General features: G+C 42.9%; 1 protein-coding gene across 1 annotated transcript; it reads left to right on the top strand.

Annotated features, from left to right (window-relative positions):
- The first annotated feature begins 26610 nt into the window (after nucleotides 1–26610).
- On the top strand, nucleotides 26611–55187 carry KPNA7 (karyopherin subunit alpha 7). The gene is made up of 10 exons (XM_063089969.1): nucleotides 26611–26676; nucleotides 28588–28716; nucleotides 42933–43015; nucleotides 43438–43706; nucleotides 45055–45137; nucleotides 47284–47547; nucleotides 48995–49228; nucleotides 50845–51027; nucleotides 53279–53440; nucleotides 55182–55187. The coding sequence occupies exons 1-10, from the start codon at nucleotides 26611–26613 to the stop codon at nucleotides 55185–55187; spliced, it is 1479 nt and encodes a 492-aa protein (XP_062946039.1).
- Nucleotides 55188–59651: the final 4464 nt, after the last annotated feature.

Below are 59651 nucleotides of genomic sequence, written 5' to 3'. Positions count from 1 at the left end.
CTTCTTATCTGCCTGTGGGGCCCAGCTTAGCAAATTCTGGTTGGAGCATGGGTTCTATACCCCAAAAGCTGGGCCATCGCACAGAAAATAGGAATGAGAGAAGGAGGGTGGGGGTCTCATACCCTCGTGGCCCCTTTGGCTCTCTGGTGATGCCTGTGCATGGACAAAATGTTCCAAATTCAGGCGATAAAATACATAGGATCACCAAGGAAACAATGACATTAAAATATAAGTAATGAAATACTAAAAATGCATGATACGGTAATATAGGTGCCTCTTTACTAACATATCAAATGACACAATCTAGCAGCAGGTCTAATAAGCACTGTAGTTTTGAAGCAGCAATGAGAATTAGTGATATTTTGAGATACCTGCAACAGTTGTAATATGATATGAAAATATCAGTCGCTTCCAATCCCAAGAGAATTGCAGGTGCTGCTAATAAGACTGTGATTGGCTGCTTGCATTGCGAAGGGGAAGAGATGATACGTTTCAGTTAAAGGTAGTGAAAATCACGATGGAATTGTTTTCCCTTTGAAGACCCTGGAGCTCCAGGTTAAGAACTCCTGCCTAATTCCTCCCATGCCCGTCATCGGGGAGCATTCGGCTGGGAGTCCTGGCTTCTGCCAAGAGCATAGAATAGTCTTCATCCAGTATCCAGGAGATGTGGCTCATGCTTAGCTCTGCCAGGAGTCATGTTGGGCAACTCAATTTCCTTGTCGGGCTTCCCCCCACCCCCATTCTAGAAGCTATGATTGCTCAGCTTGAACTTCCTTTTGTCATTGTTGCCCTTGATGGCTCAATTGCATTATCTTTTTGCTGTCTCCTTTCTCTGGTTCCGCTTAACAGCAGGGAGATGAGACCGAAATCCACACGAGAAGGAAATGCAAGTATCAGCAAAGTCAGATTAAGATGCATTCGGCTTGTCAAAACAAAGCATCTGCCCACATCTGAGGGCTGGATTCCTTTCCGATTGTTCTAATAGGAAAGCGAGGGCAATAGATTCTCCTTTGTTCACATCAATTAGGCTGTTTACATTTTTTTCAACGGTGGTTCTGCTGTGAACCACAAACTAAGGTGCCATTGCTGTTGTCCTGGCCTGGTGGCCAGGAACATAGACCCCTCCCACAGGACCTGAGGGATGCGCAGGTCTCTGACACCAGGTTCTACCCCATTCAGGGACACCCCTCCAGGTTCCCTTGCATCCAAACATTCCTGTCCCCCCAGACAACAGCTCATCTCAGGCATCTGTGATAACCAAGACTCATTTTTTAAAATCACGAACCACAAAACATGGAATAAATTTAGCTCGTGGAATGGGAAAGCTGAAAAGGTCCTCAGAGGGAAAAGATGCATTACAGACTGTGGGCAAGGCCGGGCTGGGATTGAACCCAGCATGAATCCAGTGTGATGTCGGCCCCTCCCCAAACCCTTCCTGCTTCATGGAAGGTGGTAGTACGGGGGAAAGGGGCTGATCAGGGTTCAGATCTCAGCTGCTCCTGTCTTACTGTGGACACTGTTGAGTCTCGGCTGGTCTCTGGACCTGTCCTCTCATCTGTTTGTCCAGTGGGCATGGAGGGTATCACTTGAAGGATTGAATGACATGCTGCCTCTGCAGCCCCTGGGGCAGGCAGGCAGGCAGGTGCCCAAGAAATGCTGATCCCCTTGCTCCCCCTTGCTAATGTCTCATCATTCCATCCTCTTTCCTCAGGTGGCTCCTGCCAGCTCTCTTCTATAGCATGCCCCTCATTTCCCATCTCCCCCAGCATCCCCTGTGGTATCTACCTAAGGCCACATGGGAAGAGACTGGGTGCCCTGGCCGAGCCTGGCCATTCCCTTTTATACCTGCCCAACAGGTCTGAGCCAGCAAAACCTTTAAAAAGAAAAGAACCCCTCAGGGCTCTAATGGCTCAGTGGGCCTCGCCTTCCAAGGCCTGATTGGACACTCCTGGGTCCCTCAGGGGGGATCAGTAAATGCCCTAAATCTAGGACATTCACCTTCCTCCCATTGCCCTTGTGGGGAAACTGATGACCTCAGCCCAGGGGTGTAGGCTGTGGGCAGAAATAGAACAGCCGGATAATGAGTTTTCCCTTCAAAGCTACAACTGCAGTCGTGGAGGAGGCTGATTCTCAAGGAGGAAGACCTGATTGGACTCATCCAAAGCCTTCGGCATGGATGAGCCTGGATAACTGATGGTTTGAGGGCTTTGTCCCTTCCATATGCTCAGGCTGGATGGCCCACATTAGCTTGGACTTCACTCTTCTGATCACGGCCATGGGCCCCCTCCAGCCCCCATGGCCAGCAGAGGCCATGTGATACCACAATGCTCTGCCAGCCTCAAGCCCCAAGGCCCTGCCTTGAACTCCTCTGTGGCTTCCCATGTATTGTGTGGCCTTGAGCAAGTCCCTGCCCTCTCTTGGCTTGCTTTTCCCATCTGTAGAATGGGTGGCTGGCTGGCTGGACTCTAGAGGTCCTTTGTGCTCTTAAGTTCCAAGATGGACTCTGGGTCTGGAAGGAGAAACTGCCTGGGGGATGTTCTTCCTGGCATCTGCCATCACCCCTATCTCCACCCCCAAGACCCCAATTCACTATTTTTTTATTGAGGTGAAATTTATATAACATAAAATTAGCCATTTTAAGCTTTTAGTATATTCACAGTGTTGTGCAACCACCACCTCTATCTAGTTCGAAACATTATCATCAGCCCAAAAGGAAACCTACTACTCATTAAGCAGTTTCTCCCCTAGTCCCTAGAAACCACCAATCTGCTCTCTGTCTCTACAGTTCTACCTATTCCAGGTATTTCATAATAATGGAATCATGCAATAGGTGGCCTTTTGTGTTTGGCTTCTTTTACTTAGCATAATGTTTTCATAGTTCACCCATGTTGTAGCACGTATCATTCCTTTTCATGGCGAAATAATAATCAATGCAATGTTTATATCAGCATTATCCATATCAGCCAAAAGGTGGAAAAACCCCAATGTCCATCAACTGGTTGATATTATCGATTTCTTTATCCAGTCATCAGTTGATGGACATTTGGGTTTTCCCACCTTTTGGCTGTTGTGGATAATGCTGCTATAAACATACAGGTACCTGTATTTGTTTGATCACCTGTTTTCGATTCTTTGGGATATTTACCTAGGCGTAGAATTTCCAGGTCATATGGTAATTCCATGTTTAGCTTTTTGAGGAACTACCAAACTAATTTCCACGGTGTCTGAATCCTTTAGCATTCCCACCAGCAATTGTAAGGGGTTCCAATTTCTCCACATCTTCACCAATGCATATAATTTTCCTTTTTTTAAATTATACCATCGTAGTGGGCGTGAAGTGGTATCTCACTGTGATTTTGATTTACATTTGCCTGATGACTGACGATGCTGAGCATTTTTCATGTGCTTGTTGGCTATTTGTATATCTTCTCTGGAGAAGTGTCTACTCGAGTCCTTTGCCCATTTTTTAATTGGGTTGTTTGTCTTTTGTTGGGTTGTAAGTTTTCTTTATATATTTTGGATACTAGACTCTTATCAAATATATGATTTGCAAATATTGTCTCCCATTCTGTAGGCTTTTTTTCACTTACTTGATAATGCCCTTTGATGCACAAAAGTTAATTCTGATAAAGTTCAATTTATCTATTTTTTTCTCTTATCACTTGTGATTTAATGTCTTATCTAAGAAACCACCGCCAAATTCAAGGTCTTAAAGATTTTCTCCTGTGTTTTCTTCTAAGTATTGTGTGGTTTTAGCTCTTATATGTAGGTTGTTGATCCTCCAATTCACTTTTTCTTTTTTTTCTTTATCTTTCTTTCCTTTATTTACTTATTTTTTTATAAAGCACTTTATCAAGCAAGATCCCCCAATTCACTCTTAAAGGAAAAAGGAACCCACTTGAGTACAGAGCTGATTTCTTTTTTTGTCTCTCGAGTTTGGAAAGGAGTTATTTTAAACTCAAAGAACCTTATATTTAGAACATGTAAATGTTTTTCAAATGCTTTCTATTATCACTTGACCCTTACAGCAATCTCTTGATTTGACTTGATTGCCAGAATCCGGCAATGAAAAATATTAATAAGCAATCACGACATTGGCTTTACCAAGCGCCAGCTCTGCCTGACTGCTTTATACCTGAGGGTGATCCTCATTTCTCTCCTGCTGGGCCTCAGTTTCCCTAAAGGTAAAATAAGATTTTGTCTGAGACGGCCTCCACAGATGGTTGTTGTCAGTCTTGGCTTGGAGAGCCCAGAGTTTTGCTGGCCGAGGTGCCATTCCTCCCAAATCTGATCACTTGGCAGGTTGTTTTTAATATCTTCAGCAGCAGAACTTTTAACGGGCAGATCCTTGTGCAGAGGTCTGGTTTGTAAATAGAAGAAAGTGGAGCTTCTCTGGGTAAAGCAGGGGAAGAGGCCTTTGTGGGACAGTGCCCAGATATTGGAGAGAGACGGCTAGTGGGATCCGTCCCCTAGAGGCTGGGGCCTGGGGTCCATCCTCAGGACACCCCACCCACATCCTGGGACCCGATGTGTTTCCAGATTATTCCCACATGATCATCATCCTCCGGCTAAAGAGAGCAGGAGCCAGTGAGGAGAAACGGGCTCCTGTCCCACCATGATTCTGAAAAAGGGATATTCTATTCCCCAGTGGCAGGTTTTCTTCCTGCCCCAGTCCAAGTCCCAGCAGGAAAGCACATACTCTAGTGGGGTCACTGCATAGAGTTTAATAAAGAGACAGTTTACTGAGGTGGGGTGGGGTTAAGCGAAGCCAAGAGGGGATGGTGAGGCACCCCCTGGACAGGCGATAGAGAGAGCCACTGCTCCCTGGATATGGCTGTGGAAAAAGCTGTGGCCCTCATGGGGACAGTGAAACTACTACCCAACCAGACCCAGCAGGGCCTGGGGCACACTTGCCCCTCCACTCCTGCTCACCCACCTCTTCCCTGCCTCTTCCATGGCCAAACCCAACCAGGATCCAGAGAGCAGGGGCCTGGGGAGGCATCCAGGGGAGGTCAGCCTCCTGGGACACAGGATAGGGTACAAAGGGTGGCAAGTGGATCTGGAGCAAATGTAGGACATCCAGCACCAGGCCCAGTGTGGCAAGAGTGGCCCCTTGGTCTCTTGTGGTTTGAGCTTCTCACCGGAGGGCTTTTAGATGGTCAGCATTCCAGAAAGTTACGTTTCAGAAAATGTGCTTGGTCTGTGGAAGATCCTCAAGGTAACTGTCAGACACTATCTCCTAAGAGCAAGCAGGCACACACGATGCTCTCTGCCTTTAAAAACACAGTAAGAAGTGCATCGGATGGAATCACTGGCTCATGATACCTGCGGAAAGTTTAATGGTGTCCTTCTAGAGAAAGCAAGTGGACTTAAATTCCCTGGGGGAAAAATTGCTTAGAATCATGGGTTGGTGTTGGTACAGCAGTAAAAACAAAGGGCTCCTGTGTCCACTAGCTCATTTTGATCCTTCTAGCACCCTGGACAGGTGGGTGGGGCAGATGAGTGACAGCCTCCTTTTAGCAGATGAGAAAACAGAGCCTCAGAGGGGTGAAGCAATTTGCCCAAAGACACGCAGTGAATCAGCCTCTGAGACATGGCTCCATTTTCCTTTCTGGTGCTTATTATATCCAACAATGTGTTACGTACCTATGAGATCATTCATCAGTTCTTTCCCTCATAGAATGTACACGTGGTGAGGGCAGGGGTTTGGCCTGGTCTGATGGAAAAACAAACTGTTTATCTTTCTATATTCACACTCAACACAGAGTATCGGGTGTCCTACAATTCAGTTCAATTCTGACACTAACTGGAGTTAGCACAGACCCCATTACCAGTCCTATAAGACTGCCCCCCACTTCAGATGCCAATCACGAGCAGTAGGTTCCCAGGTTACCTTCAACTTCTGTTTCACCTGGTTACAAATCAGAGGTTCCCATGACTCCCTTCTTAGGTTTCATAATTTGCATGATTTACAGCCTCCGGAAAAACAGTTTACTTACTATTGATGATTTATTACAACGGCTATTTTAAAGTACACAAATGAACAGCCAGATGAAGAGATACCTAGGGTGAGGTTCAGAAGGGTCTGAGCGCAGGCTCTTCTGTCCCTGTGGAGGTGGGGTGTGCCACTCCCCTGGCACGTGGATGTGTTCTTGTTCACCAACCGGGAAGCTCTCTGAACCCTATAGTTCAGGGATTTTTATGAGGTTTTGTTACACAGGCACGATCAATTAACTCAATTTCCAGCCCCTCTCTCCTTCCCAGAGGATGGGGGTGTGGGTGGGAGGCTGGAAGTTCCAAGCTTCTGATCATTGCTTGGTCTTCTGGTGACCACTCACCATCCAGGAGCCCACAAAGAGTCACTTCATTAGAACATAAGATGGTCCTATCACCCAGGAAATTCCAAGGACTTTGGGAGCTCCGTGTCAGGAACTAGGGTCAAAGACCAAGTATTAGAGCAAAGATGCACCTAACACTCCTATCACTCAGAAATTACAAGTGTTTTAGTCTTGTGCTAGGAATTTGAAGCAGAGACAAAACATTTTTTCTCATTATGTCACACCTAGTATCTTTATTGGAAAGCAGTAGAAAATGGTGGTCAATAACTTAAACTCTGAAGCCCGATTCCCTGGGTTTCAACCCCAGCTTTGCCCCTTACTAGCTCTGTGACCTTTGTGCCTCCATATTTTTGCCTGTAAAACAGGGTAACAGTGGCACTTACTAAATAGGGTTGTTATGAGAATTAAATGAGTTCATCTATACAAAGTGTCTAACAAATACCAGATGCATGTGACAGAAACCATGACTCCAAGCACAGCGTTCCATTTGGGTGGTAGTCAGGGTGGGAATTGTTCTTGGCATGACATCCAGAAACTCCTGGACCTGACATAGGCAGAGGGCTGGGCCCAGGCCTGCTAGCCCCCGTGCTCCAGTCTCTCCCCTCGCTTTCCCCTCTTTCTTTCTTTTCTCAGTTCCTTGCTGCACTCTGTGCCCATAGGCGATCATTGGAGATGACAGATGAGCTGCGTGGCTGTGAGTGAGTAGACATTCTGCCTCCATGTTTTCATCAGTGTCGTGGGGATATCATCTCTTTGGGAAAGTTCTAGATATAATATGCCTGGGATATAGCTGATGCTAAATGAATGATACCTAGCATTATTATAATAATGTTATATTATAAAAATCTCCCTTGTCTGCTGGTCTCCTCCCCTGGAGCCGTGGCCCCTCTGTCTATTTGGAGGCACTTGTGATATTATGGTAAAACACTGTTTCTAGAAGTTCAATAACCAGAGTCAAGTCCCAGCTCAATCAAGGGACAGGCAGGTGAAATCATTTCAACTCCTGGGTTGCTGAGTAAATGCCAAGCCCCCACTCCCCTCGGGAAACCCTGCGTGGAGTCAGGCAGCTCTGAGCTGGCTTTCCAGAGAAGGGAGCAGAAGGGGAAATTCTGCAGGAAACTGCAATTGGGATGGTCAAACAAACTGTGAGAATGAAAGGTTGGAAACAACCTAAATGTCCATCCATAGGGGATTAGTTCGATAAAAGGTAGTAGCACTTCCATATAATGAAATATTTTTAAACTGAGAATGTACATTCATATTCATTGGCATGGCACAAAAGCCCACAATATATTGTTGGGTTAAAAAAAGGGGGGGGGTTCTATAACAGCTCAACCCTAATTTTGCAAAATGGGAGCTTCTCTGATCACTGAGATAAGATCACATAAGATCATGGAAAGTTTATCAGCCAGATGATCACATGGATTAGTTCGGTGGTGGGACTTCAGGTGTTTATTTTATTTTTTTTTACCCCTTTAAACTTATTGTTGCCTGAAGTTTTTTTGAGAAGGATTGAAATTTTCAGGATCTGAAATTATTTTTAATGACAAAGAGGAAAATATGTCAGTTGATGCCAAGAGGCTCCCTCTGGTTCTCGCCCCAGGATGGTGACGGGAGGGTCCTTCCTGGCAGGCTCTGGAAGGCACATTCCCAGCTGTTGTTTGCTGGTGGAGGAAGGAGATCAGTGTCCTCCCAGGAGGGTTGCAGGATGAAGCCTTGGCGGGTTCACTATGTGCTCCTTGAGGACCAAACATGGACACGAAGCCTGGGCCCAGAAATAGCCCCCTTCCTCAGAGACCCTTGGAATTCTGCAAGGTCATCTCAGGGAGGGGAAAGACTGAGCAGACCACTAGCAGAACCTTCTTTGCAGGCTCTGAAATGAAAGATGGCACCTAGGACAACCTCCTCTCAGCACAATGCTCCCAAATTGGGCCAGAGACGAGCATGGGACCTGGACAAGGAGATCTCCAAAGTCAGCCCAGCTTGGAGAATTTTTGCTTACAAGCCAATAGGAGATTTCCTAATACATGTGAATTCTATGGGATCCCAGAAATATGGTGGTCAAGGCTGCTGCAGACAAATTTCTCCAGGTGCACAGCTGCTTTTCTTTCTTTCTTTTTTTTAAATACTGCATTTAGACTTATATCTCAATTGGATTTTATTTGGCCCTAAAGTGCCATTTTCATTTTAATATCTTAAAAATATGTTAAAAATCTTTCCCATTTTTCATCCCCTCTCTCCCCCCATACCCCTGCTCCCCATCATTTCTCTTTGTCAAGAAGTATTTATTCTTATTTTTCCAAAGGAGAACATCTCATTCTGTGAATCTCTTGAGGTCAAATAAAGTCCAATATCTGAAAAGCGTGGGTGGATTCGAACCTTACACATCTGAGTAATCTCTCACCCAGCCATCCAGCACACATGTATGGCACTCCTTCTAGAACCTGGGGCTGGACTGGAATGAACCTTGGCTGTATTCTCCTCCTTATTTTCCTGCACTCTATGAGGACACCACGTCCCCCACAAAGCCATCACAGGGAGTGGGACATCGTGCTGGGCACACAGTGCCATCCTTGCATACCTACCTCACAGGAGGGTCTGTGAAAACCAAATGGGGTAGTAGTGGGGAAGGGCATCATGAACTGTACTGCTCTGGACAGATGTGACCCATGGCAAGGGAGAACACAGCTCAGGGGTTAGGCCATTGCCCTGTCTTCAAACCCCAGCTCTGCAGCTCCCGAGCTGTGCTCTGGGGCCACATTATTTAACTTCTTTGTGCCTCAGTTACCCCATCTGACATGGCACAATAATCACCATCTCATATACATGGTTTAAATGAGAAAACCCATTCTCCTGGGACAGGAGAAGTACTTAAGTGTTAGGCCAGGCACCGATGTCACATGGTGCCTGGCCACGCATCTTCCGGACACCCCTTTGCTCCCCCAGTACCCCTCTATGGCCCCAGGGTTAGAGAGCAGGAGCCACAAATTGTTCATCTTATTCAAGGCTGAAAAGCCCCAGGAGAAGGGCAGGATTGTAAATGACCTGTCTTTTTATCACGATGCTTTGTGAAGTCAGTTTGGGCAAGAAAATCAATTCTGCCTCATCCACCTTCTCAGTCTCATTTTTTCTCCAGAGATGACAAGACAGACCGAGATGGCCTGGAGTGATGGAAGCCAGGCACCCTTGTTGTCCTCCCAACCCAGGAAGACAAGTACCCGTGTGCTCGAATTTCCATTTCCTTCGAGCGTGAAGGAGAGTGCTGCACAGGAGGGGAAACTTTCCCTCTTCTCCCGTCATCTCTCCCTGGCACCGTGCAAAAACTCCACATTGGAACTACCAAATTCCCATGGGCTTCCTCCGTGGCAGTCTGGCTACGGTCTGAACCCCAGCAGATCATAAGATCCGTGAGAGCCAAGGGGGTGATCTGCCCCCCATTTTCTCCTCAGTGCCTGCACATTTGTCGAAGGGAAGGTTGTATTAATGAAAGGACGTCGGAAATGCCTCTCCCACAGGCACATCCGTCCACTGCTTCAGACTCACCCGTGGCTCCCTACCACCTGGTGAGGGTCAGGACCTGGAAGATTCCTCAGGCTGCAGGCCAAGGTCTTCTCTCTTCCTCAAATGTAAGTATGTTGGCCAGGCTGGACCACTGCCCATTCCTCAAGCATGTCCCCTTCTTAGTCCAGCTTTCTTACCCCAGGTGCATCTACCTAGATCACCAGTCCCTAGCATATGCCACCTGCTAAAGTCTACAAGGCCCTGGAGCAACTCCTGACCTCAGCCCAGTGGCACACACACTATCCCTCCTCTCTCAATCTCCAACTCTCACATTGCTTTGTGTCTCTCTTAAGAAACTTGCAGTAGCCTGCTCAGATCTGGGCCTGTCTGAGTCTCAATTCAACTTGAAAAACGCTGCTGGAGCAGCACCTGGTGTGTGCAGGCACCGATGGTGCAGATGTGGACTAGTCACAACGTCTGGGGCCTAGACAAGTACCCAAGGAAGCTTCAAAAGCATGGAGAATGCCACTGTTGAAGCATGGAGAGATGAGGGGGGAGCACAGAGGGGAGCCGTGGCTGCGTGGGGAGAGAACAGGAGGGACACGGTGTTGAGAATGAACAAAATGTACATTGGCCAGACAAGGGGGTGCGGGTGGGGGTGGGGGGCATCGCAGACACAGTGATGAGCCTGGGCAGAGGCAGGGTGCGTGTTGTCAAGGGCGACCAGTACCACACCACGGCATGTTCTGGCACCAGACCATCCTAGTTAAGAGCCCCGAGTTCTGGAAACCCGGTTTAACTATTCATCATGGAACCCGGGCAATCACTTCTCCTCCCTGAGCTCTACTTCCTTATCTGGGATGATAACATCAATCTCACAGAGGGGGTGATCCTAGTGGACAGAAAGGCCCTGTGTGGTTTGTCAGCAGACACCCAGTGCTCAGCGCTGGCAGCCTGCAGGTCTGAGTTCCTCGGCAGCAGGACCAGGTCCGGTTCAGTCCCGCACCTCACAGAGGCCAGTGCAGGGCGATTGCCTGGTACCTGCTCTTGGAGCCTTGTCCATGGCCTGGTGCCAGAGGTCGGATGGTGTCAGGAGAAAGTCACACATGACGCTGGACTCTGGGCATGATTTGTGCTTCTGCTATTGAGGGGTAAACCCTGTAGACTGCTCCTCACCCCAGAAAAGAAAACTCTGAGGACGCTCGGGCAGAGGAGAAACTGGGTGCGATGTTGAACTGGCCCATGCTTTAGGACACGCTCTTCGGAGGTAACTAGTGCAATGAGGGATTTGGGTTCTGATTTTCTTGCAGAGTCCCCAGACCTGAGAAATAATCAGCCTTTGGTTTCCTTTTGGCTGCCCTTTCCCCCCACATCGCTCCTTTCTCTTTCCGTAATATCCGCTTTCCCCTCCATCTCCTGGTTCTGTGTCCAATGGCATCTACCGAGAATCTAAAATTAGGTCCTTAGGGGTCAGCATCCTGTGAAGTTAAAGTCTCCCCAGACCCTGGGGACTTTCTGACACACGTGCGTGTGCACGTGCATGCACATACACCCACACGCTCGCAGAGGCCGAGGGTGTGGACAGCTGCATTCGTCAGGAGCCAGTGGATTTCCCAGACTGACCTCAAGCACCAAATCTTTCCTGAATCCCCTGAGGAATTCTGACATCTCCAATTCAGGATTTAAAAAACCCTTTTTATATCAGTAATATAAATAGGTATTTATATATTAATAATGAGTGATCTACCAAGTTGGGAGGACGGTAGGAGTAGTTGGCCAGGGATGCAGGCAACCAGGGTGTTCATCGACTGTAGAGGATTTAAAAACAATAAAAACTGAGTAGAAATCAGTCTGCTTTTATGACTGCCCTGCCCTGGCAATTATAAACGGTGTCAACGATAAATACTCCTCCCCACTGGGGAGGACCACTCTCCGCACCCCCACTGTAAGTAACGGTATTAATGATACAACAGCAACACGAAAAATGTGTTTTTGTTTTAAAGAAAGAAATCAGAAGGCAGGAAATTCTGCCACGTGCTATGACACAGGTGAACCTTGAAGACGTTATGCTAAATGAAATAAGCCAGTCACCCACCAAAGGACAAATACTGCATGATTCCACTCATATGTGGTACCTAGAGGTCAAATTCATAGAGACAGAGAATAGTCTGGTGGGTAACAGGGCCTGGGGAGAGGGAGGAATGGCGAGTTAGTGTGTAATGGGTACAGAGTTTCAACTGGGGAAGATGAAAAAGTTCTGGGGGTGGACCGTGGTGATGGCTGCACAACACTGTGAATGTGTTTAATGCTGCTGAACTGTACACTTTAAAGTGGTAAATTTTGAGAGTCCTTCTGTCGGTTGGTCCTGGAGCGGCACAGCCGGAGCGGGGCCGTGAGGAGAATAAAGGCAGCTCCACTGATGACTGAAAATGACAAAGCATCCACCTAACAGACGAGGAATCAGCTTTGAAGTGGGAGCCCAGCTGGAAGCCCGGGACCGTTTAAAATACTGATTATTTGCACTAGGGTGGACGTGGGACGCTGCGGATCCCCGGGGATGGCGTCGGGCCAGCCTGGCAGCGGGGACGAGCCTGTGGGCACTGCTGGAGGAGGCGCTGCGCCATAGGGCAGAGTTGGCCCGCTGTGGGTGCGAGGGTTGTGACTCCCTCCAGGAGAAAGAGGTTGGAGAGTTTTGCACAGTCTGTTCCCATGCAAACCAATGAGGGAGAAGTAACAGAAGAAAGCAGTTCCAAGCGTGTCTGGAGCAGCGGCAGGAGCGGGGGAAGCGGCAGCAGCAGGAGCGACACCCTGCAGTACCGCCCTGTCACCCAGCAGCCCAGCAGAGTCCAAGCTGACCAGAGAGGTGGCTCCCCGGAGAGGCCCAAGACCCGAGGCAACCACACACGCAAGGCACTAGTGGCCAACTGAGTAGTCACTGAGGAAGCCATACCAAATTGGCAATCGCAGCAACATCTTAGTCAGTCAATAGTGTCAAACCTGTGGACTGTGAAACCCCCTGCCACAATGAATAAACATCCAAAAAAAGATACCAGAAATACGAAAAATCAAGAAAGTATACCACCCAAAGATAATAAATCTCAACCTCTAGATCCTATAGAACAAGAAGCCCTTGAAATGACTGACAAGGAATTTCGAGTGATAATTCTAAGGAAACTGAATGAGATACAAGAAAACTCAGCTAGACATCATGATGAAACGAGGAAAAGTATACAGGACCTGAAAGAAGAAATGTACAAGGAAATCAATGCCCTGAAAAAAAATGTAACAGAACTTGCTGAACTGAAGAAGTTATTCAGCGAAATAAAAAACACAACGGAGAGTTTAACCAGCAGGCTTGCAGAAGCATAAGAGAGAACCTCTGAACTTGAAGATGGGCTGTTTGAAATAACACAAGCAGACAAAAAGAAAAAAAAAAAAAGAAAAAAAGAAAAAAGAAAAAAGAATCAAAGGCATTGAAGAAAATCTGAGAGAGATATCAGACAACCTTAAGAGCTCAAATATTTGAGTCATGGGTATTCCAGAAGGGGAGGAAAAAGGAGATTGCATTGAAAACATATTCAACAAAATAGTGGCAGAAACTTCCCAGGTATAGGAAAAATCACAGATCTTCAGATCCAGGAAGCTCAACAATCTCCAAACATATTCAACCCAAAAAGGTCTTCTCCAAGACATGTTATAGTCAAATTGGCAAAACTCAAAGACAAAGAGAGAATCTTAAAATCTGCAAGAGAGAAGCATCAAATCACCTATAAGGGAGCCCCAATCAGGCTAACATCAGACTTTTCATCACAAACCCTAAAAGCCAGAAAGGAATGGGATGATTGTCAGCCAAGAATACTCTACCCTGCAAGGCTATCCTTACAAAATGAAGGGCAAATAGTATATTTCTCAGACAAATAAAAACTGCAGGAGTTCACCACCACACGACCACCCTTACAAGAAATCCTCAAGGGAGTACTGGGTTTGGTTCCTGAAAAATAACTACCACTGCCATAAAAACCCAAGAAAAATCTAAACCCACTAGCATAATAAAAATAGCATTCATGAAGAGAAAACAGACAAACAAAAAGGCTACCTACAACCTAAGGAACCAAAAAACACAGAAAACAAACAGTAAATCAGAAAGCAAGGAACAAAAGACACCTAAGACAACCAAACAACAATCAATAAAATGCTAGGAATAAATCAACACTTTTCAATAACAACTCTTAATGTAAAAGGCTTAAATTCCCCAATCAAAAGACACAGACTGGCTGACTGGATTAAAAAGGAGGACCCAACTATATGCTGCCTTCAAGAGACCCACCTCACCCATAAAGACTCACATAGACTAAGAGTGAAAGGATGGAAAAAGATTTACCATGCAAACAGAAAAGAAAAACGAGCTGGAGTAGCTATTCTTATATCTGACAAAGTAGACTTTAAACTAAAAACCATAAAAAGAGACAATGAGGGACACTACTTAATGATAAAAGGACTGATCCATCAAGAAGATATAACAATCATAAATATGGATGCACCCAATGTTGGAGCAGCCAGATTTATAAAACAAACTCTATTAGACCTAAAGAAGGAAATAGACACTAAAACCATAATAGCAGGGGACCTGAACACCCCACTGTCAATATTAGACAGATCATCTAGGCAAAGAATCAGTAGAGAAACACAAGATCTAAACAATACTCTAGACCAATTGGACATGGCAGATATCTACAGAACATTCCATCCAACAATCTCAGAATATTCATTCTTCTCATCAGCACAGGGATCATTCTCCAGGATAGATCACATATTAGGTCACAAATCAAGTCTCAATAAATTCAAAAAAATTGGAATTATCCCATGTATTTTCTCAGACCACAATGGGTTAAAACTAGAAATTAATAACAAACGAAATTCTGGAAACTATACAAACACATGGAAATTAAACAGCATTCTACTTAATGACATATGTGTCCAAGAAGAAATCAAGCAGGAAATAAAAAAATTTACTGAAACTAATGAAAATAATGATACATCATACCAAAACCTGTGGGATACTGCAAAAGCAGTATTAAGGGGGAAATTTATTGCATTAAATGCTCACCTCAGAAGAATGGAAAGATGGCAAGTGAACAACCTAACACTTCACCTTAAAGATCTAGAAAAACAAGAACAATCCAAACCTAAAGTTAGCAGACGGAAAGAAATCATTAAGATCAGAGCAGAACTGAATGAAATTGAAACCCAAAAAACAATTCAAAAGATCAATGAATCAAAAAGTTGGTTTTTTGAAAAGATAAATAAAATTGACAAACCATTAGCATGGCTAACAAAAAAAGAAGAGAGAAGATTCAAATAACAAAAATGAGAAATGAAAAAGGTGATAATACAACTGATTGATCTGAAATACAAGGAATCATTCGAGACTACTATAAACAACTATACGCCAAGAAGTTTAAAAATCTGGAGGAAATGGATAAATTTCTGGACACATACAAGCTCCCAAAACTGAACCATGAAGACATAGAAAATTTGAACAGACCAATAACAATAAAGGAGATTGAAGCTGTTATCAGAAGGCTCCCAACAAAGAAAAGCCCAGGACCAGATGGATTCACAGCAGAATTTTACCAAACATTCAAAGTGGAATTGACACCGATTCTTTACAAACTATTCCAAAAGATTGAAACGGACGCAAATCTCCCAAACTCATTCTATGAAGCAAACATCATCCTGTTACCAAAACCAGGTAAAGATACAACCAAAAAAGAAAACTACAGGCTGATATCCTTGATGAATATAGATGCAAAAATCCTCACTAAAATACTAGCAAACAGAATACAGCAACACATATGTAAAATTATTCACCACGATCAAGTGGGATTCATCCCAGGGATGCAAGGTTGGTTCAACATATGCAAATCAATAAATGTGATACACCATATTAATAAAGTCAAACACAAGGACCATATGATCATCTGTATAGATGCTGAAAAAGCATTTGATAAAATTCAGCACTCATTCATGACAAAGACCCTCTATAAGTTAGGTATAGAGGGAAAGTATCTCAACATAATCAAAGCCATATATGATAAACCCACTGCCACTATCATCCTGAATGGGAACAGCAACTAGACAAGGATGCCCACTCTCACCACTCCTATTCAACATAGTGTTGGAAGTACTAGCCAGAGCAATCAGAGAAGAGAAGGAAATAAAGGGCATCCACATTGGAAAAGATGAAGTCAAACTGTCCCTGTTTGCAGATGACATGATCCTATATATCGAACAGCCTAAAACCTCAACAAAAAAACTTCTGGAATTGATAAATGATTTCAGCACAGTAGCAGGATACAAAATCAACACACAAAAATCAGTAACATTTCTTTTCTCCAATAGTGAACATGCAGAACGAGAAATCAAGAAAGCCTGCCCATTTACAATAGCCACACACACAAAAAAAAAACAACTTAGGAATTGAGTTAACCAAGGATGTGAAAAATCTCTATAATGAGAATTACAAACCACTGCTGAGAGAAATTAGAGAGGATACAAGAAGATGGAAAAATATCCCATGCTCTTGGATTGGAAGAATCAACATAGTGAAAATGTCCATACTACCCAAAGTGATATACAAATTCAATGCAATCCCCATCAAAATTCCAATGACATTTTTCTCAGAAATGGAAGGAACTATCCAGACATTTATATGGAATAACAAAAGACCACGCATAGCCAAAGCAATGCTGAACAAAAAAAATAAAGCTGGAGGCATAACACTACCTGACTTTAAACTATACTACAAAGCTATAATAACCAAAACAATATGGTACTGGCATGAAAATAGACACACTGATCAATGGAATAGAATAGAGAATCCAGAAATCAACCCACACACCTACAGCCATCTGATCTTTGACAAAGGCACCAAGCCTATACCTTGGGGAAGAGACTGCCTCTTTAGCAAATGGTGCTGGGAGAACTGGATATCAATATGCAGGAGAATGAAACTAGACCCATACCTTTCACTATACACTAAACTCAACTCAAAATGGATTTAAAAATCCATTTTTTGGCTTTTTAAAGAATTAAGTATACACCCTGAAACAATAAAACTTCTTAAAAAAACATAGGAGAGACACTTCAGGAAATAGGACTGGACACAGACTTCATGAATACGAGCCCAAAAGCACGGGCAACCAAAGGAAAAATAAACAAATGGGATTATATCAAACTAAAGAGCTTCTGCACAGCAAAAGAAACAATTAACAGAGTTAAAAGACAACCAACAGAGTGGGAGAAAATATTTGCAAAACATACATCTGACAAAGGATTAATATCCAGAATATACAAGGAACTCAACTTTACAAGAAAAAAACAAGCAACCCAATTTAAAAATGGGCAAAAGAGCTAAGCAGGCATTTCTCTAAGGAAGATATACAAATGGCCAACAGACATAGGAAAAAATGCTCAACATCACTCAGCATCTGGGAAATGCAAATCAAAACCACACTGAGATACCATCTAACCCCAGTTAGGATGGCTAAAATCCAAATGACTCTGAACGATAAATGCTGGTGAGGTTGCGGAGAAAAAGGAACTCTCATACATTGTTGGTGGGACTGCAAAATGGTGCAGCCTCTATGGAAAATGGTGTGGAGGTTCCTCAAACAATTGCAGATAGATCTGCCATATGACCCAGCTATCCCACTGCTGGGAATATACCCAGAGGAATGGAAATCATCAAGTCGAAGGTATACCTGTTCTCCAATGTTCATCACAGCACTCTTTACAATAGCCAAGAGTTGGAACCAGCCCAAATGCCCATCATCAGATGAGTGGATACGGAAAATGTGGTATATCTACACAATGTAATACTACTCAGCTATAAAAATGAATGAAATACTGCCATTTGCAACAACATGGATGGACCTTGAGAGAATTATATTAAGTGAAACGAGTCAGGCACAGAAAGAGAAATACCACATGTTCTCACTTATTGGTGGGAGCTAAAAATAAATAAATAAATTCACACACACACACACACACACACACACACACACACACAAAAAAAAAAAACCGGGGGGGGGGTGAAGAAGATATAACAACCATAATTCCTTGAAGTTGATACGACAAGCAAACAGAGGGGACATTGTTGGGTGGGAGGGGGAGAGGGAGGAGGGAGGGAGGTTTCGGTACTGGGCCACAATAATCAACCACATTGTATATCGACAAAATAAAATTAAGAAAAATAAAAATAAAGTGGTAAATTTTATGTGTATTTTACCACAATAAAAAAAAAGGTAAGGAAGGAAGGAAGGGAGGGAGGGAGGGAGGGAGGAAGGAAAGGAAGGAAGGAAGGAAGGAAGGAAGGAAGGAAGGAAGGAAGGAAGGAAGGAAGGAAGGAAGGAAGGAAGGAAGGAAGGAAGGAAGGAAGGAAGGAAGAAACAAAGAAACAAAGAAATAAAGAAAGGAAGGTATAATACCAGCACCAGGATGAAGACGAGGTGACATAGCTCGTCTTCCAGATGACATTGATGTGCGTCGCCTCGGTTTCCTGCTCTGTGAAATGGAAGTGGTATTTCCTACAGCATCAGAAGAGTCAAGGCTGGTTAAACAGCCAGATAAACAAATCCATCCAGATAACTCTCTTAAGAATTTAATGTAAGAATTTAATGTTTCCTAGGAAGGTATTAAAGGAGCTAAATGCCACCAGTCCAGTGGGCAAGTGGCCTCCAGTGGTCAGCCTGGAGCAGAGTCTAGGATGGCCGAGGAGATGGGGGTGGAGGAAGAGCACACACGGTTCGGGCTAAGGAGCGGGGAAGGGTGCGATAGTTTCCATCTGAGGCCTCAGATTCTGTCCAAAGTCCCTTCCCTCCTACTGTGGGCACTGCTGTGATTAGCTGATTCAATTTATTCAAAGGACCCAGGCTTGATGATTGGCTTGGGAAAGACATCGAGCACTGCCCCCTCCATCCTGGGTACATCCTGGGCAATGGAGAGGCTGCTGCTGGCCCTCGAACACCTGCAACACAGTGTGGGGCAGACGGAGAGCCTGGCTTTGGGGCCAGCATGCCCACTTTGCATTCAACAGACATACAGAGCAATGACTCTACCTGGCAGTGGGAATCAAGCAACCCCCCTTGTTGTCATGGAGCGTGGGGGTAGGGGAGTAAACAAGCAAGTAAATGTATTGCATTCCAAATGTTAGTGAGTTAGAGGCAGTCAGTTCAGAGCTGGGGTCAGGTGCCAGGGTGAAGATGGCCTGGTGTGCAGGGGAGGGGCAGTGGGAGCCATCCACACTGTCCAGGCAATACGGGGTTGAACTGTCTATAGGGGATTTTATTTATTTTATTTATTTATTTTTTGCTGCAGCCTCCCCCAAGTAGAGAATTTCTAATCAATAATAAAGCCCACTGCCCGGGAGAAAAATATAAGGGAGTCAGTCAGATACAGGAATGCAGGGTTGGGGTAAGGGGCAATTTTAGACAGGCATGGTTTCTAACAAGATGGCATGTGAACTGAGTCCTGAAGGAAGTGAGGGGGAAGCGTGTGTGGGGACACGGCAGGTGCAAAGGCCCTGAGGCAGTCATGGGCCTGAGGGGCTTGAGGGGGTCAGGAGGCCGGGGTGGCTGAAGCGGGGGCGCAATGGGACATGAGGTCTGAAGGAAGGGGACGGAGGTGGGCAGAGCATGCAGAGTCTTGTAGGTGATTGAAGGGACACTGGGGAGCACTGGCGGGATGAGCAGCAAAGTGGCATCGTGTGACCAATGTTTAAAGGATCCCTCTGGCTGTGTGTGGGGAACAGCCAGAAGGGGCACTTGCAGGGAGAGGAACCTTCGGACCTGGGTCATGGGCAGTGGTGGATTGCATCAAATGCCAAGGGCAGAACAGAGCAATCCCTAGAGTCTCTTCTAGGGCTGATGGCCTCGGATCCATCAGGCCTGGTTTAACCCCCTCCCAAACCCTCCTTCTGACTCTATTACTCACCCCCAGGCCTGAAACCACAGCATCAGCCTAAGCATCTCTGTCACTGACACACACTGCTTCCAGTGGGTCACCAAATCCTGCCCCAGCTCTGAACTGACTGCCTTTGTGGCATCCCCACCCTATGGCCACCAGGCACCTGGGTGTGGGACACTGAGGTCAGCATCCTGGCTTCTCTGTTCCCCTCCACCTCCCGTAAACCCAAGCATCCTGGGGTCAGACCCCTCTCTCCTCTCTCCACTCCCACTGCCTGGACCCCTGCCAGCAACCAAGATCTCTCACCCAGGCAATTCCAACCACCCCCTAACTGGTCTTCCCCCGCCAGACCCACCCCAGAAGTAATCCTCCTCTTACCTCCCCAAGGCTAGACCAAACATTCTAAAATGATCCACTGATGGTTGGTTTTGTTAGGTATGATCTGAGTATTTTGGTTTTAGTTTTTAAAATTTATCTGTTAGAAATTCATGCTGAAATATTTTTGGGAGGAGTGATGTGTCTGAGATTAGTACACCCACAAAAGTCAATAAATGCAAAATAAAAAAGGTGGAGGAAAGGGAGAGGAAATAAGACTAGCTCTGTGTTGCCAATTGCTGAACCTGGGTGATAGGTACTTGAGCATTTCTTTGTACTATTATTCTCTCTACTTTTATGGATTTGGAAGTTTCGATAATAAAAAAGTAAAAACAATGCAAATAGGAGCACCATGCTGCTGCTCTCAGGACAAATCCAAACACTTTTAGAGAGTTTGTAACAAGGTCAGTGGGAGGTTCCCACCCTGCAGCCCACTGACTTTGTTCCGAATTTCCAAATCACGATGTTACTAAAAAATAGCAAACAGATTTTCAGTGGGTTTTATTATTGATTAAAAATCCCCTACAGACAGTTCAACCCCCATATTGCCTGGACCAGTGTGAATGGCTCACGTGGCCCCCTCCCCTGTACACCAGGCTATCTTCACCCTGGTTCCTGACCCCAGCTCTGAACTGACTGCCTCTAGCAATACCCAGTGGCCTCTTTGTTCCCAGGGAAATCATGATCATTTTTCTTGCCTCACTACTTTTTATTGTGCTGTTCCCTCTGTCTGGAGCATCTCTCTGTTTTTCAGCTGCTAACTCATGCTTTTCTTGAGGACTTGGCTTGGGCATCACCTCCTCCAGGAAGCCCTCCCTGACCCCCCCTTGCCCCATGTTGTCCCAATCGCTGTCTTTGCTCCCACTTTGCTGGGAGGGTCCATTTCTGCTCCTGTCTGGGAGGGGAGGGACCAGGTTATTTGTTCACTGTTGCGTTGTGAGGGCCTGACACACAGCAGGAACCCTAAATACTTGCTGAACAAGTACCTGAAATTTTGTTCTTATTTTCATTTCGATATGAAATAGACCTATTCTCACCACCATCCAATCTCCTTGCCTGCCTTGAGAGTAAACACTTAATAACTGTTCAGCAGCAGTTTTAAATCTAAAATACAAGTTTAGGAAGAGGCCACTCAACCTAGCCAGATCCCAGAAGCCTTAAACATGCGGAATGCAAACCCTTCCCTAGAGGGAGATTCCTCCCTTTTCACTTTTTGATAGTTTATCTGAGGGCTTCAAAAGACTGCAGCTGCAGAGGCTGAAGATCCATGGCACCTCCAAGGCACTCGTCTGTACCTCATCTGAACACGGGAATCACCTGGGAGACCCGAGCCTCCCCCAGACCAACTCAATCAGTCTCTGGGGCAGGGCCTAGGTGGCAGTGCTGTTCAGAGCTCCCCAAGTGATTCCAATGTGCATCCAGGCCTAAGAAACATCCACTTAGGTCAGAAACCAGCCCTGTGGGGAAGGGCCAATTGCTACGAAACACCTGCCATCTGCTGAGGGCATTTAAGGCTGAGCAAGGGGCTGGAGGCCGCGGCTCCCTGCCAGGTGAGTGATGAACGGGTGGCAGCTTGTCCTTTTGTGCTTGGGTGCTGGGGGCAGGGGGTTCCTGATGTGGCTCTCTGGGTCTCCCTTAACAACAGAGGCGCCGTTCAGGGCCCTTCCCCATGCCTGGCAGCTCTGAGAAGGTCTAGGCTGCTGTCTCTGCTTGTTGAAACCAGTTCTTCGTTTATAGACACTGTGTAAGTGGCCGTTGACTTGTTTTCAGGATGGGTAAGGAGGAAGTGGCAGTTGTCAGGTGTCTGTTTACTCTGCTGAGCCCAGACATGGGCTTGCTTCGGGAAGCCTAACCACGCCACAGGCTGTAGATCCTGTGTGCCCTGGGACTTGGCTTATGCTCTCCCTCCCTGAAAGATCCCTTGGGACATTTTCACCTGTGGGAATTGTCCACCCGATTCAGCCCCTCCCAGGAAGCCTTCCCATAGCCTTGGAGGCAGAATCACCTGGGTGGTCCTGGTCTCCTGCCTCCTTCTTGTGAGATACCTGCCTCCCCTCTGGGCTTGCTGGAGCCCTGGAGGAAGGCCCTTGCTGTGTGTCTCCTGGCATTGAACCTGGGGTCTGGAACTACAGGGGCATCTCACCCATGTTGGTAAAGTCCCTCAGTGATTGTCCCTGGGCCCTCTTCTCTCCTGTCCCCCAGTCAGCCCCAATTCATGTACCAACACACCTTGGGGCATTGTGGCAGAGGTTGCTGGGATCCCTCAAGGTCTCCTTCCTGGGGAATAAGGTTCACTTACTCCAATCCAATGTGTGGTTTTAGCTTAGAATAAATCCTACTTTGAAGAAGTGGGCTGTTAGTGATGTAGATCTGAACATATCGACATCAAACGATGTCCAAGGTACAGACGAAGTGGAAAAACATCACAAAACAGTGTCTGTCGAGATCCCCTTCTATAATTAGTGTGTTAGTGCGTGTGCAGCTGGGCTGGGCACATATAGAGCGTGGTGTGAGTTTTTAAAGGTTAACTCGGAGGAGGAGTGGGATTGTTGGGATTTACAGCTCAATATATTTCCGAAGTATTTACATTTTTAAAGCTGTGAGTATGTGTTACTTTAAAACCCCAAAAATACTATTTTATAGAAGCCAACTCTTGAATGATGAGACATGTCTTAATTTAAAATGGTTCTCAGTTCATGAAAGATGCTCACAGTAAAAGCTTGGCTAAATCTAGAAAAGTACTTAAAAAAAAAAAAAAAAATGACCTGAAATGCTCCAACCAGAAAAAGTGACTTAATACCATTAATAAGACTTGAAAGTCCCCAGGGTCCTCTTACCCAAAAGGATTGAAAAGGCCAGAGCAGCTCGGGACCCTGGGTGACCCTGAGCATGGCCAGGGTCCGTTGGCTGGGTCTCTGCCACCTGACACTCAGGGCACGGGTCTCACTGTGTCAGGGGAGCAGCAGAGCTGGCCAGAGGCTCCAGACGGTATGGAAAGCCTCTGAGGAGGTGACGTTTGCCTAAATCTCTACTTTGGCTTTCTCTGGATCCTGAACTTGGAGAACTGATGAAGAAAGGCACTGACTTTGATTTTGTGCATAACTCGAAGCCTCTAACTCAACGCTTTCATACTGCTCGTAAAGAATGACAGGGCAGCTAGCTCTCCTGGCTGCTGCAGATAGCAATGCAAGGGGAAGGAAGCACGTTTTGAGCTGTGACTAGAGAAGCTTGTGAAAGCAAGAAGGATTTGCTTTGCAGCTGGTTTTGCAGAATGTCCTTACATGAAGTGATTTGGATAAATTTGTGACTTTCAAACAGCTCCCTAAATATGTTTCAGGGAGAGGGGAGGATCCAGTCTGATTTGAAATTGAGCCTTCTCTGCTTAAACCATGTCATATGATATTTGGTTTGAAGGAAGGTGGCAGATATCTGAACCCTTAAGTCCACTTCCAAGTTTCCTTATAGCCATGCCTTCTGGAATGTTTTAGAAGGATGAATGGTTCCTCTGGCAAGATCCTAGAGCTCGGCCCTGCCTCAGGGCTTCCCAGAAGCAAAAGCACTTCATCCCAGTATACTAAACTGGCTTCTCAAGTACACACATTCAGGCAGTCTCATTAACTGAGGTGGTCGTGCCATTTACAACGGATGAAACACAGCAAGGGAGTGGCAGCCCAGAGCAGAGTATTTCAAAAGTGGCTTCACTGATTCCATTGCTTAGAACAGGTGCTTTCCTGTTTTCCAACGTCTCACCCTATGTGTTAAGTGCTACCCACGGTGGTGACTTGGTGTTTTCCTAATCAGACCTTGTTACGGATTATTGGCTGCAAAGCTTAGTGATCAAAACTGTTGGATATAGGAGTTGGATCTGGGCTAAGTCCTGGCTCCGATACTTAATTGCTGTGGGAACATTGGGAAATGATGTCTGAGATGGTTTCTCCACCTGCAAAATGGGAAAATCTTTACCTTAGATATCTCATCATTTAATCCTGTGTCCAACATTCCTGGCATATAATAGACATGTTTTGGCCACTGCTCCCTGAAGTAGGCCCATGATTCTAGTCTGCTCCAGATGTATAAAATGCTGCCTGTTTTAACTCTTAGAGACCTAGGAGATAGCTTTTCATTTAAATCCAAGTCTGATTCCAGCCAATGATCCTCTTGACACTGGTTATTACAGCAACTAGAAAACTACTTTTCGAGATGGTGCTTTAAAGGATGCCATGATCAAGAGCAATGATTTAGTCAGAAAAAGCAACTGTTCTCTTCTTTATGGGGCAGAATTTGAGATTACTTAGACAAAAGGATTGGACATCACTAGCTGGCTACCTCCAGCTTAAACTTTCATTGAACTAAACTAAAGCTTAAGATTGTCTGCAGCCAACTTCTGTGAAGTGATTCTTCTGGTAAATAGGCAGTTACCGAAGGACTTTGGATGTCACCAAGGCCTCTTTGTACACACCTGGTGGGGGTGAGGGACATGACCAACATGACTAATAGAATGTTTGAGAGTTAGTTAATGTTTGAACCATGTCTCACTCTCCACCTCTCCAGCTTTGAGATAGGGAGGGGGAGAGATTGGTCAATTCTAGGAAGTAATGTAGACTTTCCTCTCTCAGATTTACAGACAAGGTGTAGGCTATTTTTTCCCAAGCTCCTGAAGAAGACTAATTAATGCTTTAAAGCCAGTAGAGTCGTCAGAATGAAGCCCAGAGAGATGGTGTGGGCTGTTGGTCTACCTTTGTTCTGTCTCAAATTTTCTTCTTTTTCCTGATCCTTTGCTGCTTCTTCATTCTCTTAGGCCCTGATTAAGTGTCACCAAGACTCAGTCCTTGTTCTGGTCTCACATAGAGCTCATGTCTTTTCTTATGACATCAATTCTTGGTTCTAAGCTCACTTCTGGAATTCTCCAAGTTGTCTATACTGTCCCTTCCAAATTGGTATGTCTGAATTAGTCTTTCCTACCAAAATTATCTTTAGCTATTATCCACTCAACACTAGAGCCTATTGACCTTCTTTATCCTGTATAGGCAGTTTTCTCTTTTCTATAATATAGTCTGGACCATCTTGTATGCTCAGAAACTGATATTCATTGCACACCTGTAAGAAATATTTCCTGCTGCCTTATAGAAAGTTCAAACTTGACCTGATTTGAATAACCTCCTCTAATTGACAGCCAAATCCTTTTGCCACCTTATCACCCACCACCCTCCTTCAACAATTATTTGCATACCTCCTATATGCCATGCATTGTGAAAGATCTGAGGAATCATACCTAAGTCAGACATGGTCCCATTGTCACTGGGAGCAGGAGGATGAAGATAGACAAACAAGAAAATATCAGGTAGTGTTTAAAGCTGAGAAGAAAATAAAACGGACCGATTGGGAAGACACTTATTTATTTATTTATTTATTTAAATTTTATTTTGTCGATATACAATGTGGTTGATTATTGTGGCCCATTACCGAAACCCCCCTCCCTCCTCCCTCTCTCCCCTCCCGCCCAACAATGTCCTTTTTCTTTGCTTGGGGAAGACACTTAGATTCTTAGATGGAGAAGGCTTTCAGAGGTGATGTTTGAGCTGAGACTGAATGAAAAGGAGCCAACTGTGCAGAGATTCTTGGAGGAACAGCTTGCTCAAAGACCCCAAGTAGGGATGAGCCTGGAATAGTTGATAACAAAAGCCAAGAGTCTAGAGCACAGTGAAGGAGCAAAGAGGTGTTCGACATGAGGTGGGCTGGGGTCAGCTCACACAGAGCATCACCAGGAGTTTGAATTTTCTTCTGAGCTCAGTGGGCTGCCAGGAGAAGGTTTTTAAGCAGGGGAGTTATGTGATCAGATTTTTCTCTGTAAAAGATTGCATGGATTCTGCACAGAGAACGGATTGGAACAGGCAGTGGTGGAAGCAGGGTGACCAACTGGGAGCAACTGTGGTGGCATGGGTCAAAGGTAATGGTGGCCTTGACTGGGGTGGAGGCAGTCTACCAAAGATTAGCAGTGGATCCCACTTGAGGCTGTTCTGACCCACTGTGCTGGTGGGTTGGGTGTGGGAGGAAAGGGGCATCCTCCTGTCGTACCCGGTTTGGCTCTTCACCTTCCTGCATGCATACTCTGTACAGAACTCCTTGGACACTGCCATGTGAGAGCCTTCTATGTTTTCTGTCCAGCCTACCCTAGTTATCGAAGGACCAGTTCAAGCCAAATTGCCTTTACAAAGATTCCCCTACTGCTGCAGCCCAGGGCTGGTCCCCTCGGAGCTCCCCCAGAGCTGGCATGGTGATGCTCGTGGAAGCTGACTCCAAGTCTGCTTTCTGTTCCACCGTGAGCCCTTTAAGGGCTTAAAGCCCAATGGCTTTAACATAACCCACACACTGGGCACTGAAAATCTTCATAATTGTTCTACCTGCAGGTGCTTTACTTCTTCCAGCCAGTATGCCTACCTTAGATGCTCCAGAAGAGAGGCTGAGAAAATTTAAGTACCGAGGCAAAGATGCATCTGTGAGTATGAAGCAACCACCTGCTTGGCTCCATCAAGGACCAGAGCAGTAAAAAGCACATGGCTGAAATGCATCAAAACTGGGGTGGAGGGTGGGAGGGTAACACATATAGCAAAATATTCCTTTAGATAAGTGCATCGGTGTTCACTGACTAATTCTTTCAACTTTTTGATATGTTTGAAAATTTTATACTAAAATACTAAGGTTGGGGAGGACAGACATGCATGGACTTAGGAGCCAGGCAGCTATGGACTCAAATCAAGGTTTCCATGTGATCTTGAAACTATGTAACTTCAGAGCTCCAGTTTCTTCATGTATAAATGGGGCTGCTACTTACCTCTGAGGGACTGGATGGCAGCTCTAGGTGTAGGGTCTCTCGATGCTTAACTACAGCTGCTCTTGGCAAGGAGGCTTACCAAAGAGCTAAAAGGTTGGCATACAGGTATAGCCAATAAGCATGCCTTGCAGAAATAGGACTCAGTACTGGAAAGTCCAGACTGTTTTTCTTGTTGGGCTGAGCACGAGGGTTGGGGGCAGGGAGTCTGCGCTGTGTGTGGATTCGAGCGCTCATTCAGCTTCTCTGGCCTCACAGCTCTCCGGCTCTAGCTCTGTGTCCTATATCTATGTATCTTCACCAGCGTATCATATGAGGTTGGCTCCACTTTGGGAATCTGAAAGGCAGCTTAGGATGAGGCAAACACGTGGTCACAGCATCCTGGTTAGGATGCTGTCCAGAGCCGGCTCACTCTTCCAGTAACCTGCTCCAACAAGTGTAGCTGTCTGGTTTCTAAGACCACTGCAGATTAATGGAAGCCGATTAGAACCCTCTGTGTGGAGAGCAGCAGGAAGGGCCAGGAGATGAGAAGGGAGAAGCCTAAGGTGCAAAACCCTCCACAGGGCAGACCCCCTCTATGATGGTTGACAGTACAGCTGGCTCAGTAGGCTTCAAAGGTGTTCCTGACTTGCCATATAACACCACAACACCCCTATTTTTAAGTAAGAATGAAATAGCTTTTTAAAGGAACCCGAAGTATCTAATATACAGTGATTTCCTTATGATTACTACTTAAAATTCTTCAACCTAAACTCATCTATCCAGAAAGTTTAGGTCATTTCCCCGGGACTCTCAATGTTATAAAGTCTGTGAGTTGTCTATTAATATGAGGAGGAAAAAAAAAAAAAATATATATATATATATATATATTTAAAGATGACCGGTGAGGGGATCTTAACCCTTGACTTGGTGTTGTCAGCACCACGCTCTCCCAAGTGAGCTAACCGGCCATCCCTATATGGGATCCGAACCCGTGGCCTTGGTGTTATCAGCACTGCACTCTCCCAAGTGAGCCACGGGCCGGCCCAGAGAAAATACTTTTTAAAAATTTTAATCTCCCTGAATCTGTTCGAGTCAAATTTCTGTGACTGCATCAGACTTGAATGGCATATAGACTAATTTCACTAGCAGTGGAAATGGTCAGTGTGTCCAGGGTTTGGGAAGTCCCCTAAGAGTCCCCAGCCCTGCCTGTCTGGCACCACTGGAAGGCCCAGGCCGTCCAGGAAGCAGCTATACTCTCCAGGGACTGGTCAGCATCAATGAAGATGTGCTCAGACTCAAGGCAGTGGGATGCTTTGCTACGTTGTCTTTGCAGTGGAGAATCCTGGCCTGTCGAGGATGTGCATGGTTTTCCTTTATATTAGGAAGAGTGAATAATTTTCTAGATGTCGTGTAGTAGGAGAAAGCAGAGGAGGTAGACGGAGCTGAGACAACTTACTAAATATGATCTTAAGTCTTCCAGACTATTGCATCTGTAAAAATGAAATCAGATGCTTTGAAACAGGTTCAAAAGTCTAAACGCAGTGACATCCCGGCTCCCTGGATCTACATGTTCCAGTTCTTTCTTTTCCTCACCAGGTGAGGCGGCAACAGCGGATGGCAGTCAGCCTGGAGCTCCGGAAGGCCAAGAAAGATGAGCAGGCCTTAAAGAGAAGGAACATCACAGATTTCTCCCCTGACCAAGCTTCTGAAAAACCAGCCAAAGAGGTGCGTCAGAACATAGTGTTTACAGCAGTTGTGTGCAAAAATATATCCTTAGAAAGTTTCTCTGGTTTGAAAATGTTTAACATAGTCAGAACTTGCAACTCTAACTTAGGGTCTTTGAAGAAAGGAGTGAAGAGGTCATGGTTTGAGCTGAACTGCCTTTGTCAAAAGGCTACGTGTCCCTCTTGTGGTTGGGAGTCTGTGAGATCTACGTTCTAATGGGGGATAGAGAAAGTTGAAAATTTAATTGAAAATTCACTTGCTTCCCCTAACTGAGGAAATGAGTTTGTGAAGGTTATTTCTCAGAGCCATCTAGTCCCTAGATATGTAAAGTCTTTCCTAAGACTTAAATGCTTTCCTCCGCCTTCCATTCTTCATCTACTCTGACCTCACTAAATGCAAATCCTGAGTTGACTTCAGGGCCACTTCTGTTTTTGTGAATCCTTTCCTTCTCAGAACTTCAGTAATGTTATATCTACATGTCTTCTGTGCCACACCACTGTCTATGTCCTACCTTAACTATCCATGTGCGTCCTTTTACACCCTGCTAGGCTTAGGGCTCCTATAGGACAGATATCAGTTGAATTTTGCCAAGTGGATCAAATGAAATGGGTACAGTCATTCTCTGGATCACCATAGGGATCTGAACTGTATCTGTAGTGAGCTTCATCTGTCTAGAGTTATCCCTAGGATTCCCCCAGCCGAGGAAGGTATGAAACAATACGATGAGAAAAGTTGTTTTCCTTTTTATCCTATGTTAGCATGTTCTCTTTAAAAAGTTAACATAATTCACATACCTCAAAACTCCCCCTTTTAAAGCATATAATCAGTGGTTTCTAGTATACGCACAAGGTCATGCAACCATTACCACTAGCTAACTCCAGAAAATATTCATCCCCTCAAACAGAAAAATTATACCCACTAAGCGGTCACTCTCCATTCCTCATTCCCTGCATGGTCTGTGAAACATTAGTTTACTTTGTCTGCATGGATTTACCTGTTCTTGACATTTCATATAAATAGAATCGTATGGTATGTGACCCTTTGTGTTTAGCTTCTTTCATACAGCATGGTGTTTTTAAGGTTCATCCATGTTGAAGCATGTATCAGTGCTTCATTCCTTTTTTTTGGCTGAATAATATTCCATTGTATGGATATACCATATATTTTTTTATCCATTCATTAGTTGGTAGACATTTGGTTTTATACTTTTTGGTTATTATGATTAATCTGCTATTAATATATGTCTACACAAAAACTTGTACACAGATGTTTTCAATTGCATTGGCAGTACATCTAGGAGTAGAATTTCTGGGTTATATACTGACTCTGTGTTTAACTCTTTGTGGTAGGCTGAATAATGCCCCACCCCCCAAATATCTACAGCTCCTAATCCTCAGAACCTGTGAATGTTACCTTATGACAAAAGGGACTTTGCATATGTGATAAAGTAAGGATGTTAAGCTGGGGAGATTATCCTTGATTATCCGGGTGAGCCTGACATAATTGCAACAGTTATTATAAGAGGGACGAAGGAGGAGTTGGAACAGAAAGTGATGTGATGATGAAGGAGAAATTAGCATGATATGCTTTGAAGATGAAGAGAGGGCCACAAGCCAAGGAATACAGGTGACCCCACAAGAAGCTGAAAAATGCAAGCAAATTGATTCTGCTGTCCTCCTCCAGGAGAAATCAGCTCTGCTGACATCTTGACTTTAGTCCAGTGAAACTGACTATGACCTTCTGACTTTCTGAACTGTAAGAGAGAAAGTTTGTGTTGTCTTAAGCCACTAAATTTTTGGTAATTTTTACAGCAGCAATAGGATGCACTGCAAAACTGTTTTCCAAAGTGGCTGCACCATTGTACATTTGGACATTCTTAACAATATTTGTTATTGCCCATTTTTAAAAAGAATAGCCATTAGTGGGTGCAAAGGGCTATGTTGTAATTTTGATATATTTTCCTAGTGACTAATGATGATGAGCATCTTTATGTGTTTATGAGCTATTTGTGTATCTTCTTTGGAGAAATGTCTATTCAAACCCTTTTTGCCTTTGACTTTTTATTGAGTTGTAAGAGTTCTTTATATGTTCTGGAGACTAGATTCTTACCAGATATATGATTTGCAAATATTTTCTCCTGTTCTGTGGGTTGTCTTTTTCACTTTCTTGATAGTGTCCTTTGAAGCACAAAAGTTTTTAATTTTGCGGGGGGGGGGGGTTCAACATTGAGATATGTTGATCAAATCAATGTTACTAGCATATATATCGTTTCAAATTGTACTTATTCTTTATGCCCCTTATCCAATCTCTCCCCAATCCCGTCTCCCTCCCCCACTTTAATTACCCCAGATTTCTTCTCTCCTTCTGAAAGAGTAATGGTTACTCTGTTGATTTATTGCCTAGATCTGTCCAATGTTGAGAGGTGTGATCAGGTCCCCCAGTATTATCGCAGAGCAGATGCTTCTTCTGTCACTCTGAAATGGGCTTTGTGGAGAGAGACATCCTCTTCTTTTCTTTATCTCTACCAGTGACTCTCCTTGTGTCAATGCACTCCAGTGGCTGGCGGACCATCTGCATGATGGTTGTGACGTCTAGCCACTTTCACGGCAGCCATGGTTATTGTGGCGGCTGTGGTGGGCCACCCACATGGAGGTGTTATTTTTGACATGCTCCTTGGCACTGTCAGTGCGCCTGATTGTGGGAGGGGTTTGGTCCCTGGATCCATGCCTCTGGTCCCTGGGCAGACCCCAAAGTGCTGGCAGTATGCCTGGTTGTGGGGAGGGGTGTCCAGTCCTGGCTCCATAGCTCAGGATCCTGGGCAGCCCCTGAAGCGTTGGTGGTGTGCTTGGGCAGGAACTAATTTTTTGTCTTTCTTACTTCTAAAGTGGGGGAACTTCCTGTTGGGACCAGTACTTGAGATGTGTGGTTGAGCTAAATTGCTGCTTTGCTGCTGCTTCCCTAGGGAAGACTTTTTGTGCAGCTCAGGGTTTAATGGTTGACCTTATAGGTACTTCTGGCTCTCCACAGACCCAGTGCACCTGGGTTGTATAGAAACTCTGATCTAGGACTGAGTCTTTTCATCAAACTGCACCCCATGCAATTCTGCATTCCTGACCAGTTTCCTCTGAGTGGTCCTTCACTGATTGGGGTGCCAGTCAGCTGTCCTTGCTATGCTCCCATGTTCCCCCAGTGGGCCCATTTCCCTCACTGCCCATGCTGCAAAAACTTCCCATGGGACAGGCCCTGTGCTGGTCCCTTGCAGTGACTCACCAGTCTCTGAGTGGCTCCTTTTTTTCAGTTGTTGTGGTTCCTCACTCCTATGCAGGTACACGGGAACCCTATCACTATAGGGCCTGGGGGCCACCAAGGCTCTCATCTCCCCTGCTGCCTCCAAGTAACTCAATCTGAAGGGCACAGCTGTAGCTTTTGCCAGCTCCTTCTCTGTGTACTCAGCAGCTCCAGCCTTAAAGTGGCCATGTCACAAAATGGTTGGAGTGGTTTTTTCTTTCTCTCATCATGGCTTCTCCCACCTTCATGCACTCTGTAGGTCTCTCCTCCTCTTCCCCTGAGCTCTAGCAGCCTCAGCTTGGCCGTTGTTGCTTTTTTAGAGCTATAAATTGGTTGATTTGTGGGAGAGAGTGATGCTGGGTCTGTCTATTCCACCATCTTGACCAGAAGCCCAAAAGTTTTTAATTTTGATGAAGTTGACTTTATCTCTTTTTTCTTTGGTAGTTTGTGCTTTAGGTATCATATTTAAGAATTCACTGCCTAGTCCAAGGCCACAATGACTTATGCCTATGTTTTCTTCTAAGAGTTTTATAGTTGTAAAGCTTATGTTTAGGTCTTTGATCCATTTTGAATTTTTATAAATGGTGTGAGTAGACGTCCAACTTCATTCTTTTGCACACAATATCCAGTTGTCCCAGCACCATTTTTTGAAAAGCCTGTTAAATGGTCTTGGGACCCTTGTCAAATAAATTGACCATAAATGTGAGAGTTTATTTGTGGGCTCTAAATTCTCTTCCATTGATCTATATGGTTATTTTTATGCTGGTGCAACAGAGACGACTACTGTAGCTTGTAATAACTTTTGAAATTGGGAAGTGTGCATTCTCCAACTTTGTTTTTCTTTTTCAAGATTATTTTGGCTCTTCTGGATTCCTTGTATTTCTATATGAATTTTAGAATCAACTTGTTAATTTCTTCAATAAACGCAGCTCAGATTTTAATGAAGATTGCACTGAATCTGCAGAGTAATTTGTGGAGTATTGCCATCTTAACAATGTTAAGTCTTCCAATTCATGAACATAGGATGTCTTTCCATTAATTTAGGTCATTTTTAATTTTTAAAATAGTATTGAACATATAAGTATTGTAATTCTTTTGTTAAATTTATTCCCAAGTATTTTATTCTTTTTGATACTATTTTATAAATTGTTTTATTGATTCTGATTTTTAGATTGTTCATTACTAGTGTATAGAAATACAATTGATTTTTATATATTGATCCTGCAGCCTAGCTGAACTTCATTAGAACTAAATATTTTTGTGTGAATTCCTTAGGATTTTCTATATACAAAATCATGTCATTTGTGAATAGAGATACTTTGACTTCTTTTCCAATCTGGATGGACTATATTTTTTTCTTGCCTAATTAACCTTTCTAGAACTTCCAATACTATGTTGAACAGAAGTGGCAAGAGCAGATATCCTTGTCTTTTTAGGGGATAGTTTTCAGTCTTTAACCATTAAGTATGATGCTAGCTGTGGGAATTTTGTAGATGTCTGTATCAGGATAAGAATATCATCTTCCTAGTATGTTGAATGTTTTTATCATGGAAGGGTGTTGGATTTTTGTCAGATGCTTTTTCTGCATCTATTAAGATGATCATGTGGGTTTTTCCCCTTTATTAGCTTAATATGAAGCACTACATTGATTTTTTTTCGTGTTTAACCACCCTTGCATTCCTGAGTTAAATCCCCATTGGTCGTGACGACCAATATGTTGACTATATGTTTCATATGTTGATGCACTTAGTTTCCTAGTATTTTATTGAGGATTTTTGCATCTGTACTTCTAAGAAATATTGGTGTGTACTTTTCTAGTAATGTCTTTGTCTGATTTGGTATCAAGGTAATACTGGCCTCAAAGAATTAGAAAGTTTCCTCATCTATATCTTTTGGAGGAGTTTGTAAAAGATTGGTGTTAATTTTTATAAATGTTTGGAAAAATTCACCTGAAGCATCTGAACCTAGACATCTCCTTGTGGGATGTTTTTTGATTACTAATTCAGCATCTTTACTTGTTACAGGTCTATTCAGATTTTCTGTTTCTTCTTGAGTCACTTTTGGTGGTTGTGCATTTCTAGGAATTCTTCTATTTCATCTAGATCATCTAATTTGTTGTCATACATTAGCTCATATTTCCCCTTTTTATTTCTGTAAGCTCAGTGGTATTGCCTCACTTTTCTAATGTTAATAATTTGAGAATTTTAAAAATCTTGGTAAGAATTTGAGTCTTCTCTTTTTCTCTCTTGGTAGGTTTAGCTAAAGGTTTGTCATTTTTGTTGATCTTTTTCAAGAACCAACTTTTGGTTTCATTGATTTTTTCCCCCCTCTATTTTCCTATTTTCTCTTTCTAGTCTTTATTATTTCCTTTCTCCTGCTTGCTTTGGACTTAGTTTGTATTTTTTTCTAGTTTTTAAAGATGTAAAGTTGGATTATAAACTTGAGATCTATCTTCAGTTATAACATATGCACTGGTAGCTACACATTTCCTTCTAAGCCCTCCTGTAGGTCCATCCCATTAGTTTTTAGGCATTACAGTGTTTTTATTTTATTCAGCTTAAAGTATGTTATAATTTCCCCTGTGCTTTCTTCTTTGACCCATTGGTTATCTGGGAATGTCATGTTTAATTTCCTCATGTTTGTGAATTTCCTAAATCTTCTTCTCTTGTTGGTTTCTAATTTCATTCCACTGTGGTTGGAGAACACTCTTTGCATTATTTTAGTCCTTTTAAATTTGAGACATATTTTATGGCCCATAGACATGGGAGAATGTTTCATGTCCCTTAAAAAGAATGTGTATTCTGCTGTTGTTGTTTGGTGTAGATCTCTATTCAGTTTGGTTGATTTGTAATGTTATTCAAATCTTCTGTTCTTTTTTTAATGTTCTGTCTAATTGTTCTGTCCATTATTGAGTGTGGGATTTAAAGTCTCCAGCAGTTATTGTTGAATTTTCTATTTCTCCCTTAAATTCTGCCAGTTTTTGCTGCATGCATTTTTGGGCTCTGTTGTTAGATGCATACATGTTTATAGTTGCTTTACCTTTTTGATGGATGGATTGACATTTTTACTGTTATAAAATGTCCTTTATCTCTAGTAATTTTTGTCTTACTGTCTATTTTGTCTAATATTAGTATACCTACACCAGCTCTCTTTTGGTTACTGTTTGAATGGTATATTGTTTTCAGTTCTTTCACTTTCAATCTATTTGTATTTTCGAATCTAAACTGTGTCTCTTGTAGGGAGCATATAGTTGGATCATGTTTTTCTTTTAAATCCATTCTACCAATCTCTGCCTTTTATTGGGAGTGTTTAAGCCATTTACATTTAATATAACTACTAATTAGGTAGGTTTTTACATCTGCCACTTTGCTATTTGTTTTCTATAAGTCTTACAGTCTTTTCCCCCTTTATTCCTTTATTACACATTTCTTTGTGCTAAATGGATACTTTTTAGTTTAATATTTAAATTTCTCTGTTTCTTTTATTATTTTTTAAAAATTACTTTCTTAGTGTTTGCTCTGGGGATAATTAACATCTTGACTTGTAGCAATCTATTTTGGAGTAATACTAACTTAATTTCAATAGTATACAAAATTTTGCTGCTATATAGCTTTATTCTCCTCCTCCCTTATTGTCTATAAGTTACATCTTTATACATTGTGTGTTCATCTGCATTGATTAATAATTATTGCTTTATACGGTTGTCTTTTTAAATCAGATAGGAAAAAGAGTTAAAAATTTTATAAAATCTATACTGTCTTTTTTATTTACCTGTATAATTATCTTTACTTGTATTCTTTATTTCTTTGTGTAGATTTGAGTTTTTGTCTACTTTCTAGTACCTGAAGGACTTCCTTTAGTATTTCCTGTAGAGGGGGTTTGCTAGTGATGGATTCTGTCATTGTTTATCTGAAAATGTTTTAATATCTTTTTAATTTTATCATGATAGTTTACTAGATAGAGAATTCTTGGTTGACAGTCTTTTCTCCTTCAGGATTTTGAATATGTTATCCCACTGCTTTTTGGCAATCATGGTCTCTGAGAAATCAGTTGCTAATCTTATTAAGGCCTTGTACATGATGAGTTGTTTTTCTTTTATGGGTTCCAAGATTCTGTTTTTGGCTTTCAACAGTTTGGTTATGATGTATCTAGATGCGAGTCTGCTAGAATTGATTCTGTTTGGAGTTGAGTAAGCTTCTCAGATGCGTAAAACAATTTTTTTTCATCAAATTTGGTAAGTTTTTGGCCATTCTTTTTTTTTATCATTTACTTCTACATATTTGTGGGATACAGTGTGTTGTTTCAATACATCCATATCCACACAATGATTCACTTAGGGTAGGTAGTGTTGTTTTGTACCCGTTAGTCCATCCCTTTTCTTCTCTCTCTCCCACTTCCCTCCCAGCCTCAGGTAACCATTATTCTACTCTCTACTTTTATGATAACCACTTTTTTTTTTTACTCCACATGAGTGAGATCATGTGGTGTTTGTCTTTCTGTGCCTGACTTCACTTAACATGATGGTTTCCAGTTCCATCTGTGTTACTGCAAATGATGGGATATCATTTCTTTTTGTGGTTGAGTAGTAACCCATTGTGTATATATACCACTGTTTTCTTAACCATTCATCTGTTGATGGGCATTTAGGTTGATTCCATCTCTTGGCTATTGTGAATAGTATTGCAATGAACATGGAAGTGCAGGTGTCTTTTTGATATATTGATTTCATTTCCTTTGGGTATATACCCAGTAGTGGGATAGCTGGGTCATAAGGTAGATCTATTTTTAGTTCTCTGAGGAACTGCCATACTGTTTTCCACAATGGCTGTACCAATTTACATTCTCATCAACAATGTTGGAGGGTTCTCTTTTCTCCACATCCTCACCAGCATTTGTTCTTTTCTATCTTGTCGATAATAGCCATTCTAACTGGGCTGAGATGATATCTCATTTGGTTTTAATTTGCATTTCCCTGATGATTAATGACCTTTTCCATTTTTTCATGTGTTTGTTGGCCATTTGTGTTTCTTCTCAGAAATTTCTATTAAGGTCTTTTGTCCATTTTTCAATTTATTTTGTTTTTTACTGTTGAGTTGTTTGAATTCCTTATATACTCTGGATAATAGCCCCATGTCTGATGTGTGGTTGGCAAATATTTTCTTGCATTCTGTAGATTGTCTCTTCACTTTGATAGTGTCCCTTTCTGTGTAGAAGCTTTTTAATTTGATGTAGTCCCATTTGTGTATTTTTGCTTTAGTTGCCTGTGCCTTTGTGGTCTCAAAAAAGCGCTGCCAAAAAAAGGAAAAATAGTGCTGTCCAATCCCATTTTGTGTAGCATTTCCGCTACGTTTTTTTCTAGTAGTTTCATAGTTTTGGGTCTTAAATTTGGGTCTTTAATCCATTTTGAGTTTTTTTTTTTTGTATGGTGAGAGATAGGGGCCTAGTTTCAATCTTCTGCATGTGGATATCCAGTTTTCTCAGCATAATTTATTGAAGAGACTGTCCTTTCCCCACTGAATATTCTTGGCACCTTTGTTGAAAATTAATTGGCTATAAATGTGTGGGTTTATTTCTGGGTTCTCTATTCTGTTCCATTGGTCTGTCTATTTTTATGCCAGTACCATGCTGTTTTGGTTACTATAGCTTTATAGTATAGTTTGAAGTCAGAGAGTGTGATGCCTCCAACTTTGTTCTTTTGTTCAAGATTGCTTTAGCAATGCAGAGTCTTTTGTGGTTCCATACAAATTTTAAGATCATTTTTTCTATTTCTGTCATTGTATTGAATGTGTAGCTTGCTTTGGTTAATATGGACATTTTGATGTTGATTTTTCAACCCAAGAATATAGACTATCTTCCCATTTATTTGTGTCATCTTCAATTTTTTTTCACTAGTGTTTTACAGTCCTCTTTGTAGAGATCTTTCACCTTCTTTGTTAAATTTACTCCTAGGTATTTCAATTTTTTTGTAGCTATTGTGAATGGGATTACTTTCTTGATTTCTTCAGCTATTTCATTGTTGACATATAGGAAGGCTGTTAATTTTTGTGTGTTGGTTTTGCATCCTGCCACTATCCTGGATTCATTTACTAGTTCTAGTAATTTTTTGGTGGAGTCTTGGGTTTTCTATGCATACAATCATATCATCTACAAATAGGGATAGTTTGACTTCATCCTTTCCAATTTGGATGGCCCTTATTGTTTTCCCATGCCTTAATGCACTGGCTAGAACTTCCAAAACAATGTTGAATAAGACTGGGGAAAGTGGACATCCTTGTCTTGTTCCAGATCTTTGAGAAAAAGCCTCCCGTTTTTGTCCATTTGGTATGATATTAGCTGCAGGTTTGTTGTATACGTCCTTTATTGTGTTGAGGAACATTCCTTCTATACATAATTTGTGTATTCTTTTCATAAAGTGGTGTTGGACTTTATCAAATGCTTTTTCTGCATCTATTGAAATGATCATATGGTTTTTTATCTTCATTCTGTTAATGTGGTGTAACACATTTATTGATTTGCATATGTTGAACCATCCTTACATTCCTGGGATGAATCCCACTTGATCATGGTACATAATCTTTTTAGTGTTGTTGGATTCTGTTTACTAGTATTTTATTGAGGATCTTTGCATCTATGTTCAGTATGAATACTGGTCTGGAGTTTTTCTTTTTTTGTGTTTTTTTTTTTTTTTTCTTTTTTGGTATGAGGTTAATGATAGCCTCATAGAATGAGTTTTGAAGTATTCCCATGTCTTCAATTTTTTTTGGAAAAGTTTGAAAAGAATTGGTATTTGAGAGGAAAATAGAATAGTTTAGTCAGGCCCCCCCTCACCTCAGGTCTGGTTGGGAGTGGTGCAGCACATTCCTTGTAAACAAGTTGTGTGGGGGTGGAGTTAGTGCACATGCACACCCATGTATCTTTTTAGTTTGTTGCTATTGTGTGTTCTGCAGTTTGTGAAGAAGCAGATGACCAGCAGAGAGCTCATGTCTAGGGTATGTTTACTTTGCTGGCAGCTGCTCAGTTTTTCTTTGGGCTTTGCCCATAGCAGTTGAGTTTGAGTTTCTCTTTAGACTGCCTAGGTCTTAGATGTGTGTGTGCTGAATAAAGATTATTATTCCTTCAACCAAGGCTCCAAGGACCTTTTTGCTGTTACCTAGCATGTAGACCTGCATGTGAAGGGTTTGTGACCCAGTCTGGACAATAGGCTTGAGGGGTCTGTGAGCTCCAGACCCAGCCCTAGCTCTATAGCATTAGTTCTTCTTTAAGTGTTTGGTAGGATTTGGCAGTGAAGCCATCTGGTCCTGGGGTTTTCTTTCTTGAGAGACTTTATTACCACTTCAATCTCATTACTTGTTATTGGTCTGTTTAGGTCTTCTAGTTCTTCATGATTCAACCTTGGTAAGTTGTATGCATTCAGAAATTTATCCATTTCTTGGGCCGAGCCCGTGGCGCACTGGGGAGAGTGCGGCGCTGGGAGTGCAGCGACACTCCCGCCGCGCGTTCGGATCCTATATAGGAATGGCCGGTGCACTCACTGGCTGAGTGCCGGTCATGAAAAAGACAAAAAAAAAAAAAAAATTTATCCATTTCTTCTATGTTTTCCAGTTTGTTCACATGTAGTTGTTCATAGTAGTCTCTTATCCTTTGTATTTCTGTGGTATCAATCTCCTTTTTCATTTCTGATTTTATTTATTTGTGTCTTCTCTTTTATTTCATTAGTCTGGCTAAAGGTTTATCAATTTGTGTTTATCTTTTCAATTTTGGGTTTGGTTTGTTATTGTTTTTCCAGCTCCTTGAGGTGTAATGTAAGGTTGCTTATTTGAAGTCTTTTTTCTTTTTTGCTATAGGTATTTATTGCTATAAACTTCTTAGAATTGCTCTTGCTGTATTCCATAGATTCTGATATGCTGTGTTTTTTATTTTCATTTGTCTCCAGGAATTTTTAAATTTCTTATTGATTTCTTCTTTGACCTATTTGTTTTTTAGGAGCATGTTGTTTAATTTCCATGTATTAGGAGAGTTTCTAGTGTCCCTTTTATTGTTGATTTCTAGTTTTATTCTGTTGTGATTGGACGAGGTAGTTGACATGATTTCAATTTTTTAAAACTTGTTGAGACCAGTTTTGTGACCTAGCATATGGCCTGTTCTAGAGAATGTTCTATGTGCTGCTGAGAAGAATGTACATTCTGCAGCTGATGGATGAAATGTTCTACCTGTATCTGTTAGGTCCAATCAGCCTAGAGTAGAGATTAATTCTGATGTTTCCTGGTTAGTCTTCTGTCTGATCTGTACTTTGCCAAAAGTGGGTTGTTAAAGTCCCCAACTATTATTGTGTTGGAGTCTATTTCTCCTATTAGATCTAATAGTAATTGCTTTGTATAACTGGATACTCCAGACTTGGGTGCATATGGTTAGAATTGTTATATCCTCTTGTTAAAATGATCACTTTATCATTACATAATGACCTTCCTTTTTTTTTTTTACTTTCGTTGGCTTGAAGTCTATTTTATGTCGTAAGTATAGCTACTCCTGCTCATTCTTGGTTTCTTTCCATTTGCATAAAATACCTTTTTCCATCCCCTTACTTTCAACTGGTCTGTGTCCTGACAGGTGAGTTTCTTGTAGGCAGCATATTCTTGGTTCTTATTTTATAATCCTTTGAGCCACTCTGTCTTTTAACTGGTGCATTTAATGCATTTACATTTAGAGTTATTATTAACATTATAGGAATTAGTTATTGCCATCTTGTTCACTTTTTCTTGTTTTTGTTGATTGTGTTTTGCTTTTTTCCAACCTTACTGTCTTCCTTTGTGATCGAGTGGTTTTCTCCAGCTGTGTATTTTGATTTCCCACTATTTTTAATGTCTCTTGTAAGTTTTTGTTGTGGTTACAATGAGGCCTACAAAAAGATGTTATAACTATAACAGATTATTTTAGACTAATAACAACTTAACTTTGATATCTAAGAAAAAAGAAAAAAACAAAGCCAACTCTATGCTTTAGCATCATTCCCCTCTACTTTTTGGCAGTTTGTTGTTTCAAGTTACATCTTTTATATTGCCTATCTCTAATATAGTTGTTATATATGTTAGTGTCTTGTTAGGTTTGTCCTTTAGTCTTTATACTAAGGATGTAAGCAGTTTATTCACCCATATGGCATTGGAGTATTCTGAAGTTATCTGTGAACTTACATTACTAATGAATTATGTCTTTTTTTTCTTTACCTTCCTCAGACTGGATAATTTCAATTGATCTGTCTTCAACTTCACTGATTCTTCATTTTTTCTGCTCATATCTGCTGTTCAGCCACTTTAGTGAATTTTTCATTTCAGTTATTGTACTGTTCAATTCCAGAATTTCTATTTGGCTCATTTTAATAATTTATCTCTTCATTAATATTCTCTATTTATTATTCTCATAGAACATTATTCTCATAGAACTTTCCTTTAGCTCTTTAGACACTGTTTCCTTTAGTTCTTTGAACATATTTAAAGTCTTTGTCTAGTAAATACAACTTCTGGGCTCTTCAGCAACCATTTTTAGTGATTTTTTTTCATGTATATGTGTCATATTTTCTTGTTTCTTTGCATGTCTCATAACTTCTTTGTCAAAAACTAGTCATTTAAAATAATATAATATGGCAACATTGGATATCAGATTCCCTCTTGCCCCAGAATCTGTGGTTGTTGCTGGACAACAGTGTTTGTTTAGTGATTTCTAAACTAATTCTGTGAAATCTGTATTCTTTGTCATTTGTAGTACATGGCCACTGAAGTCTCTGCTCAGTTTGCTTGGTGGTCAGCTAATGTTTGGATAGAGATTTACTCCAGAGATTTAAAACAAAAGGAAAAAAAACACCCAATTTTTACCAAGAAACTTTGTGTGCATGTTGGGGTGTGCCTTCAACACTCAGCCAGGTAGCTGACAACGTTAAGCCTTCACTTTCTGCTTGCACAGAGCTTCAAGGTCAGCCAGAGATGAGAGCTCAGGGTTTTCTCAGCATTTTTTGTGATCATATGCACAACCCAATACATGCACATGGCCTTCTAGAGTCTCAGGAATATGTCAGAGCTTTCAAAGACCCAATAAACATCTCTCATTCTCCAGCTTTTCCTTTTATGTTTTTCGGTTAGCCTATTGTTTGCTCCAACTGTTAGCCAACCTTTCAGGTAGCTTGAAGTTAAACAACTTCCTTTAATTGTTTTCAATAAACAATACTAGGGAAAAGACTTTCCACATTGAGTGAGCCCTGAGTTAAATAAAATAAAGTCTTACAAGTAGGGTCTTCCAGGGAACTATCAGACAGATCAAATGATGATAATTCCCTGGGAATGAGGCTTTAAAGAAGCTCCAGCCCACTCTGCTTCTTCTAGTGGCTGCTAGGCTGTTATTTCTCACAATGATTGTGGACTATTGGTTTTTAAGGCTCCTGGAGCTGGGGGTGGGTGGGAATAGAGCAAATCAAAATGCCACAAGGCTCAATATTCATACAGAGATTCAGTTGTTTTTCTTGGAATAAACACTTCCCAGCTTGTACAAAACAAATTGCTACAAGCTTTTGGTCAATTTCTACAGTTCTGAAAAAGTTGAATCTGACCACTTTTTTTCAGTTTTCTCATTGCTCTTCTAGAGGAAAGAATTTTTGGAGACCCATACTCTGCCATTTTTCTGATCTTCAGTAGCATGTTCTTACTGCATGGGATAAAACGGTGCTGGGAATCCAAGTGATGATGATAGGTATTAATTACTCCTTCCCTAGGTATGGAGAATGTCCCACAGGTTTGGGAGACCTATGAACCACCAAATGTTAGAATGCAAAACAGACCATCCTGTTCAAGCCAGCCTGTTCTAATCAGGTGGATGGCTAGACTAGGTGGTGTTTACTGTTCTTTTTGGTGGAGACTCTGACCTGAATGTGTCTCTCCTTACAGGTCAGCCTCACTCTGGCTGAAATAATCAAAGGTGTGAATGGCTCAGATCCAGTCCTACATTTCCAGGCCACCCAGGCAGTCAGGTATTGCCAAGTAGACTTCTGTTTGCAGATTCATAGCTAGAAATGAGCTCCAGTGGTCTATTTGGTTTCTTGGCATTGGCAAAATGCCCATAAAATACAAGAAAAAGCCAGTCCATCCAAAAGTGAGACTAAATTGCTATTCTACTCTGTCCTTGAGGGCAACTTAAAAGATTTAATGTGTTGTCAGAGATGAATTGCTTAATTTACATTGGCCTCTGCAGGAATTTCAGCTCATAGATAATACCTGAAGGGGAAAATGTTGATCACTGCAAAGTCCTATAGGCTGAACTCTAGGATATTAACGAGCTCTGTCCCAGCTGTTTGTCTTATCTGATAGTTAAGGAATGCCAAAAACATTTATAAAGGAGGTTCATAATACCTCCCTCACATGACTTCTCCCCCCTCTCTTTTTCATTGCACAGGAAAATGCTATCCCGGGAAAGGAATCCCCCTCTAAAAATGATTGTTGAAGCAGGGCTCATTCCTAAGCTGGTAGAGTTCCTGAAATCATCACTTTACCCCTGCTTGCAGTTAGAGGCAGCCTGGGCTCTGACCAACATCGCTTCAGGGACTTCAGAGCAGACCCGAGCTGTTGTGGAAGGGGGAGCCATCCAGCCTTTGATTGAGCTCCTGTCTTCCCCCAGTGTGACTGTGTGTGAACAGGCGGTGTGGGCTCTTGGAAATATAGCTGGTAAGACTCTCTCCTTTGTGGGCCAGGCATGCGGCATGCTATGGGAGTTCTTTGGGAGGTATGGTATACTCGGTATTCTGGAATCCCTCCCAGTATAAATACCTAGAAGTGCTGGGAAAGGTACAATGAGCTATTTCAAAATTCAGAGTCACGTGTAGAGGCCAAAAATCGAAGCTGCAACCAGATGACGCAGCGCATACTGAAGCTGCCGGCTGTCTAGGTTCCTACAGCCTCAGGTATTAATGGCTTCAGGGACAAAAGACAAGTCTTTGGCTTGTGAAGTGTGGGGGTTTATGTAGACCTTTACATAACCCAGGACACTGAAAGGACTTTACCTCCAGTGAAAGTTTCTAAGGGAACATACCAAAAAAATGTCTCTTTAGCTTAGAGTAAGAGGTCTTCCGTGAAAATGCAATTCTAAGAATCATGGATTTGGACTTATGCTATATTCTCTGCATGGTCTGGGAAGGCCCAAGCTCTGGGGTGTTAGTTCTGCAGGGTTGGAAGCCCCAGGATTCCCGGTTGAAAAAATATCTAAATGCTCAGGGAGGTTGAGGGTGGGGGAGATGAGGAAGGAGGACTCGATTGGGTTCCTCAGGATTTTGACAAATTAAAATCAGCCGAATATTAGCAATTTCAAGTTCAGAGAAGCAACAACCCACCATGACTGAGTTAGCGGAAACCAGCAGTATGATTAGACCTCTAAGGACCTTAAATAGTGGAATTAGCTACCAGAACATAAAATAACTACTTTAAAATGCTTGCAGAAGTAAAGCTCGTGTTACAGAGATGTTGTCTCCCATTTTGTTTTCTTCAGTAGGGAACAGGCAAAACTGGGTGGTATCACGTGACTTATGCCTTGCTTTGATGGTTGAATATAAACTGAGACTTCTTGGGTCTAAAATTGATATTCTAGCCAAAGTAGGAGATGGATGGTTGTCAGCACCTATCAGTCCCCAGACTTTGTTCTGAGTTGCATTTGGAAGTTATTGCCCTGTACTAAAGTATTCTGGAAAGACAACTTGGTCTGCACTAGCCTCTTCCTTCCTGAGAACCATGCTGTGACGCGCCACCAGCATTTACAGCATACCACCTGGGCCCCGGTGGCTGGCTCTTTCGGTGTCCACAGCCTCTGCTGATAGCAATTGCTGCTGTGTGGTGCCTGCTTTTCACATTGGACTGTCTACCCAACAGACACCTTGGAGACCCAGAATCTGGTACACGGCTATACTCTCTACTTGCCAAACCCAGGAATGAGTCCCTTTACACAGACTTTTTAAAAGCTAGTCACCCATTTCAGGATTCTCTTTGTTCTCTTTTTCAGTGTCATGCTCTGATCTATTTGTAGGTGACGGCCCAGAGTTCAGAGATGTCGTTATCTCAAGTAATGCCATACCACATCTGCTGGCCCTGATTTCATCAACCATACCAGTGAGTGTCTTAAATTAGAAAACCTAGTACTTCCAGATCAGTGCTGGATCACGTGGCTGCTGCCTGGCCCCTTATGACAGCATTTAAAAAAATAAGGCCTAGAACTGAGTATCATTTTGGATAAAGATTGACCCAAATTTGTTTTTAGGGGCCAGTAGTGCTGACCTTTCTTTTGGGAACAGGGGAAGAGGTCCACTAATATTTTTTGAAGCTTACCATCCTGCAAAAATAGATGACTAGATTTCCATTCAAGGGGCACAGACAGACTTAATGGCTCACTAGTTCTGTTCATGGGTAACAGGGTCTAGGCTTGAGGCTTAGAGTCAAAGTTGATTGTGGCAACAAAAGAGGACTCCCTGATTTAGAAATTGGGTTCTAGGTTTGCCTCAAATGAAAATGAAGAGAAGCCAAGGCAATATGTGTGAAACCCTCAATATGGGAGGAAACCTGACACGGTTGAACGAGAGAAAGGCTAACCATACCCAAGGGAGTTTGCAGGGAGGGGGAAGTGTCAGATGGCAAATAGGGCAAAGGGCTTAGGCATCATCCTGGTGGCAGTGGGAAGCCTTTGGAGGATTCCAGGGCAGGAAGCAAAGTGTACTGATCTTTGAGAAAGACCCTTCTGGCTGCCTGCTGTAGGATTATAGCAGAAGGAGATGGGGAAGCAGGTAGGAGGTAGGCCTGGTAGGCTACTATGCTAGACGTGGAAGGGAGACAGAACGAAGCAGGGGTGCTCCCAGGTTTCAGGTCAGGTTGTTTGATGACTGTCCTCCTAGAGGAGAGGAGAAGATGGTGGGGGAAAAGGAGTCAGGGCTTCAGCTGTAGATGTTGAGGCGAGTTAGAAACAATGTTATGGCAGTGTCTGGTAGATGGATATGCCAGTCTAGATGATTGCATGTGCATATGTCATCTGGCTGGGCAAGATCAACTAGAGCAGGGCTCAGCAAATTTAACCTGGTCACCTGCTTGTTTTGTAAATAAAGTTTTTTGGAGCACAGCCATCCCCTTCATTTACATATTATCTGTGGCTGTTGGTGCTACAAGAGCAGAGTTAAGTAGTTGCAACAGAGACCATATGACCCACAGAGGCTGAAAATGTTCACTATCTTACCCTTTACAGAAAGTTTGCCAACCTCTGACCTAGAGTGTGAGGAGGGCCCGGGACCAAGTTGTATGGGCTCTGACATTCAGAAATCAGGTAGAGCCTGCCAAGAAGACTAAGAAGAAATAGCCTATTCAGCAATAGAAAACCAGGTTTAGTGGCACAGATGCCAAGAGCTTTTTCAAAAGAGAATAGCTGGCTACTAACCACAGCTGAGAGGGGACAGTACCTTTAGGCCTGAGAAGCAGCTGCTGGATTTGGTGACTTGGAAGGAGCTGATTTCCATCACTAACTACTGTACAAAAGAGGGGCAGAAACCAGGCTAGAGTGGCTTGAAGAACAAATGGGGAGCTGTGAGGGAGACAGTGAATACAGATGCCTCCTTGAGGATGGGCTGAAAAACAGAAGTGGGGTGATGGCTGGAGAGGTGCCAAGGGTTGGGGTTGAAGGTCCCAGAGTGTGTTTCTATATTGGTGGGAGTGATTCAGGGAGAGAGGTGATCCTGGGGGCAAAAATCCCTAAAGGCAAAAACTGATGGGATCCAGAAGCAGGGTAGGAAGACTGATCCTTGAATAGAAGATCAGAAATATGGTTAAGGGTTGGCCGATTTGGTCACTTGGTTAAGGCGTGGTGCCAGTAATGCCAAGGTCAAGGGATTGGATCCCTGTACCAGCCAGCCGTCAAAGAAAAATAAATAGATAAATATGGTTGAGACATCGTGGTAAATTTACAGACTGTGGCAAGACCAAAGAACTCCTGCTTAATCTTTTTGTCAATGAAAAATAATATTAGGTCATCAATTGAGTAGACTGGGAAAGGACATTTTGAAGAATATAAATAAACCTCCATCTAATATTCGAATATGACATCTAAAGCTCATTCTGTGTCCCCAATACACAGCACTGCCTAGAATAAGTTCCTATCTGATGATCAAACCTTTGATTCATGCTGATCAATATAATTGATCAGAGATGGTAAGGGCACACTGCTGTTTGCATTTTCCCTCCTTTGCATCTGACGCTGGAAGCCGTCTCCTTGTTGCAGATTACATTTCTGCGGAACATCACGTGGACCTTGTCTAACCTGTGCCGAAACAAGAACCCATACCCTTGCGAAAAAGCAGTGAAGCAGATGCTGCCTGTCCTCTTCCTCCTCCTGCAGCACCATGACAGTGAGATTCTCTCGGACGCCTGCTGGGCCCTGTCCTACCTCACTGATGGCTGCAATGAGCGCATCGGCCAGGTGGTTGACACGGGAGTCCTGCCCAGACTGGTAGAGCTCATGACCAGCTCAGAACTCAATGTTTTGGTAAATGTCGTCCTGGTTCAGATTAGAGTCTGAGAGCCACATCCATTTAACAAGTTCTGTTCCTTCCACCCGAGGTCTCCACAGTCAGCTCCAATCCTTTACCTAGAACAAAGATTGTCATCTTCATCTCACTGGTCTTTGTCACTCTCTAGCCAAAGACTTGAATCTAGTTTGATCTAAAATCCTACTGGATGTTGAGTAACTTACCTTTTTAAAATCTGATCACTAGAAAAATACAGAAAAGCATCAAGTGAAAATTGTTTGTAATCTTACCACCAAGTGAACTGTTCTTTCATCCTTTCTTCCTGTTGGTCTATGTATGTAGACTTTAACAAATTGGCTTATGCTGTGTGTGTGTGTGTGTGTGTGTGTGTGTGTGATTGTGTGTAGCTCGCTGTAACATGTGAATTTCTTACACAAGTATAAAAGAAAATTTCCTCTTATCCCCTCCCCAGTTTGTTCTCTTAGGCTACTTCAGATATAGGTGAAAAGCAAGTAAAACCGTTATCAGACATTCTGCTAGGTTATTAAACATGTATCACCTACATAATATACTACTTTGAAACATGGGGGGTGTGTTATATTTAAGATGACTCTACTCTGCCCTTCTTGAAGTCTATGCCTGATATTGTGTATTGCACAGCCTTAGTGATCATCTATTCTGAGATTAGCAGAGTGTTTCTCAGATGTCCTGGTTGATTTAGGAAAAGTGCTAGGGGGCAGGCAGAGTGTGAAAAGAATAAGAACTATTCTGGGGTTCTAGGGCCCAATTGAAGCTGTCCTGGCAAGGCTGCAATCGGCCTGTAGTACTACTTTTACCTCTCACTTGAATAGCAGGCACACAGCCTAATACGCTAGGAAAGTTCTAGAATTGCTGACGGGCTTCCCTGGGGCTGCCACTACGGCAGAGAAACCCAAATAAATCCACATTCAGCCCTCCTAAGACAGTTGTCTTGAGCCCCATTGTAGTCCCATCCTGGGGACCTTCAGGGTTACTGTTAGGGGTTTGGTGGATACACCTAGAAGTGCCATTGGGATCTTATTAGCTCCAATTAAATATACAACCAAAGCTTGACACTAGTACTAAGTACAAATTCAGTAGAAATTGTTACAAGATAAATGCTATAACGAGTCTAGCATTTTCCCCAATGGAAAGCATATGAAAAGGATAAAAAGGACAGCCTTTCTTGATAAACGTGTCCCTTGGCCTCTGTCCCACTTGAGCCAGAACTGTTGGGAAGCTGGCGAGTATGTTTAAACTATGTAAAAAAAACATCCACGAATGCAGTGAATTAACAAGGGTTGTGGATATAATCATTGTTCACAAGCTTCCAGAGAATCGGCGCATAGCATGACTAATGTTTGGGAGGGCACAGAACTTGGTGAGAATGTCACCTTTTATGGTGATAGATCTGTGATACTTAGACTTCTAGATTTGTTCTTCCAGACCCCTTCTCTCCGCACTGTGGGAAACATTGTCACAGGAACAGATCACCAGACCCAGATGGCCATTGATGCGGGCATGCTGAGAGTGCTGCCCCAGCTCCTGCGGCACCCCAAGCTCTCTATCCAGAAGGAGGCAGCCTGGGCCCTGAGCAATGTGGCTGCAGGGCCCTGCCAGCACATCCAGCAGCTGATTGGTCATGACATGTTGCCTCCCTTGGTGGCTCTGCTAAAAAATGTAAGTGGCACACTCGGCATCCATGGCAAAAGTCTGCTTTCCAATGGCCCTGTGTTGAACTCCTTCAGGAATTCAGACACAGGCTAAGAAGCCAATTAATTGAGATCATAACACTATGAGACGTTGGATTCCTAATGCTGATGTTAGATTCCTAACTCTGAAAAGGGGGTGGGGGGTTGTGTTCCATTCTGAAGAAACTATTAACGATTTGGAAGACTAAACAAGCATTGTTCAATGCCAAGGTGACCCCATGGCTCAAGCATCCAGAAAAGTCTTCAGCTAGTAAATATTGGCTTATCTCTAAGTGGTGTTCAAAGGAGGTTTTGCTTTTAGAAGGAAAAACATATCAGGCTAGGGTGATGTCACACACTAAGAAAGGTAGCTTTTTTGGTGTACAAATTGACTAAAGCAGCAAGATAAGCAGAAAATCCAAATATAAAAATAGAAATACAATAAAGCTTTCTTCTTCCTCCCAAGTGCCACTTTCCTTCCCCAGGAGCAATTACTACCATTGGTGTTTCCTTCTGCCACTTTTTGATGAATGAGCTCTGTTTAAACCACCTACAGTCAGGAATGGTTACTTGGGTTCCAGGTGGGGAAGCAGGTGGGGAAGCAGGTGGGGTCTTGTGAGGAAGAGAAGCTGTTGGCCGTGTTCCTGTCCCCATGTTGGATGCAGGTTCCCAGGTGCGTATCAGGTATGAAAAGCTAAGCAAGAGGGTAGGTAGGTAGGCCAGTGTATAGCCCAAATCATGACATCTTCCAATCTACTCAGCACCCCCCATCCTGCGTCACAGTGTGAGTCTGTACGTATTCTAATAAGAAACATCCACTCATGAATCAAGGAATACTCACATTTTAAACTGTGTCTTTTGAACTATATAACTTGCTTGGTGCCATATGCCATTTGATTTTATCTTACACTGAGGGGCTGGCCGGTTAGCTTGGTTAGTTAGAGCATGGTGCCAATAACACTGAGGTCCAGGATTCCATCCCTGTACCTGCCCGTCACCAAAAAAATAAAAATAAAACAATTACACTGAGGTCACAGTTTTCCCCAGCCATAAAATGGGAATAAGTCCTTCTGCTCAGGGATAGAAGGATCTATGATAAATTACTCCCAAATCTCTGGACCCAGTGCCCTTTATAAATGCAAAGGACTCATTGAGTGATACTTAATTCTTCTGTCACCTCTGGTCTGGCTCAGTCGCCTAGATCATGTCTGTGTGCCAACTTTATAGCTTCTTGTCCAAAGTTTTACTGGGTAGGAAAGACTAGAAATGTAGACATAGGCCACTCTAGCTAAATCTCCAAGCATAATTCCTAGTCTTCTGTAGATTACCTGGACTGGTTTATGTTGGTTCTATTTTTCCCATAGCCTGACATAGGGAAATAAGTCTATTTGACCTTAGAACCTCCTTCTAAGACTCCGTCTGAGTCTGTCTGCCTGTTTCTTGGCTTCTCAAAGATGCCATCTTCTGATCAAGAACTAAGGGCAGGTAAATTCTAGTATAGTCCTGGCTGTCACCAGCCTACCTAGGAAGTGAACCAGTTGGCATCAGTATATGTACTTAGGTTTTTCAGGATCTGTAGAGAATGTAAATGTTCTCTTTCTGCAGGGAGAGTTTAAAGTCCAGAAAGAGGCTGTCTGGACGGTGGCCAACTTCACGAGCGGGGCCACTGTGAAGCAGTTGACCCAGCTTGTCCACTCAGGAGTCTTGGAGCCACTGGTGAATCTGCTTACTGCCCCAGATGTAAAAACTGTGCTCATCATCCTCGACGTCATCGCTTACATCCTCCAGGTGAGCCATTCTGAACGGGTTGGTTTGTCAACAGTAGTCTCCAATTTGATTAAGACATTTAATTTGGTTCTTAAAACACACAAGGATTCTCTTTCCTCTCCACTCCTTCCACCCTCCCCGTCCACAAAAGCCTGTGGATAACACAAAAAGAGGGATCTCCAAGAACCATCATCATTTTTCTCAGAGGAATGTCTTTGTGCCAGGAACTTTTTTGGATGCTCAGAATACGACAGTGCAAAAAGTCCTTGCTCTAATTGGAACTTATATATTAGTGAGGTGGGGGACAGACACATCAGATAGGGAGTTATGGATGGAGTAACTCAGATAAAGAGAGTCACTGATAGTTCAGGGTGGGAATAGATGTAGCTGTCTTATGTGCAGTAGTCAGGAGAAGCTTCTCCAAGGAGCGAACACTTGAGCAAAGATCTGAAACAAGTGAGTGAGTCTTGTAAATATCTGGGAAAGAACATTCTAGGCAAAAGGAATAGTAAGGAGGGGGTGTGGCCAGAGCATAGAAAAGGGGTGGAAAGTGGTGGGAGATGAGGCTTAAGGAAGCCAGGGGCCAGATCACATGGGGTCTGTGAGAACGTTGACTTATCCCGAGTGAGACAGAGACTGATAGAAGGTTTGAAGCAGAGAGAAAAGTCAGTGAGCCATGTGGTTTAGAAGGATTAAAACACAGGATATACTAAAGGAGCAGCAAGAAGTTAGCAGGGATAGATCTTGAGGGGCCACACTGAAGTTCCTTCTCTATTCATCTGTATGGCTGGGGGAATGGACTATAAAGCATTGGACTAGAATTGTAGAAAAGCCTTAATTTTGAAATAAAGCAAAGTTAAACCAATACTTACATACGATTTGTGTTAGTTCTATATTGCTGCATAACACATTATCCCTTTGTGACTTAAACATTTAGTACCTTGCATAGTTTCTGGGGTTAGGAAACTGGCACCAGCTTAGCTGGAGGGTTCTGGCTCAGGGTCTCTCATGAGGTTCAGTCACGTTGTCATCTGGGGCTGTGGCCTTCTGAAAGCTTGACGGACGCTGAAGTCTTCCAAGGTGGTTTACTCACATGGCTGGCAAGTCACTCTTGCCACATGGACCTCTTCTTAGGGCTGCTTGGGTGTCCTCACATTATGGCAGCTGGCTTCCTATGGAGCGAGTGAGCTAAAGAAAGCAAGGTGAAAGCCCCAATGTCTTTATGACCTGGGCTTGGAGGTCACACTCTGTCATTTCAACCACATCCTGTCGGTTACACAGCTCAGCCCTATTCAGCGTGAGGGGCAGTTACACAAGGGCGTGAATATCTGAGGTGAGGGTCCTCAGGGCCTTTGTCCTTGCTATGCCTTCTTTTGGGAATGTTGTTATTCTATTCTGGCAGAGTATGATTCATTAAGAATTTGTGATACCTTCCAAGCCTTCTCTATGCATCTTCTACAACTTAAATTTCTGAGAGTTTACTATATTGTGTTTTTTTTTAAACAGTGTAATAATTATTTACTTGTTGCCCCAATAGTCTGGGTTATGGAAAGACCTGTAAATCACATCTGCATCTCTAATTTTGTGTGCCCTGCCCATAGTCTATATATAAACATCTGTGTAAATGAATAGCCCTGGATGATTAAGCCAATGACTAGCACTGGATCAAATCTACTCGTGTTATTTGTTCCCAAAGGCATCATTGTTTGCCACAGTGTGGCTTCTGTGGCTGAGGGTCTCCTGTCTTATATGGCTTTCTAGGGAGTGCAGGGCCAGGGCACCTGCATTTACATTGCATTACTTGAACAATCTTTCAAACTGTATTTAAAAGTTTCCATTAATCAGAAAGCGATAGCTACTAAATAGTGATAGTGATGTAGTTATGGATGGTAATATATTTGGCCAAAAAGAGTCTCTTATAAGCTGATAGTCTAGAAAGATTGCATTTTGTACAATAAAAATATATTTATAAATATAAAAATAAGCACGTGCATTTATACATTTTATATACATATGTTTATATACTTCATATAAATATATATTATGTACACATTTGTATTTATGGTACGTATCTATACATCATAAATGTCTGAAATGGGAGGAGGATCATGTAATTTTCAATCAACTTGGGAAAAGCAAAACTGCGACTACCCATTCTAGAATGGGGGCCTTTGAACGGATTCTACTGGGGAAGCTCCCTTCAGGGCTGACAGAAGTTCCACTTCCTACGGGCTCCTGCCCAGGGTCTCGTGTCCTCTTGTACTGCTCACAGGCAGCAGAGAAACTATCTGAGAAGGAAAACCTGTGTCTTCTGATAGAAGAACTCGGTGGGGTCGACAGAATTGAGGCATTACTACTTCATGAGAACCGTCAGATTGGCCAGACTGCTCTGAACCTCATTGAGAAACACTTTGGGGAGGTAGGTGACTTCAGGGTATACAGGAGTACAGTGTCCTGGTGGGCCACCTCAGGAGGTGATCACTCTGCTGGTGGCTGTGAGGCAGGTGGCGGGACAGGCCAGCTTCCCTCCTGACACATCCTCTCAACTGAACTCTGAATGTCTCCCTTGTCTGTGCGTCTGGGCCACCTTTGTGCAGCAGCTTCTGTTCTAGTTCCGTGGGAACTTGTCCCTCTGCCTCTGGCTTAAAACTTCACTTTACTTGCCTCCTCCTGGGGGTGGGTGGGGAGGAAATGGGGAACAGGAGATATGACGCTAAAGTGACTTTTTTTACCCAAGAATGCAAACGATGAAGGCAGGCCCAGCTTTGGAAACACCATCTTGCCACTTACTTACATTTTGTCCCTTTCCAGAAGACAGTGGGGATGAACTCAGCGAAGGGCTTCTAAGTTTTCTGCAGGAGCAGGGAATGGTGATAAGATAGCATTAGATAATTTGTAAAACTTTGAGTGGTAAAATATACACAATTTAAAATTTACCACTCTAACCATTTACGTGTATGATCCAGTGGTGTTAAGTACATTCACATTGCTGTGCGACAACCACCATCCATCTCCAGAACGTTTTCATCTTCCCAAACTGAAACTCCATACCCGTTAGACACTAACTTGCCATCACCCCTCTCCCCAGCCCTTGGTAACCTCCATTCTACCTTCTGTAGAACACACAGTGGGATCACACAGTACTTGGCCTCTTGTGACTGATTTATTTCCATTTAGCATAATGTCTTCAAGGTTCGTTCATGTTGTAGCATGTGTCAGAATTTCATTTATCTTTAAGGCTGAATAATATCCCATTGTATGGATTTACCACTTTTTTTTTTTTTTTTTAATCTATTCATCTGTTGAGGAACCTTGGGTTGCTTCTACCTTTTGGCTATTGTGAATAATGCTGCTGTAAACATGGGTGTACAATTATCTGTTAGAGTCCCTGCTTCCAATGCTTCCAAGTATATACTCAGAACTGGAATTGCTGGATCACATGTTAATTCTATTTTTAAATTTTGCAGAACCACCATACTGTTTTCCATAGGGGATACACCATTTTACATTCCCACCAACAGCACACAAGGGTTCCAGTTTCTCCACATCCCCTCCAACACTTGTTACTTTCTGATTTTTTGATAATAGCCATCCTAATGGGTATGAAGTGGTTTCTCATTGTGGTTTTGATTTGCATTTACATTAGAACTTTTCATAGGAGGAAGATGAGTTCAAAGTTTTTAAGTGGCCAGGTAAACACAGGGCTAGGACTTTACAGAGTGAGTGAAACTTGTTAGGTGTCAAATTTGAATCATCAGAAAATCTAGGGCCACCTAATCCATATGACCAGGTTGGTGGTTGCTGCTAACTTGGAGGCAGCTAATCTTGATTTGAGACCAAGAAGATGCTCTCAAAGCAGAGAAGACCCGGAACAGCGATGAGCACCTTCTGAGTTAACAGTTCCTATGAAAACCTCATAAATAGGAGACTAATCCCTTAAAGGGGGTTAGACCCGTGGGGCTCATCCAGAGCTGCAGGTTAAAGACTTCTGATCTAGAAGTAGCAGCTGTACCCATTATATCCTTACTCATTGTAAGGAAAGTGTTCTATGTATATCAAAACCTCATTTAAAAATAGGCCAGTCTGAGGGCTTCAGCCACACCCCCCTGACATCTGCAACCAGCCCAGTGACAACCTCTGAGCCACTGCTGGAAACCCCCTGGTCTCCCCCGCAGGAATGAGGGTAGTGCCACGGGCCTCCTCCACCATGCCCCCCTTTCCTTCTCCCCCTCCCTCCCAACTTCTCTGCAACAACATCTTAGAATGTAAAAAGAAAGAAAAAAAAAATCAATAAACTTAAAAAAAAAAAAAAAAAATAGGCCAGTCACAAAAGGACAAATACTGTATGATTCCCTTTATAGGGAGTATCTAGAGTAGTCAGACTTATAGAGTAGAAAGTAGAATGATGGTTTCCAGGTTCTGAGTGGAGGGAGAATGGAGAGTTATTGTTTAATGGGGACAGAGTTTCAGTTTAATAAGATGAAAAAGCTCCAGAGACGGATGGTGCTGATGGTTGCACAATGGTGTGAATGGACTCGATGCCACTGAACCGTCTGCCTAAAAATGGTGGAGACGGTAGATTTTGTTATGACACACAAAACTGTATTGAAGGTCCATCCTAAGAAATGTTAATATTCCCCTCCTCAGTCTTCCTCTGAGGGAGCCTCAAAGCCCACTTAGAGAAAATTCTCATCCGCAGAAGATGTTAAGGATCCACGAGTGCAGTAATAACGTGCCGAGAAACTGGAGGTATAACAGTGTTTGTTCTTCCCTGAAGGAAGAAGATGATGGCGCAGTTTTGCCAGTCCTGGACCAAGAGGACCAAGATTGTGAATTCATAAAATGCTTAACCAAAAAATAGCAAAGCTCCACAATTCCTAAACCAACAACCAAACTCTAAAGGATAATTTCTTGAAGAAGCAGCACTCGTAGCTTAGCTTATCACAGATGTAAAGCTTTTTAAACTACTGTTAATAAAATGTTCAACACTTTCACCCCTATCAAAAATTCAGTTAAGCCACTTGCATCTTAAAACCGTGTGGAATTCATCTCTTAAGAGCATTTGGTTTAGGAATTACCTCTAAGGATCTTAAAGTAAGAACTTCAAAGCAGAGTAGCTATGTGGGCAAACTTTGACTTGCAGACACGGCGCCGCTGGTTCTCGGTGCCGCAGGGACAGTGTTATAACCTGGCCTTCTTTCCTCTGGCAATTAGTATCCTTACCCTGCAAAAAGTTCTAAGGTGATGATCTTCCCTAGAAAGTCAGAATCCCTCTTATATTTTAAGAGTTGTGTGTGTTGGGGTTTTTGTTTTTTGTTTTTTTAAGCAATCAATAATTTAGGGCAGTGGTTCTCAAACTTGAATGTGCACCTGTGTACCCTAGAGGGCTTGTTAGACCTGATTGCTTCCTACCCCACCCCCCACCCCAGCTTTGGAACCTGGGGGGCTTTCAGTCCTTCTAAATTTAATGGGTGTTCTTTAGCGGTGTTAGACCTTTACTGGTTAATGTCAGAACTTTATCTCTGATCTGTGGGGGTTTTGTTTTTTATTTCTGTTCTGTGTTGAATTATTAGCTACTCCCACCACTTAATCTCTGCACTGGAACGAATTTGTTGTCCACTGCTTACTTCTAAAATGGGGGAACTTCCTGTGAGGACCAGCACTTGACCCTGTGATTGGGCTAAATTGCTGCTTTCCTGCTGATCCCCTGGGGAAGGCTTTTCGTGCAGCTCAGGTTTTAATTGTTGACCTTGTAAGTACTTCTAGATCTTGTGAGGTCTGGTACACCTGGGTTGCATGGAAACTGGTCTGGGCCTGTGTCTTTTCAGCAAACTGCAGCCCTGAAGTTCTATATTCCTGACCAGTCTCCACTGAGTGGTCCTGTGCTGATTGGAGGGCAGATCAGCTGTCCTTGCTGTGCCCCAGTGTTTCCCTGGTGGGCCTGTCTCCCCCACCTCCATACGCCACACGCTTCCCATGGGGTGAGCCATGTGCCAGTCCCTTATGATGATTCACTGGCCTTTGAGTGGCTCCTTTTTTTCATATGTCTGTGGCCCCTCTTATGTGGGTCCACAGTAACCCTGTTAATGCTCTCACTAGGCTGGGGGCCACCAAGGCCCTCTTTTCCCCTGCAGCCTCTAATCTACTTCATAGGAAGGGCACAGCAGCTTTTGCCAGTTCTTGCTATGTGTGCTCACCAGGGCCAGCCTTGAAGTGCTCAGAGCTCAAAACATTCAGAGAGGTCCTTTCTTTCTCTCATTGTGGCTTCTGCTGTTTTCATGAACTCCAAAGGTCTTTCCTCCTCTTCCCCTGAACTCTAGTGGCCCCAGCTTGGCATTTGTTGCTCTTTAAGAGTTACGTATTGGTTGATTGTGGGAGAGAGTGACACTGGGTATCATCTATTCCGTCATCTTGATCAGAAGTCTTGAGAACTTACGTTTCTAAGCAGTTCCCAGTTGTGCTGGTCCAGGGACCACACTTTGAAAGCCACTGGTCTAGGCAGCAGTCAGTAAACTATGGCCTGTGGGCTAAATTCAGCCCACTGCCTGTTTTGTAAATAGTTTTATTGGAACAAAGCTATGATCATTTATATGTTGTCTCTAGATAGCCTTTCATGCTACAGTGGCAGAACTGAGTAGATAGAGACCACATGGTCTGCAAAGCTGAAAATATTTACTACCTGGCTCTTTAACTCCCTAGACCATTTTTTGTAATCTGCCAGTGTCCCTCCCTCCCCTAACACTTACTTAAGTGTTTTACTGTTTGGAAGGACTTATAGCTGTATAAAATGTGTGGTTAAAGAGCTAAACAAACTAATTGTTCAGATGTGATCATGGAGTCAGTAGTTCACATCTTAATCTATGCTCCGAGTTCTCTCCAGTTGTACGTGATAGAGACAGGAGTGCAGGTGAGATTGGAGGACTCTTCTACCAAAAATCCACAAAGGACAGTTGTGTCCAAAAAGCTCATCTCTGCTACCTTAAGCAGTCCAGGGAGGGGGAAGATCTTTTAAAAGATTTAAAGTGAGATTTGCCACCTAACTACTGAAGTATGTGGGGGCATAGATAGTACAGTGAGTTTGACTCTTGGAAAACTGGCCTTCCCTCTGAAGAGGAAGAACTGTCAATAGTAATTAAATTGTACAGAAGAGCTCAAACAACTTTTTATTCCTACTTTTGTATCAGAGCAACATTCACTCCCATTCAGTATTCCTGGAAGTTATTTTCCTGGCTTGAAATAATATGCTTATCAACTGCAGACTATCTTTTGATTTCTTTAATGACTAGTGAGCAGTTAGTTTACATACCACCACCATGCCACTCCTGTCATGTTTAATCAGTGTACTATGTTTGGATCTCTTATTGGTTGTTTACCTTTGTATCTTAAGGCAATATATTTGTCCCTACATTTCTTGTTCCATCAACTTTAATTAGTATTTTACTTCATCTTGGTGGTAGATTAATTGCAAAAATGGCCGCAATTCTTTATCCCTCTCCATATCCATTCTCTGTGTAATGTGTCTTTATATTCTCCTGGTGCCCCTCATTCCCGCACTGGTCCACCAAGAGGTAGAATTTGTTTTCCTACCACTGAAGTCTGGTCTTGGCCATGAACTTGCTTTAGCCAGGAGAATGTGGCTAAAGTGGTATTGTATTAGTCGCAGGTCTAAGCCTCAAGAGACTTAAATGCTCTGCTCTCTCAGAGCTCCGTCACTACCATTACACAAGCTGAGCTAGCCTGCTGGAGGATGAGAGACCATGTGGAGGAGAGGACATCTTAGGACCAGCCAACAGCCAGCCAACCCCCAAACAAGTATGAGCCTGTAGTGGATTGAATCATGTCCCCCCAATCTCCCTGAAATTTGAATTGTGTCCCCCAAGTTTTATATATGAAAAACTTAGCCCCCACTGTGACCATTAAGAGGGTGGGAAATCCTATTATGGAATTGAAAGGTGAAGCCTTGAAGAGGTGATTGGATTGTAGGACCATGCCATAGTGAATGGATTTAAAATGGTGGTCAAGGGCATGGTTCTGAGGGCTTTAAAGGAAGAGGAGAGTCTGTCTTTCTCGCTCTCCCTCTGCTCTCTCTGCTTCCACCATCTGGCAATGTGAGATCCCTGGGTCACTATCACCACCACCAGATTGACTTTGGACTTCCCAGCCTTAGAAACTGTAAGCAATAAATTTTGTTTTTCTTTATAATTACCCAGTTCCATGTATTTTGTTATAAATAACACAAAACAGACTAATACAGAGCCCAACCAAGATCAATAGTGCTGCCTCTCTGACCCACAAGTGGATGAGATGAGAATTGTTGAGCTGACCCATACACTTGTATGCAATAATAAATGCTTACTGTTCTAAGCCACTGGTTTTTAGGGTAATTTATTATTCAGTAATTAACTGATTCAGCATTCTTCTACCTTTCTTAATCCCTGCTTCTCTCAGATGCTATTTTACTTTACTTTCATATTATCACAATTTATAATCTTCTGTGGACCTCAACAAGGCTCTGCACTCTTCAGATGTATACAAATTGAAAATAAAACACCATTTGCATAGTTTTTATTCAAAATATTTTAACACTTACTTGTCCATATATGTGGGGTACACTGTGTTTCAATACATGCATATACTGCACAATG

Source organism: Cynocephalus volans, chromosome 3 (assembly GCF_027409185.1).
Source record: "Cynocephalus volans isolate mCynVol1 chromosome 3, mCynVol1.pri, whole genome shotgun sequence".
Lineage (NCBI taxonomy): Eukaryota > Metazoa > Chordata > Mammalia > Dermoptera > Cynocephalidae > Cynocephalus > Cynocephalus volans.
This window is presented reverse-complemented; position numbering and strand designations above follow the sequence as displayed.

Excerpts from the sequence above, each read along its gene's own strand:
- KPNA7 (XM_063089969.1), top strand. The coding sequence starts at position 26,611 with ATGCCTACCTTAGATGCTCCAGAAGAGAGGCTGAGAAAATTTAAGTAC. Across the intron at positions 43,016-43,437 it reads CAGGCCACCCAGGCAGTCAG|GAAAATGCTATCCCGGGAAA; the intron begins GTATTGCCAAGT and ends TTCATTGCACAG. Across the intron at positions 45,138-47,283 it reads TGATTTCATCAACCATACCA|ATTACATTTCTGCGGAACAT; the intron begins GTGAGTGTCTTA and ends TCCTTGTTGCAG.